General features: G+C 40.0%; 1 protein-coding gene across 1 annotated transcript; it reads right to left on the reverse strand.

Annotated features, from left to right (window-relative positions):
- Positions 1 to 20,893: 20,893 nt before the first annotated feature.
- LOC150083075 (alpha-N-acetylgalactosaminide alpha-2,6-sialyltransferase 3-like) lies at positions 20,894 to 58,320 on the reverse strand. Its single transcript, XM_090377016.1, has 8 exons — positions 58,214 to 58,320; positions 37,567 to 37,847; positions 32,028 to 32,141; positions 26,962 to 27,097; positions 26,432 to 26,653; positions 24,214 to 24,327; positions 22,639 to 22,895; positions 20,894 to 21,096 (listed from the first exon to the last, which is right to left on the reverse strand). Exons 2-7 carry the CDS (start codon positions 37,841 to 37,843, stop codon positions 22,673 to 22,675), a joined length of 1,086 nt encoding a protein of 361 aa, XP_090233142.1. The 5' UTR covers positions 37,844 to 37,847; positions 58,214 to 58,320; the 3' UTR covers positions 20,894 to 21,096; positions 22,639 to 22,672.
- Positions 58,321 to 58,654: the final 334 nt, after the last annotated feature.

Genomic DNA, 58,654 nt, shown 5'->3' on the forward strand with positions numbered 1-58,654 from the left:
AAACAGATGCACGAGGAACCGTCTGGTACGAAACCATCATTTTCTGGAAAAGAAAGCAACAATTCAGCGAGTGAGACCGTCGGCCATTTTTGGTTGGTTTTAGGAATTCTTTTCCTCGCTTTGGAGATGATATGATCTCTTCGCTTAAGAAACCTACATGAAGACGTTGTTTTCAGGAGGACCTTACGTTTCCAGGAGCAAAAACTTGAAACAGAAATTTCCTTACGTCAAGTTGTTCAAGAGACTTTTAGAGGAATATCTGACCTTTGAACTTTAAGACTTCACAGCTGGATTATTTCTGAGATCATCCTTTATAAGACCTCTGCAGATGACTCTGATGGTTCTAACGACTCAATCCAGTCGCGATGAAGCAGATACGCCGAAACACGGTCAGCCTGAGAGCGAGACACTTCACGAGTCCACAACGCCACTTATCTTAATGATGCGTCCGATCCTGCAAACAGAAGGGAACGCGCCAGCGGCGGACAGCCCCATCTCCCCCTTTATTCATCTCCTCGTGAGACTACTCTCAGTGTACGCCGTAGTGCCTTTCGGTCTGAAGTGTGCGCGCGTGCCTCGCTGATTAGAAAGTCGATAGATTTGGTAATCAGTCATCGCACTGTTCGCGATAGCGGAGAATGAAAGAGGTACCACCATCGATGCCGTGCCTAAAACGACCCTCGCTACATATGACAGACGCTACTTGCGCCACTTATTGAGATCAATGTGAGCACGCAGTCTGGTTTGGTATCTCCCTCCTCTCAATCAACTTTCGCACGTCATGTTTTCCAAGCGGACAACTATTATAAAAACGTGGTTCTCAATGCTCAGAGAGGGACAGTCACTTCTCTGATGTACATCTAAAAGACACTGTTTTTTCAGGAATTTGGTATTAAAATTATAGGCAGAAAAAAAACTCAAATTTATAACTCCATTACGTGTTTGCTTATACTAGGATTTCATGCTTATACTAGTATTATATGCTTATTATAGTATTTGATCCTTATACTATGATTAGATGCTTATAGTAGCCTTTGACGCTTATACTATGATGTGATTCTTATACTATGATGTGATGCTTATACTAGGATTTTAATGGATTTTAAAGCCCTGTGATTTAATGCGTGCATTCTTTCTTCGCATCAAAGACATTGAATTATGGGAAAAAGAAGAAAAAAATGGCTTCTTTTTTTATCAAATGTAATTTTCTAGTTGGTTTTTACGAAGGGATAATTTATGGCGCGTCAAAAGAACTCTTAAATTCTTCCTTACCTCGTGCCTATTTATATTTAAGAACGTACGCGGAAGTTTGTTTTCAACCGTTACGTTATTTATTTACGATCTTCCCCTATTAAAGGAAAAGGGAATTTCGGACATTAAAGTAGACCGCTTTTCGTACAGCGCATTCAATGACGGACCCAAAACGCCCTTTTACGTTTCAAACTTCGGAGACCATTTACGGGATAAAAGTTTTAAGAGAGGCGGGCAATAAAAGAAGTCGAAAGGGGAGCGGAGTTAGTCTTTCCGCGTTTGAATGGGGTTATAAAGCGGCACTGATGGCGAGCTGAAAGGAAAAGCGTGGACGAAGGGGAATTTCTCAACTCGTTGTATTAAGTAAAAGGCCCCTCTCGATATGTTCGGCAAACACGCGGCTTCCGAAGGGGTGTTCGCACGTCGAAGGTTGCGATAACCGGCATCGGCGAGATGTTGATTTATTTCTGACTGGTACTCTTTTGTTTTTTTCGATAAATTTTTGAAATCCCGCATCTTTCTGCTCACGTTTTCCATTTGTTTTCTTTCTCTGCCTTTCAATATCTGCACGTGTAGATAAAATTATTTCCCAATAAATAATAATTTAATAATAATAACCGACGAGCTTAATGTTAATCGTATATATTTTAAAGCGAAGGTAGTTCCATCTCAACCATCTAGATGGCACTAACGGTCAACAATGATTTGGTTTGTTCTCAATGAAAATGATTGTGTCCGGGGATGATTGTGTCCGGCTGTCTGTATGATATGCTCCGTAAACTTTTCTTGTTTTGTGTGTTTTTTATTTAAAGTATTAAGTTCCTATTAGTGCCACCACATAAGGATAGGCCCTTGGACTGCCAGGTGCAAGTACTGTATTATTTGAACGGACAACAGATAAGTATTAAATGAATTTCTGCATGTTCATTCCGCTACTCCATACAAGCGCTTTCAGCCATTATCTTGTAGTTCAACTTATACATGTGTCCAACAGACACTTGACCTTGACCAGGCATTAGAGTTTTGCCTAGCCGCTCTGTTCTTCCCTCCCTACTTAGTCCCCTGCTCCCTGTGGATTTCACTGCAGGGCAACTAAGGCGACCGGCTGGTCACAGTGCCTATTGCTTGCTAAACCACAACTGTGGTGATATTAAATTATCTAGTAAAACTACAGTAACTGAATTCAATATGACAAATACTACCTCCTGTCAAAATTCTAACGTCTGCACCATCTGTGGGACCAGCTCTGACCCCATTGTCCAATGTATTGAGTGCAAACAATTAATATGCAATGACTGTACACATTCTGACCTGAAAAAATTAAATAAAAGTCGGCGGAAATCATTCTGTTGTGATAGATGTCGACTCAGAAATTCTCAGAAAAGCCCTATAACTGTTGCAACGCCAAACAGCACGGAACCTGAGTCACTTTCCTCCTCTTCGGCTAACAAAGTTGAAATGCCGTACTCTAGTACATTTGAGACAAATATCATGCCAATAACTAGAAATACCGACTCTGAATCGTACATGGATGAAGCCTCTAATCCTTCTTTGTTGTCGCATCAAATCTCAGATGCATCAACTCAAACATCTGTGCTGTCAGAAGATCTCAGCGCTAACTCCTTCCCTACGGAAACTCTGAATCCAACCTTTGGTATTCTGCAATCAACTGAATTCCAGGAACTACTCTTTAACACTATGCAGAAAATCCTCATTCAAACTCATCTAATCAGTGCACCTCATACTGCAAACTCTGAAATTCTCCTGGATTCTAATACACTCAATGAAGGAAACAGCGAGCTATACACGGAGATTTGTGGTATAAAAACAATATTAGCTAATCAACAGGCTGAAATTTCTGACATTAACGCCCAAATTAAAAATCTCACATCAGTTATGTCTTGCCACTTAAGGGAAGCTAGGAAGAATTCTGAACCTACTCTCGACACCAATGGGCTCAAAGTGAATACGAATTCTTCATTAACTGACGATGCCCTCAGTACTGAGACCAGATCTTCACCTTCCACCGGCCTCAATAGTTCTACTGCTGCAAATATTAACTTGCCCAAGCCTGCTAACATTCATGATTCAAGTCATTCAACTGAGCAATTTATTGCCAAACAGACTCTGTTAGATGATTCTTCTGATGTAAATAGAACCACTCCTCCCACCTACTCTCCTCTGCGGAACAGTTCTGTCTGTACTTCTATTTCACAAGCTCAGAGTCACCAAGCGGAATCCTCTTCAACATCAGTTAAGGCAACATATGCAAAAATAACTGCTGCCACATCTAATGAGGTCTGCAAACCTGTCTGTAGATCTGCCGCCACAGTGAGTAAACCTGTTTCTAATTGCCAGTCTCAAATATCGCACCAAAGATCAAAACAGAACAAACCGTCAGAAAATATTAAAGCATCTATATCTCAAGGTACTTTCTCCAAGCTTCCAGCCATAACTCATCAAACACAGAATGTAACTACTGCAGAAAAATCTCAGTTACTCAAACACAAGTATAATATCACAATTATTCCCACAAAAGACCGAATTTTTCTTTCTAGACTTGGACCCTCCACTAAATCTGAAGATCTTATCAACCTAATTAAAGAAGAATATGGTTTTGGAGTAGATGTCCGTTCTCTGAAGACACGATGTCCCGCCTACTCATCTTTTATAATAACATGCCTTCCATCACAAACAGAAAAAGTGTTGAATCTAAGATCCCTTTTATCAGGGGCTCTAGTAAAACGCTTCACGGACAGACCATCAAGGGAGTCCAAAATCTCCTCTCCACCGGCATAGCAATCAGATACCCTGCTATCTACACATACTACGTTCTCCTCTCGTCATAGAATCCCCAGATCCCAACTGTTCAGTGTTTACCTTCAGAATTGCAGGAGTATAATTAGCAACCTAAACCACTTCAGAGCAATCCAAGGCTCACATATTTACGACATTTACCTGCTCACTGAAACCTGGCTCTCCATAAATATTGATGATCAGGAGATTATAGATGGACAATATACAATCCATAGAAAGGACAGAGGATCTCGTGGAGGCGGAGTAGCTATTATACATTCTAACCATATACTCTGTGAAACTGCATCAAATTTCACAAATATTGAATCAGTATACTGCCTTCTTCATCTTGGCAAGTTAAAGGTTTTAATAGTATTGCTTTATTTTCCACCTCCCTTAACTAATATAGACCTCCAGTACTTAGAAAGCTCGCTGGAATCAATCTTCCCACTAATTCAATCTGCCGACATAGCAATGGTTTTGGGTGACTTTAACTGTCAAATGGCCAATTTAGAATCTTCTTCTCCATCACTGCAGACTAGGGCTCTCTTTAATATGCTTCACAGCTATGGTCTGGAACAAATTTGCAACTTTCCAACCAGAGAAAATGCCTACCTCGACCTAATATTTTCCTCTACTCATATAGATGTTCACACCGACAACCCCATATTTCACTCGGATCATTCACCAATTACTTTTGACATCACAGTGACTTCTCATAACTTCAAATGCAGCTCCCGTACTCCTCGATTCAATTTCAGAAAGGCTGACTGGCCTCTGCTCAACCTAGCTCTAAGAAACGTAGACAAGCAGCTCGCTGACGCTATGGATGACATCGATGTGCTCACCAACAACCTGATTAACTGTGTCCATTCAGTTATATCTGACATTGTTCCTCAATCCCATCTTACCGCACGCTCTACCTACCCGCACTGGTATATTAGTGAACTAATACGTAAAATTAAATCCAAAGAATTCTACAGAAACAAATATAAGCAAACAGGTGACAGTCAATACTATGAAATATTCAGCCAACTCCGCAAAGAAGTGAAAACTCTCATATTAAACTCCTACAACATGTATACAGAGTCAGTTCAGGATAGTCTGCTTACTCACAGAGATATCAAACCATTCTGGAATTTCATGAAGCATAAGAACATAACCAGTAGAAAGTTACAACTCCGAAACGCAGATGGAATTCTCTTATCTGACGAATTCAGTATTGCTCAAGAGTTTGCCAAACACTTTTCTAGAATTCAAACAAATGATACATTGAGACCTGCCTCATTTCCTGACTTCACACCTGTTAAAGATGATATCCTCATTAATCTCTTTATCACTGATGAAGATTTAAACTCGGCATTAAAAAGCATGAAAAATGACTATACTAGAGGCCCAGATGACATTCCAGGCCTATTTTGGAAAAGGACTGTCACTACATTGAAACCCCTCATACTGCGGATCTTCAACCTGTCTCTCAGGCTGGGGAAGTATCCTAATCACTTTAAGCAGGTCAATATAGTTCCTATTTTCAAAAAAGGTGATAAAAATGACGTATGCGATTACAGACCCATAACCTTGCAAAACAGCCTGGCTAAACTCTTCGACACAGCAGTGCACAAACATCTCTTCGAATTCTTCAAGCCTTTTATCGATCAGAATCAACATGGTTTCTGCAGTGGCAAGTCAGTAGTCACAAATTTACTTCCTTTCTGGCAATACACCTCTGAAGCTCTTGATAACCACCTACAAGTTGATGCAGTCTACACAGACATATCTAAGGCATTTGATAAAGTCCCGCACGAACAACTTCTGGAAAAACTTAAGCTGTATGGCATCCGTGACCCTTTGCTCTCATGGCTACGCAGCTATATTACGCATCGTTCCTTGAGCGTTATCTTCGATCAAGTGAACTCAGACTGTTTTATACCACTAAGCGGAGTACCACAAGGCTCTCCCTTAGGTCCTCTTCTCTTCATTGTTTTCGTAAATGATCTTCCTTCTTTCATCTACACCTCCAATGTTCAAGTTGCTCTCTATGCAGATGATCTTAAGATCTACTCAGCAGTGAAGGAGACTACCGATTCTCAACAACTTCAATGTGCTCTCAATAAATTCTCTCTGTGGCTATCTCTGAATGGCTTGTCTGCTAACCCCTCGAAGTGCAAAGTTATCTCTTTCTCATCTTGCAGATCTCCACAACTAATGAATACGGAGTATAGTATTAACTCTGTGATCATCGAAAGGTGTGACCAAGTTAACGACTTAGGGATTCTCTTTTCCAGCAGTGCTAAATTCGATGCCCATGTCCTTAAAATCACCAGCAAAGCATTCAAAACACTGGGATTCATCAAACGGAACACATACAAGTTCAAAAACTACAGATATGCGGTTATCCTTTATAAAACTATTGTACTGCCAATCCTTGAATTCAGTTCACCCATCTGGAATCCTCACACAAAGACTTTAACTAACAAAATTGAAGCAGTCCAAAAAAACTTTATCCGTTACCTTACGTACCGCAATCCTCTATTCTATCACTCAGTGTATTATGAATCGCTGTGTGATTACTTTCATCTAAGGCCTCTGTGCACTAGAAGAGTTACTGCTGACATCGCCCTCCTAGCCAAAGTAATCACTGGAATTTATGAAGCATCTGATATCCTGAGTAAAATAAACTTCAATGCTCCCTGTAGACAAGTCAGGAACCTTACACCGTTTCGCCTTGACTCTGCCAACACGGACTTAATGAAGTTCAGTCCACTGAACAGAATCAGCAAATCAGCAAATGACTCTCGCATTGACTTCTTTGACAACTCCCAATCACTGATGAACTCCATCCACAAGTTTGCCTCTTCACTTAAACTGCAAAGTGACTAGCTCACATCTAATTATTGTAGCTTTTTATTTGTTATATTATTTTTCTATTCTCTAACGGATTAATTATTACTTGTTTTACCGGTAACTTAACTTAATACAATCCTCTTTTGTACATATGATTTTAATGTTTGAATCTATATCAATGTTTATCTTCCTGTTGGATTTCATATTATTGTTATTATGTTTATTGATCTGATCTCAGATACACTGTTAATGGTTACCTGTTGTGTATCTTTTTATTAATAAAATAAAATAAAAATAAAATAAAACGTGCGCAACAATGGGAAATTCCCATTCTTTGGATGCTGGAATCTCCAACGATAACGCTGATCGAAAATGGCGATTTTCTCCAATGGAACGTGTTCTACTCGCGCACCACAATCCAATCCAATCTGTATTTGCGGATTAATACCACGAATAATGCAACCGACATGCTTCGTCTGTGCCAACTGGCCTCGTTAATTAGTCTGGAATTAGCGAGGCTCTACTTTATTTACAGCTTTAAGTGAAGGTAATTAGCGAACCTTATCGACCACGACCGGGACGTTTCCTCCCGGTCTACACCAATAATTGCAATCAGCGGGGTTACGGGGGCTCTCGTTTATTGTATCTTAAAGTGGCCGACACTTCCGTCCTGTGCGCGCTAAAATATTCAGTTTTCTGGAACAGCGGAGATAATTCTATTTAATCCGCGCCCACTTCGATTGCTGCTTACTGAAAGTAGAGGATTAAGTGGGTGATGGAGACGAGCTCTGCCAGGGACAATTAAAACCTTCAGAAGATTATAATGAAGGTCTGATGAAGCAATACATCAACAGATGTGTTACTCCTATTCCCCTATACGCGGCACAAATCTGGTCTTCAGCTCCCGAATGCAGTATCAAAGCCTTTCTAGGACTCGAATACTGGCTCTTGAGATGGCTGAACAGAATTTCAGCTAAACCTTTTACCATCTCAAGAGCTATACTATACTCCAATTTAGAGGTCACACCCTGGAGACAAACAATAACGTCAAGGAACATAATGACCCTCGCTCAGCTTTTAACGGGACGACTGGACGCACCGAAAGCCCGAGAGTGGATAAAAATACCCGGCGAAAAACCAAGAAGAGTTGCAGAAAAGAAACCACAACTGAAATCGGCATTTACGCAGTTAGATAGCCTCGGAAGATTCTTTCCAGCAAACACCATCCAGCTATTCAACAACCTAAATATCAATCCTGAAAAGCTCTGCAATTGCAAATCCTACAGAAAGGAAGTTCTCAGAAACTCTTACTTGCAAATACAGATGTAATTAAGGATACAGTTCCAGCACCTTGTTCGGCCAGACACAAGCCACTGGGATTTAGGAAACCCGACCTCATCAAGAAATAGATGTCAGGATTGTCATACCTACACAACTCTAATCCCACAGAAGAAGACGACTGCTGGAAATTTGAACTTTCAATTTTTTTTTTTTTTTTTTTACTGTATCGCAGTCATTCCTGTGGTTACAAATGCTGTACGTTGTTTGGCTGTAAATATTTGTGTTTGTGTAAATACGGTGAAACTATCACTTGTGTCTGTTCAAGCAAAAGGTATGCTTCAATTGTCATGGTATTAAGTTCTTACCAGTTTACGGTAGTAAGTAATTAATAACTGAAATATTCTATATTCCAGATAATTATAAATCAGATATTATGTATTTCATGTATTTCATAACTGTAACATATTTGTATGTTTTATAACATAGTTGTATATGTATGTTCACCCTCTAGCCTGTGGCTGTAACCGGGTGTTCTCATAAGAGAAATAAATTGATGATAATAATAATTATAAGAGGTCGGGTGCGCAGTCAGCGAGTTAAAAATTAGATTCATTCCCAACAATGACATTCATTGTTGGCTGAAATTCACGAGCCATTAGATAAAAGGCAGACTAACTATTTTCTGATTGTTGCGAAACACAGCGCACAACAATGAAAGGTCCCATTGTTGATCCCAACAATTCATTTTGCTTGTTTGTTTCTTCTGTAGAAACGCAATCGAATAGCGCTTAATGTTAAATGATCAATTATTGCTGTTTTTATTTTTGGCCGTACCGATAGAAACTGGTAAGATGACTTTGCACGCGATGCTAAATTCAAAAGATTGCCTGTTCTCCAGCAGTCGTTAATCACGCTGGTAATTAGTGGCAGAGAGATACAGAAATGACACGCAGAATGCAGTTGTTTGCGAAAGAGAACTCATCGAACATTAACCGTAATGGACCATCATCCATTTCTAATTCATTTTTGATCATAAAAATACTGTTGAGCCACGCGGGAAGCACACGCATTTGTTAAACCTTGATTTGTTAGTAGGGCCGAAGCCATCTGTGGTTAAAGGAATTATGGTACAGCAAAACGTTCATTTACACTCGCATCGATCGAAGTGAGTCCTTACGGCTTTGTGAAAACCTCAAAGCCTGGGTTACTTTGGCACTCCTGCGACGAGCAACCGAAATTGCTCATCCGAGGTTCGCTTGAGTCGCAGGGACGCTCACTCTGTGGTGGCTTTATTACGTAGTGCATAATGCTGGATTCGATGCGCACGCTGCCCTCTTCCCCCCCCCCAAAAAAAACACAGCCCGTGGTTAACGCAAATAGCTTTTCTGTTCCTTAATTTGCAGCTGGACAAGTTCATTTTTAAACAGAGTCCGTGACCACCTCGTCCAATTAGTGAGTCTTATATAGGTTCCAAAATTTGTTGCCGCCAGACTCCCCCTCCCTCGCTCCACATCGGTGCCCTGATTTAGAAGCGACTCCCACACAAAAAAGCACCGAAGGCAATCCAATTAAGGGAGGAATTTGAAACTTTTGCTTCCAATGGAAAACTTTCTTTATTTGGCACCATCTGCTAATGCCTGGGTTGAGAGAAGGCGCGCGCACTCTTGTGTACGTCTCGGGAAGTTAATTACCGCAAGAATTCGTACACACAGTTGTTACGATGGAAGCGCGCAACAAAGCCTTATCTACACTCGCTAATTAAAGGGTGGCTCCGAGCACTGGTAGCTAAGAAAGCCGTAGTTTTTCACTATTAGCGACGACCGTGTCTCTGCAGCGTTCCAGTCACAGTCGTTCCTTCCTGCGGCTGCCGCTGAGTGGCGTTCCTGTCCATTCAGCTTCTCTTAGTTGACAAATACCGGAGAATGGAAGAGACATCGGGAGACATGTCTGCGGTCAAGATGGCCTGACCTTCAGTAAAAATGCAAAGAACAATCCGAAGAAAACTGGAGGGTCCAACAATGGATTTAGGCGCAATCGGATGTTATTAATAAAATATCCGATTGCTCCTAAAACGGATAATGATAGAAGGATAATCATCAGCAAAATTAGTGGAACATTCCACAAAGTTATTAGCCATCAAGGCTTTCATTTCTGATCTTTCTTTTGTACTTAATGAGGCTAACCAAAGATGGTTCGCCAAGCATCTATATTCCATTCATATAGGTCATGGATATCTAAATGCTAGCTTGAATTATTTTAATTATATTCCTACTGATCTTTGTCTTTTGTGGAGCATCTCGAGGTTGCAAACATGGCTTGTGCTCCCGCCAGATTTGTGCAGATTTTTGCCACATTCTTTCTCAAATAGTTTCTAATTAAGTCGATTGAAGACGATTTAATACCAAATAGTACAAATTTTGTGGCATTTCAAGACTATGCAAAAATATCTTTAATCGACGTCCAGAGCTATTTCAAAGCTGGTTCTGTCTGCTGAATTTTTCTTGAACATTCCTTCTTCAGGGTCTTCTTCCATTACAGGACTACCTTCTCCTGTACCAGCTCCTGGATCATCTTGTCTAACTACTGACTCAACTATTATGGATGATTCTTTGTTCTACATCCTGGCTACTAGTCCGTCGTATACTATTGCTGACACTTAGGCAAGGGATTATTTATGTTTGTGGTGATATCTTTGTGTTCTATTTCTTATTTTATGGTATGGGAAAGATGAAGGTAATTATGTGCTTGGCTAGTCTCATTTTGAGGTGGAAATTTTCTGGAAACTTTGAGTTGGGTATTTTCTTCTCTTTTTTCAAGGTTGTAGGATTTTTATTGATTACCTATCTTTTGCTTGGGCAATCATGGGAAGTCAGCAATATAGCCCGCCTCCTCATGGCGTGCACCGGTATTGTGGTAGCCCTCCTGTTAGCAAAGTGGCCAGAAACACTAAATAACATATTGAACACATTTCTGGCCATTTTACAGTTATCACAATGTACCATGGTTGAGTTGAGATAACGTTCAGGAGCTTCCCTACATAATACACAACACATGTCCATTCAGTTGCAATTTTTATAGCAGCATATATGCCCATCGTACACCCAGCTGGTGTTCGGAACATGGAATGATAGCAGGGGCAGGAGCATGTCACTTCAGCATTAGCTTAATGGCATGTTCACCCAGGGTTATTGAGTACGGATCTTAGGAGACAGAAAAGGAACAGCCAGCGAGAAGAGTGTTGCCAGAAATGAGTGGCAGATGTTGGAAAAGCACTGGAGGATAACTAGGGCCTTGCGGATGCACAGACAGGTACACGGATTCTGTGAAACCATTACTCAATGCGACAGTCATACAAATCAGTGTTGGGCATTGTACAGTCTGTCTACTGTAGTGGAACAGGATCATTTCAACAAGTGGGTCCAGCAAAAATATTGAGCCATCCGCTTGGAGATATTGAAGACCATTCGGGGTGGAAGAGAGCAAATCAGGTTTTATTGGAAAATGCTGTAACCTTTGATACTTGGAGAAACAAGGTCTGAGTGGCAGAAATTACAAAGATCAACACAGAACAATTGCATCCCATCATGGTGCCGGTCCCAGTCTAATTGATACCTACTTCCAGCAGCTTGATACGCCATGCCATCAGAGTTGGCAAGCTACATAGCGACCATCCTCTTGTTTTCCTGGCCGACAGTAGCGTAGATCAAAGGAAAAGAGCATGACATGAGATCGAAAGAATCATCAGGTCAATGGTCCCACGTCTGTCGAGAGAGAGAGAGAGAGAGAGAGAGAGAGCGCGCATCAGAATTAGCGACATACTGGAAATATTTCTTGTTGAGTGTCCCCCCAGGAGAATGAAATCTTACAGGATAAATCGATGGTATTGCAACAGGTTAAATGGGGAGAAAAAGCAGCGTTCTCTGAGAAATGTGGAGATGTTATTTGGGGATTTATAAGAGCATCTTAAGGTAAGCTCACTGAAATCTTGCATGGGCTAATGGCACGAGAAACACGTTCCGCATGCTCGTGACAAACCACAAAACAGCGTTTACTGAAGCCGTCCAGGTTGACTCGAATTTCGTGCCACTTAATAGCCTTCCCCGTAAAGGACAAGCTACTGTTGCTATGACAACAACTAACCTTCTTGGGGGAGGTAGAGAAGGATCGGATAGGGTTAGGAAAGTAATTTGAAGTTTGCGCGTTTAATTCTAGAGGCGATGACCCTTCATAAAGCGGCGCAGACGGAAATAGCTACCGTTAGTCGTAAACAAAAGGCTGGAAGTTCGGATTCCCCGATCCCCAGGAGGGTTTTGGGAGAGCAAAGTTGTTAGGCAGAAGCAGACGGTGGAAATACGAATTAATGGCTTCCGCCAACTCGAATTGTTCCCGACGGTGGCAGAATGCGTCTGATGTAGAATACAGCCGAGTTGGTGCACACGTGCCACGAAATGTCTTATCAATTAATCTGCTGCTCGCTGCACCGAGACAGCATTTTTCTTCGTGCTCGTGGACACCACATAAATCCGATTTTGGCTGTTGTATTAGGTCCACTGTGGACTGAAGAGTTCAGTCCCCTCAGCTGGGCACACGTTTCAGCATCAACTCCTATACAGCGATAACTTTGGCCAAGAAGTGGACCAACTTCATTAATTGCGCAAGTTCATTTACAATTAATACAGGAGGACGTGGGTTTCTTAGCAAGCTAATGTTAAGTTGATGTGAGAAAATGTCACTTCTTAATGAACGTTGAAGTGGAAAAGCAAATGGCTGTGATAGTGGACATTGTGTTTGTTAGGCAGTTCCCCACAAATCCGCTTTAAGCACTCTTGTGATACGTATAACTTTGCAAAGCCAGTCGGTGTGGGTTGTATGTGTTGTTCGACTAGTCTCCGTTACCGGGAGGCACGATCACCAGGAAAGGACCTGGAACCGTCCATGGCACAAGGAGCCGGACTAGGGACAGCAGAAAAACGTCTGTCGGGCTGCCACCACTCTTGCCAGGATGAAGGGAGCCAGCAGAAAGGAGCATTTTACAGGAAAGATGAAGGCATTGGAGGCAGCAGAGCGGAAGGCGCTCCAAGACGAAAACAGAGGAGAGGAAAATGCTTAGTGCAAGACAGGGATGTTCCTAGAGAAGAGGTTGTAGAAGCAAAGTGCAAAAGCGTGAGTAGTTCTACCTGCTGCTAGGAGTCATCTGGGAAGTTGGGGTATCGGTTAAATTTCACTATGGACGAGTTGATTCACTGTTGCTAAAGACTTGTAGACCAGAAGGGGCTTCAAATCCCACCAGGGTTGGCTGGAAGAAGTGAGTATGATGGTGCTTTCAGATCACTGCCGTCTTTACTACAAGGACGTTGTCCATTTGGGTGTTCATTCAGTTCTGGTTGTGGCGGGTGATGACGGAAGAGCAGATGCGAGGAAAGGCAGAGCGGTTTCAGAAACGTCTGGTCTAGTTGTCTCATTTATAGGATCAGACGTGGAGGGATGATACCATCGCCTCTCCAGTCTGTACGGAGGCACGCCTGCTAAACTCTAAAAATGTTTCTTTTGAATTTAAGCTTTTTTCCCGGACTAAGTGTGGTTAAATTTAGATCCAGTAACAGTTGATTACGTAGGTCCAGGTAGATGTTGCGCGAGCGCATTATGTGGTGCCAGTCCTCCAGTTCTCGACATACACAATAGGCATCGTTTAAAAGCCCGAAGTCTCTTTTTGAATGACCCATGTCCTGTCAGAAGAGAGGTAGTGCGTACATTATGGAAGAACCAGTCAAGTCTTTGTTTGTTGAGGTGGGAGACGCTAGGTAGAAATAGTTTGGTGGTACTGCCTTTGGTGGAATCATCCCAAGGGATTTGCCAGAGAAAGACAGGTTCATGCCAAGTACGCCATCAGTTTATTTAACAAACATCCCTGTACAGAAATTTATCTACGAGGGTGGCTCATGCATTCAACTAAAGTTATTAGAGTGTAACATGGAATAAAATATCAAAAAATACATAAAATAAATAAAAAAGGAAAATTACATAGATACAGAAGTTTGCATACAGTGTGGAATTTGAAATTGTAGAGGGTTTCCCGGCAATGCTATTCAGCCACCGGAGCAGCCAGTATTCCAGGCTGAGAAATTTCTTAATATAAGTATTTGGGGCAGAGGACCAAATTGTCGAAGCATATAAGGATACAGGAACGATACATCTTTGGATATATTGGGTCACTAGCTGCTGGTTTCGAATCCCAGTTATCTTCTGTCTTACAGCCCATATGGCAGCAAAAGTTTTTGATCTCGTGTTCTGAAAGTGCCTTTGGAAGGTGAGGCCCTCGTCCCACGTTACTCCTAGGTCGGTGTATGAGTTGACTTTCTTTACCTGCGCTCTATTAATAGATAGTTTGGTTTTTTATCTTCTTATTATTGTCAGTTGTGCTGACTTGTCTGAGTTTAGCCATAAACCGATTTTGCGTAGGTATGTCTCCAGTTCATACAGCTTCGCGTTGGTGCGGAAATTGACGTCGAACACCAGAGATCTTTCGTCAGAGACAACACAATATATTATATCGTCGTCGTAAGAAATAAAATTCTGATTCTGCGCTAGGAAAGGCTCCACGGCAGCAGCGAACAGCAAAGTTGATAAAACACTTCCCTGAGGAATGCTCCAAGTGAGGGTGCATTCTGCACGGAATACTTGGTGTACAATTAGGTTCCTTGGCTTCAAAATGGTCTTGATGATCTGCAATAGTTTGCCCTCAATGAGGAAATAAACTTTCAATATGTTTTCAAGTGCAGATAACGACACATTATCGAAAGCTGCATTTATGTCAAGGAATATGACGTCAAATTGGGCATTTTTCATTTAATGCGTACTGCCTTCTAAAGAGAGTCTCCAACAAATTAGTAATAGTGTATCGTCTCGGTATGGAGGTGGGGTGGCCTGTGCGCAAAACACTGAGTTAAAACAGGAAGGATGGCTCTTTTTCAAAGAGTTTTAAAAGAGAACAACTGATGGATATAGGTCGAAACTCTGAAGAGGCCTTAGGGTTCTTCTTTTTTGGTACCAGCCGCAGAAAGTAGTGATTCCATCTCTGTGCGGGGGAACTCGTCTTTCAGGTTGTTTTGGAATATGAGCACCAACATATCAACAATATAGGCGCTGCATATTTTTAAAATAAAGATAGGGAAGAACCCGTCAGGAGCGATCGTAGATTTGTTACGCAAGGAATTAAAAGCATCGATGAGATCTTCTCTAGAAATAGTAACTGTGGATAAAGCATTCCTACAAGCGCCTCCCCTGGCTAAAATGTGTTGTGCCATATGCTCCAGCTGATATCCTTGGACATTTTTTGCTTTACCTTCAACTGGCAGCCTTTCAAAGCACTCCTTAGCCCAGTGTCTGAATATGGTTCTTCCATTTCAAATTTAGCGGCCTTTTTGCTCACGATTCTTTTTTAATGTCAAAGCTTTCTAATAACCTCTTAGAAGCGTGAATGTAGTTTCTTTTTCAAGAAAATGGCTGCTTTTTCTTGTAGTCCATGAGGTCTTCATTAAATTCTGAATTTTTCCATCTCCTGTAAGACTTTTGCTTGGCCACAAACATTTGTTGAACCACGGTTTAGTTTTGTCGGTGACACTTATGCTCTTTTGAGGCACCCAGTTCAGCAATAAGTAAGAGCTCTTTCTCAATCAAGTTGGTAACTTCTTCCACCGGTTTATTAAAAAAAATAAATTTTCTGTTTATACTCCGGGACCACCAAACGGTCAGAGGAGTTCACAAAATAGATTACAAGAAACAGCACTATATTCAGCAGCCACGGGCTTGAACCCCGGTCACTCAAGGCACGTGTACTTATTCACCCGCGCGCCTGACCATTAGGCTACGACGGCCTTTAATATTGTGTTGTATAGAGCATTCCAGTTGTAGGCTTTGAGATAATTTAAAATAATCTCAGATCTAATGAACTTAAGAGAGTATATCTTCTTGGTTTGACGAGTTTGGTCATCGATGCGTTGCTCACCTGCACTATTGGATAGGGAAATTTCACAACATATTGTATCGTGATCTCACTGGAATTTAGTTTGAGGAGTGACATTTTTTATGTTTATCAGATTATGATATAATAAATGCAAATGTTGCTCTCCTCTAGTCGGAACCCTAGGACTGACCCTGCGTATCAAGCAGGGTCAATCCTAGGGTTTGAAGGGTTGTATCAAGATGTTCTTTACCATGATCGTGTCTTGGGCCAGCCATATTAAAGTCGCCAGTTACAATCATGGGAATATCAGTGCCAAGATCCTCTGAAATCCACACAAGAAGGTCGGTCCTGGTGTCAGCACTGTGTTCCGGCGGAAGATAGATAAGGCAGACTTGGACTTTTTGAGCCTTCGTTCTGAAATGGCTTCAAAGTTTTCAGACTGACTTGGTTTATTTCTTATAGGATGAAGACTTTCATGATAAAGGAATGCAGCTCCCTCACCAACCGCTTATCTTTTCTGCTGTTCCCAATAAATCTGCAACTGGAGGATTGTACCAGCAGATCCAGTTCCTGGTATAATTTAGCCAAGTCTCCACCAAACACAAAGTCATATTCTTCAAGGAGTAGGCAAGTCTGCCATGTGTGCAGTTTGTTCACAACACTTCTAATGGCCCGGCACTCTCCAGAAGGGACATTTTGTTGCTTTAGTGGCTATATAGGTTGATTCGTACTACTGGTTCTTTGCAAGTATGCTGTGTTCTGTTCTCGATATCTTTTAACTAGTGCACCCACTGGCCAGTTGTATGCAAGGATTAGATTTAAGTCATCAGGAGAGCATGTGAGCACAAATGACGGATGTGAAGGATGCCTTGTTTTCAGCTGTCTTACTTCTGTGTGTGAACTCCGAATCCTTGAGATAACAGGGCCTTTAAGTCATTCACCTGCGTGTTCGGGGCGAGCCTAGTAACAAAGACTTTCTCTCGGGTTCTGACGGCTGTAATATTGAACCTCCTTGCCAATTGGCCATCTGTTGGGAGGTTTGTATGCGCTGTATCTACATTAAAATTATATTTTGTAGAGGGATGAGTTATTATTCCGGATCTGGCTATTGTGTACATTTGTTTTGGAAGATGCTCGTACATTGGCAGCCTTCGTGAGCCTCTGATTCTGCTCTCTCCCATGAGTCTTCTGGGATAAGCTTTCCTTGAGTTCCCGTTTGAAGTTATTTCCGCATATGTGAGCCTGGGATACTTTTCAGGGCATACCTCATCACCGGAGAATAAGTGCTAGATAGGTCCCGTGGTAAGGGAAATGGGAAGGCTCGGATAGAGGCCTTTGATCCTTGGTGCATATATTCTACCAGGGGCTGTTGCTCGTGATTATCTATCACCGATGGTTGCTGGATAAATCCTCTAGTTTCTCTGATAGGCTGTGACGGGAGGAATATTTAATACGGCATCTTTTGGTCTATGTCTCAGCATTAAACTGGTGCAGCATTAATAGCCGAGAAGGGGACATGTGCCTGGGAATCCTGTTCTCTTCACGTCCAGGCTCTGAGGTTTGAGGCACTCGCGGTATTGTTTGGTAATTTGGCTTATCCCTGGCATCATACAGCTCTTCAGGTCAGTCATCTGGCATCTTAGTGAGCAAATTTCCTGTTTTATTTCTTCGTTCTGTGCGCAGAGTTCTTGGTTGATAAGGAGAAGGATGGATAAGCACTCGAAAATTCGGGAATTTTTCTTCTAAATTATGCTTGTATTCTTGGACCTGGATTGCAAGAGGTTTAAGGAATTCCTCAAATACTTCATCTGTTAGGCTTTTGAGCATGTTTCATGTCACTGAGAAAGGCGGTGTTCGCCTGATTAGCCATATCCTTAGGTGGATTTTCCTGTGGGCTGAGAGGGAGATTTGCATGAAGACAGTCCTCGGGACAAGTATCACAACCAAGGACGTTTAAAATATCAGAATCGGGTAGAGTTCCTGCGTTTGCGTGTTTCCCATTACCATCCTTTAGATTTGTTCGTTCATGGCCACAATTTTCATGGTCTTTCTCGTCTTGTCTATTATTTTCTGAATTATTACTTCTTTCGTTGTTTCCCAAGTCACTGTGTTGTGCATCAGCGGTGGGGTGAGAGATCAGCATAGCCACTTCGTCCGAGAACCTCCAATCAGGCTTCTGATTGGAGGTTCTCGCAACTCCTGTCTGGTTACTATTTAAGCACCATTTTCCCAGGAACCCTTTCCTGTTATTGAGCGAGAGGCTTGAGTATCCTGAGCATAACCTGAGTTCTTGTTTTGGATCCGCATCGACAAGAGTTTTTATCCCCAGGAATTCAGTTTCTTTGTCGTTTCTGAGAACATGGGGAAGGCCCTGTGAAGGCCTTCCCATGCTCTCAGAAAGGAGGTCAAGGGGGGATACAGCCTGTTGATACTTGTAGTGCTGCTGCTGCTGTCGATGTCATTATACAAGCCGGAGTCATTTTTAATAACATCAACAGTTGTATCTGCAGGATTGGGTTCCTGGTGCTGATGATGGACAAACGATGGAACGATACGGTAGCGCCGTATGTTACTATCCGTACAAAGACGGCTGAACGAAGAAGGTGGAATGTAAAATTAAAATTTCGCCGTAATCATCGATAAAATATTTAAAATATTCGGGGACTCGTCGTGGCGATTTTGTTGCCGGGGGAGCGAAATCATGACGTAGGGGCCTTCGTCGATTGCTTGCCTGACTCGTGTAGTTTGCGTAACTCAATAACGACCTCTAATTATATCCTTTCGCGCCAATATTATCTCGCTCATCATCTCGTGGCTGTTCGGAATTATTACTAAATTATGCTAATCTAAATCTGGTTTCGTTATCTTAAAAGATGTATCGAATAACGTTTACCCCACTTAACGTACAAACTAATGATTATCGACATCCCATATTACACTGCAATTGCGCTAATAACCAGTTGGAGAGTATTGCCCCTTTTTAAATGTATCGAATACAAACTTGTGTCTGAAGAAAGTAGACGAAGTTAAGCCTAATGTCAGAAGCCTTCTTTCCATCACTCTTCCACTGTACAGAATAACCTAAAAACGACTATTTTCCCTCGGCTACATATTTCAGTATACTTTTTCCATTTCTGTCCGCGTGCTGTCATTTTTCTTTCTCTTTCCACTCCCCACGGAAAAAGGGCGGCTTAGATTTCATACAACAAACGTCAAATCCGTTTATCTCATCTGCATCTCACCAGGACCACGCCAGTCTCCTATGGAAAAAGGACTCGAATCCCTCCCCGCAAATGGCTGCATTATACAGCGGATCGTCAAGATCTAGAATGTAGTCTCCTGCTCGTGCCATTAAGGATACCGAGATGCGGTAGGGGGAAGTAAATATCGCGACAGCCCCAAGGGATAGCAGGCTTTCTCCACTCCACTACATCAGCTTACTTCTCTTCCTCATCTTTAAGTAGTCCGCTATCACTGAAGAGACCGGACTGAGGGAGTGGCATCAGAGCACCGAAGGGTACTTTCCCCTCAATATTAACCCCCCCTACGAAAAAGGGATAGTTATATCCCCAAATACGTAAGTGTACTTTAAATGTATTTATTCCTGCGAGTAATGCAACTTGATTCTTCCATCTTTCTATCCTCCGAGCTTCTTTCGCTCGTGATTGGCGGGTCATCGAGGCATCTACGGATGACTCAGTCACTGGATGAGGGGTTGGCAGTAATATGACAGACGAGACAACCGTGGCACGTGAAAGGCAGCCGATCTTTGCGCAGTTCTGATAGAAAATCTTTGGCTGATCTTCTTTAAGGACAAAGCCATTTATTTTCTAGCGACTCTCACGCATCGGGAGGGGTTTTTTCGAAGTCACCACGGCGAAGCGAGTCGCTTATGACGTTACGCGCCTCTCCGTTTAATTCCCTGAAGGAAATCCCTTCCGTGTTATGGCAGCCACTTTTGATTCTCCGTTTATTGACATTTTGACGTTTACGACCGACCGGATTTACTTCGGCGGAGTAATAACTTAACTTTGTGGGTGGTTGTTAAAGGGGAGAGAGGGAGGGTAGAAGGGTTGGGTTAACGGAAACGTGTGGTCCGTATTAAATGTCTTACTATAATCAGTGTTTTGCTAGATGAGAAACGAGCCATTTTCTCGAAGAAGTGCCCAGTTTTAATTGTAAGGGCCAGCTTTATATTATTTTCAATATTTTAGTGCCTAGGCGTAGTAAATTCCAACCCACCCTCACCATTACCGATTATAGTTCAATGGTTTGTCGGTAGATGGCGGCACCAGTCAATCGGCATTTGGACCCGCATCTCTCTTTTGTTTAAAATTTTAATCAGAACTTAATTTTGTTTTAACAACCGGTTCCTTCACTTCTTATTCCATTGGGAGATACTATACGGGTCCAAAGTCATATCTCTCTGGTTAGGAACGAGGCGAGACTTTTTTCTTCTTTTTTTCTCTCCTGCAAATCAAGTTGATGAACTGGTTATTCAGTTAAAGCAAGAAGAGGCTTTTTATAGTAAAACTGCGTCTTTTTTTTTGCTGTATAAAACGATTAATATTAAGCAACAGAGACAAAATTGGTTGCCCACAATGAAACAAGTGAACAAGGCTCTCAGATTGTGCATGGTTTTAATTTTCTTATGTACAACTTCAGATTTAAAACTTTATTGATAAATGCTTATTTACAAATAACGTACAAGAAATTTATATTACAAAACAGACTTCGTTTAAATGTGTTCAAGATATTCGAAATAATCCACATTGGGCGGATATGAATCTCCACCTAAAAGTACTGGAGGCTCCTCACATTTCACGTATACAAAATAATAATTCCGGGTCTAAGCTTGAACCCTTTGCTGCTTCAATGTGCGTTTCCGATTCCGAACCTAGCGAGGTCGTATTCCATTTTGAAGTAGGGTTAGCGAGGAGATCTTCTGTAATGAAGACTATCTGAAACCAAACAAATGCGCCGAATTATTTTGAGCCACCGCTGCAGTGTTTAAAATTGAAAGAGAGATCAGCAAATAAAGAATTTCTAATATAAAACACGCAAATTATTGATAGATATTCTGTACACAGTTTCTCCGATTATTTCCTTTGATGCAAATCAGAGAAATGTTTATACAAATAATTTTGGGGTACAGAAACGCCCCAAACTTTGTAAAATTCCCTTTAATTTTCCATTTAAAACCATCGTGGGTTCCCCCATCCCATGACAAACTATTTGTTTCATCTGCGTACTTGGTATCACAAAGATAGTGAACATTGGTCATTTACATTTCTTTCTGAAAACTGGATTGTTTAGGCACACTCTGTATTCGTTAAGGAGTGCGCAGAGATTTGATTCTAAAGTGAAAATTTAGTCTGTGTGAACAATTTCAGGATTTTCTGGACCTACATTTTAAATATAGTATGCCTTAATGTCGATTAAACATTTTGGAAATGTTGGCGATTAACACCTTAGCATATTGCCATCAACGATACAGGCCTTGTGGGCAACCTTCATCTAGGATACCTCATGAGATTGTGTACCTTAGGAAGAGCGTTTAGCCTGAATACTCTTCTCTGGATGGTCTTCTCAGGTGGACTGGTAAGAAGCAGATCTCCATTGTGCAGCACTGACTCAATAGAAGATGGTTGTATATGTTGTAATACACTACAGTTTCTCGACTTGTTAAATTGACATACCCAACCTACGAAAGTAGCAGTTGCCATGATGGCTTGGCGTATTAGAAATAAATAAAAAGCATATACTTATGACTACAATGAAACCAGCTGTCTAATGTTGATCTCCAGCTACCACAGCAAGAAATTTATTGTCCAAAACTTGTCTGGATCTTGCACTTGCTAACACCAATATTACAGAACGGTCTTGGAGTTATCTCCAGACTCGTTCTGCTACGCTTATGTTTATTATTTACATCTTTGTCTGGTAGGCGTAGTAAAGTGCAAAAGATTTCTATCAGCATTAATTCTTATTTTTAAATTTTGAGGAATAATCGCACAACAGCTGAATTCGGACCGGTATTTGTGTGACCTTTTCACTAGCAATGACCTCGGGAATTGCCTAAATTAACACAAAGTCGTGGATAGTCCTGCATGTTTCTTTTTATTTCGAGAAAATTCACAGGCAACCTACCCCTTTCGGTAATTTACTGCATGATCACCAAATGTAAAATGTCTTAAGAGGTTAATGCACTGTGAAGATACTTTCTGTACTTTCCACACAGAGGTGATTGAGTTTTCTTAAATGATTAGTCGATACGTGTAATGAACTTCCTGTGAATCAGAAGCTACGTACTCCCCGACCAACTTAAGTTTTCCTCAGCGTGTTCAGGTCAGAAGACTCCAATAAAGGATAGGCAAATACTTTTGATGATTACTGACATAAAATTCAGCTATTATTTTTCCCCCGAAGTTCTCTATTAAAAACGTGACCTTGAGACACAGATAAAGTGGATCGGACTATAAACACACAAATTAACTGCTCACCTGCTCAATTTCTCTTTACTAGTAGCAGCAGATCTCATGACTCGGATGGCATTTGCAGCTGTGGCCACGAAGGCGTCTCAATAGTGACGTTGTGGTTTTTGGACCACCCTAACAATCCCCTTCTGTCCCACACGCTCATTAAATCAGGGTGAGGACGCTGAAGCATCTTAAAAGATCCGGAATCGGTTCCATTGCTGCATACATTTAGAGAGTAACAGTCCCAATAGCGGCTGAGGATGTCCACATTCCGTTGTCTCCTGTACAGAAAAGAAAAGTACATTTATTCTCTGAAAGTGACTAAGTTTTACACACAATGAATTGCTTCATTTATGCAAAATAGAAATAATTCACCACCTTCTACGTTTATGACTTTGTATTTATAATATTGGAACTTTCATTTAGATAATACAATCTCATTTGTCAAAGAATCCAACTAATTTATGGATGTCAAATGAAAATGTAGAGTGGGAACCAAAAGGGAGGACAAATCAACCAATGTTGGCCATAATCATGTTGATTGGGAACAAACCCAATGGGAATCCCTCCTCCTCGTATAACATTTGGTCAATATCCCCTTAAGTCAGGTACGTTTCCCCTAAAATTCACTTAGCTACCACGAGTCACCGCATGGACCAGAACAAATTTGTTGAGCGCTGCATTAGTCTGACCAAGAGACTCATAAAAACTCTTTCCAGTTGAAGTGTTCGAGAGTTGTGAAACAAAAAAGGCCAAGGACAGCCAGAGAAATAATGAAGTGCGCCTGGAATCGTGGATTATAAGTTAATACGAGTATTCAGAGATCTCATTTCCTCTGTGGACAGACGTTGTACGGCTGTAATAAAATCCCAACCCTTTTCCATCATATTTTTTTCATTACCGCTCATGCAAATGTTCACTAGCACGCAATATTCATGCGTATCATCCCAAAACTTTAAGAGTTCAATAAGTTTCGTGTCTATGACCGACTATAAATAAATAATACCCTTTCAATATTACTACGCTTCCGAAATAAAGAAAACTCAATTTCCCTCCCAAGATGGGATGGTTTTCTCTAGCTTAGCATAACATACGATCGTGTATTCTTATATTTTATTTATTCTCATTTTATAAATGTAATAAACTTGCATCCTCTCTTAATATTAATAATAATAAGAAGATTCTTTATTAACTTAAAAGTTATTATTTATGCGCTGCCTTAAAAATAAATTTGCTAAATTTTACTCTTATTTTTCCGGAAGGATGGACGATAAAAACAATATTTATAATTCTTAAGAGTCGATCAGACGTCTTCTTATTTATTATTATTATTTATTTAATTTTTTCGACGATTCAAAAATATCAATATTGAAAGTGTGACTGGTGCTGCCATCTGTTGTACACCATAAGAAACAAAATTCAGCAAATGTTATATAGCGCAGACAACCCTTACTGAAGTCTTACATTGTTTTTTCTTGAACGGGGTAATTTTCAGGAACACGTGTTAAGCAAATTAATTTATAAACGCGAACTTATTATGCACAAAAAACTTTACATAAATCAATTTGTTTATAAATGTAGTTTGGCTTTGATTCTTACTTGCAGATTTTCGGGTCAGGAACCCCGTACACTCGAATTTCCGAACATCCCGCATCTTCCATCAGTTTCACAGAATACCAGAGAGTCGAGGGCTCTCTCCCCTCCATCGTGTACCTGAAAGTACAAGTAAATCTTTGACAAAATACAAAGCAACGAACATTTCAAAACGAAACCATTGTAGTTATATTTCATTGTACAGATTTGCGCGTTTTTGAGTTATAAAATAACGTGCAGTGGCACTAACTACGTGGCCTTGTATGTAAATGAAGACTTTCCTCATATAATTTCAATTAACAAAACCATAGGACTCTAAGCAAAAATATCGTGTTGGAAGGCGTAAGATGGCCAAAATCCGCGAATTCAAGACCTTATAATTTGGGGGCTGCGAAGGTGCATCCAATTAACGCTCTTAGAAGATTCGGAGCCTGACGGTTAGCTAATTACGTTAAAGAAAACGGAGAGGCCCATATCTTATAAGCCAGTTTGTAGATCTTGCCAGTTAAGATTGTAACAATACGCCATTGGACTGACATCAAATTCTTTGGGACAGTACGCTGTATCCTACTCCAATTCCACTGATGATCTCAATATTTACCATTCATCCAATGACATGGTGTTTCTCCTGAAAAGCAATGACAGTCCCCCTACTAAAAGTTTTCAGTATCCAAGATGGTGGTAACCAAATAGAAGAAAAGTTGTTTCACAAAGCATAACACCAAGCAGTTTATTGAATGAAAAACTGTCCATATTCCTCAATAGGGCAGGCCATCAAAAATGTAGATAGATAACGAAAAGCACATCGAGACCAAATATCCTCCGTATACATCCAAAGAGCCAAGCACCTAAAAGTAAACGCAAAGTAAAAAAAAGTAAAAAATCGGAAGAGCGCTTAAGGTTAAGAAGCAACAGCAACTAGTGGAAAATAGCCAGTGTTCAGATTCTAATGGAACATTTAGTGATAATAGCGGGTGAAATAGATGTAATTCCCATGAGGACTGATATCATGAAGAGTGCATTTAAGGTAAAGGAAACGATCTACTAACATCTGACTGTTTATAACGCGGTAAGAGAGAAGTAAGGTTACGCGTCCCTTAATTATAAGTCTTAAAATATTCACTTGTACTTACGCAAAGAAACAGACTTGCATTTTAAATTGTCCATATTTTTTAGAATTTTAAAAAGGTAAATGAAGAAAATGACGACCAGTCTCAATTCTAAAGAGGCTAAATTGTTGGTGGAAGGATGGTGTAAAGAACTCAGGCTAAACGCTTGATGATTGGAAATGTCATTTTCAGATGTATCATCATTCGCACTATTTCCATCATCGTGGAGAGTTTGGAGAATTCCAAAGGAAGCGCATCATCCTGACCGTCTCTACCAACTATCAAACATGATAAATCAGTAATGATTTGGGCAGCAATATCTTAACATTTTTAGGTCCTATGGTCTATTATTATTAGACCATAGGATCACTCATAATATTAATTATATTGATATTCCGAGTGATCAGGTTCATCCCATAGTGCAGACATTGTTTTCCACAAACGATGTCATGTGGTAAACTAATAATGCTCCAATGTACACACACCTAGATTCTCCAATATTGGATTGAGAAGCATGAAACTGAGCTAAGCATTTCCCATGGCCTGCACAATCAACAAGCTTAAACGTTAATTTAGCTACCATGGGCATATTTAGAGAGTAGGGTGATAAGCAGGTATCCTCCCCTTCAATCACCCAAGGAGCTTGAAACGTTCCATAAAGAATGGTCTAATATTCTTCTTAAGACAGTTCAAGATTTATTTGAATCTATTCCACGTAGAATGCAAGCTGTTTTAAAAGGGAATGGTGGCCCTTTCTTTATTTGAGCCACTTTTTTTCTTCCCATACATTCTACTATTAATTCATTAGCTAGAATATAATCTAGCTGAATCTACTATTTGGCGAAATTGGTCTCCCTGTTCATCCCTTAACAAGGCTACAGATATAAAAGAAACATACTCGATTTTCGGGGTGCCTCGATGGCACGGAAGGTGTCCTTTTCGGAGCGGTTTTGAAACCACTCATTTTTAAAGTTGAGTGTCTTAAGTGATAGTCTTAAATTTTCTTGCATCTTTTGTCAAGGGGCTGTTGGTTCAGTACAGTTACTTAATCGTAGTAAAGCGAAGAAGTGGGGCAGTGATTTCAAAGTAATTGGACTAGTATCAACGCTGCTTACCCTATAACTGCGCCATTTTCCCGAAGGCTGTTCAGGGCATTTTGTTCCCCCTTCCTGCTGAACCGAAAGAACCGGGTCTGACTGTGGTGTCTCCTCAGATCACCCAGACGAACATACAGATTAGTGATCACATCCACATTCCTCACGTTGAACACGAACCAGTTTTCTGCAGGATAAGGACCTGTGATCAGTTTCATTGGCTTCTTCAGGTACAGCCTAAATCTGAAGGGAACAATGTATTAAATTTCTTTCTAAAAACAAGAATGATCTAGAAATTAATTTATAATATTACATTAAAAGGTACTTCAACCACATACGCATGCAAATTTCTATAGTTTGCTTTACCAAATATAGTTAGAAATTAAACTACAATGAGTACCCTTAGGTTTGATAAGGAATCTCAGTAAAATTTGCATATAGACGATGTGAAATATACCACGTGGTGCTTAAATCAGATTTTATTTAAGGGTTGTCCCCACTCACCATTTAACCTTATAACATTTAAGTACCAGGGTAAGTTCCTTCATTACCTGGCAACGTCACCAGTGCGTGCTGTGGTTTTCTTTCCTACGTCGGTCTCGTATCCACGCGAAGGAGAAAATCCCAACCTGAAGACGCAGGATGCTGAGTCGATTTGGCTTCCAAGTTTTCTTCCTAACAGTGTTCCTGTTTCAAAGAAAAGGTGAAGAATATTGTAATTAAGAAAACGCTTCTGGACTCAATGATACGTTATTTATAAGAGGCAATATTCCAAATGTGCTAACACGAGTCAGACCAAGCGAGTAGAATGGATATGAAACACCCTCACACTGTAAAGCACGTTCTCTTGCTGCAACCTACTGAGAGCAGCGCATTTCTTTCATGGGATTATAAAACATATCTTAATGTGAACGATTATCTTGATTCTCCTGAGATTTTATTATCTCAGGAGAATCAAGAAGCTCGTTTAGCGATTTACAAACCAACTTAGTGAAGCACTTCTGAATCTCAAGATTCAGAAGTGCTTGCAGCCTTTTCTTTCTGCTTGTGAGTACCGCTTGCTTAAACTTTAGAAAATGTAATAACTCTGGAAACGTAAAGTAGGTTAGAATAAAACTATAGAGAAGTTAAGAAGCGTGGTTTAAGTCACTATTTAATTTTTAAGTTCGACTCTCCGAAAAATAAAACTGATAAATCGTGCTTTTGAGGAATCGCTGCAAGACGATAGACAATGGCATTTGAAGGAATGAAAATTGATTTGAAAAATAATCTGAATTTTGTATATTAGAAGAATGTGGTGTACTGTTTTCGGCTATGTCTAATTTTCACAATGGACATTGTGGAATAAGTTAGAGTCGCCAACTTAAGCTTCCAACAGAATCTCAAATGGACCTTACTGATGAACTGCAATATGTTTATAGATTTTTTTTTTTTTTTTTACCTGGCAAGCAACTGCCTTTCTTTGCAGATATCTGGATGGTTTACGATACTCGAACACACACGATATTGAAGGAAAAGACTTTCTTTCGATTCCCGTTTGAGCTTTTTCCACGCCCTCTGTGGCAGAGGTAGCCTGCTCAAGCGAGAATTTCATGGATTTTAACTCCAAAAATGGGTTTTCATCCCTGAAAAACTGATCTACACTGGATCAAAATTTCGTTTCTTTGATTTCCTTGCAGATCCTTCTACAAGGATCCTTTTACAATCCCTCTTCAGCATCTAGCAATAGTCAGGCATCACGTTGAAATTCTACCTTCCCTGGTAGCACATCTCCATGTCTTTAATGTCCTGGTGAAACCTCTCATCCTGTTCTTCACTAACACTTCCCAGATTTTCTGCGAAGTAGTCGAAGTTGGAATGCTGCAATGTTGGAATGGTCAAGGTACTTGACCATCATGTTGCAATCCAGCTTCTTGAAGTTCTAAGATATTTTCAACTATATTCTTGTGGCCTGGATCCCTGTTATCCTTAAGAAGTTCTCAACAACAGACCTGAAGCTAACTAATACCTGTTTTATTATTCATAGTTCCCTCAAAATCGCGGTCTCTCATCAGTTTCTGAATTTGAAGTCCAACAAAAATATTTTGTTTTAACTTCTCTTAGTAATCGATGGGAATTTAGTACAAAGGTAGTTGAAGCAGGGACCTTCCTGAGGTAGTTTCCTGCTTCGGTGGGCCTACCTCAGGAGGTGGAAGGGTGGGAACAGGACAGTTTAGGGTCTACCAGTGTTTTATTAACTGTTATTTGATCCAGTTACAAACTGCACACCTTTGGGCGACCTTGACATCCCAGTGCTTACCCCTTGTTTGACTGTTGCACTCACACAAAAAAACAAGATATTTTTTGTGTAGTCAGATTGCTGTTCAAGTAGCATGCCTATCACTTTAAAGTCAGCAGAGGCCAAGTAACCATGTTCTTCATACGTTTGTCAACAGTTTCTTCAAGTCCTCATGTTTCATTCAAACGCAGAGAGTGAGCTACTGGAAGTGATCCATATTTATTTCTATCGTGGAACAATACACCTTCAAGACTTTTCTTTAATGAGTGGATAAAGTCTCCACTGTGTAATATTGCAAATAATCCTAAATATTTCATTAATTCATATATATGAAAAACATAGAATGGTTCTCAGAAGAGTAGGGGACTAATTCTTTGTGTCTGCACCATGTAAAAAACGATCACGTTCTAGACGACTATTTGCCTTAAGTGTTAAAAGCAAGGGGTCCTGCAGATTCCTTTGGTAAATTTAAATCTCTTACCTGATTAGTGAGTTCAAGCTCTGAAAACAGTTAAGGGGTGGACTCAATCTCAAGGAGTATAGACTTCTCTGCTGCTACATTGTCCAATATAAGTGAAGGGTACGGAATGGGCAGGTTATCTCCATATGGGAATGGTCTAATGGCAGATGGAATATTAGGATACCCAATGCCCTTCTTACTCTTTGCGTTGTATCCCTCTGTATTAACTGTGCAAAAGTAACAGTCATCACAGTGGTTTGTAGGCCCCGGACAAATCATGGGAATTGCAAAATGGCATAGCCTTCTTTTTATCATTTTTCCATAATCTCAATGTTTCTACATAAAGTCCCCTCCAACTTTATGTGCAGCCCATTGTTTTCCTTTGTCATTCTCCGAGTTTCGCTCCAAAATAAGCACAATACACATTTTACAAATCCTGTAGTACCTTGTCTTTGCTTGAGGACTACACAAATATATAAAATAAGTCCGGATTGTTTAAAAACTCGCGTGAAGACATTTTAATCACTTTTCAGCACAGGTCTGACACGATAACCTGAAAAATAAACTGAGCTTACACTGATAAACACTGCTGGATGGATGTCAGATGAACTGATGAGGCATATGGCAGAGAAGAAACATGCATGGGATACATACAAATTAACACATGACAGAAGCCTATGATAGATACAAGTTGATCTGTAACCAAGTTACAAAGGAGGTTAGGCAGGCGAAGGCAGAGTACGAGAAATCTTTGGCAAGGGATGCAAAGAAAAACAGCAAAGAGTTCTTATGTAAACTCTAGAAGGAAGGGGATGAATCAGATTGGTCCACTTGATATCGATGGGTCAACTGTTGATGATCCTGCTCAGGTAGCTAACAAACTAAATGAATATTTTGCATCGACATTCACACATGAGGAGTTATTTAGTGAGGGGAAAGCCAGAGGTGTATTCAACTCTAGCAGTAAGCTAGAGAATCTTGTAATAACTAAGAGTAAAGTGGAGGAGAAACTGTTGAAGATAAACACAAGAAAGGCACCCGGGGTGGATGGGATCTATCCAGTTATATTAAAGGAGGCAGCAGAAGAATTAAGCAAACCCTTAGCCATAATTATGAGAGCTTCCTTGGACTCAGGGGAGGTACCCGCAGACTGGAGATGTGCAAATGTGACCCCAATTCACAAAGGAGGATCAAAGGCTGACACAAGCTATTATAGACCTGTGAGTTTAACTTCTGTTCCAGGAAAATTAATGGAGGCACTGGTTAAAGAAGCACTGCAGGATCATTTAGACAAGACTTCAGTTATAGCTCGGACACAGCATGGTTTTGTTAAGGGGAAGTCTTGCCTGGCCAATTTGATTGAATACTATGATGCAGTCACAAAGGAACTGGATGCAGGGAATAACTTTGATATTATATACTTGGGTCTTAGAAAGTCTTTTGATACTGTTGCACATGGAAGACTGCTGCACAAATTGGAGCAGTGTGACATTGGAGGCAAATTGCTGCTATGGATAAAGGGGTGGTTGAGGGGGAGAAGACAGAGTGGTAATCAATGGACACTGCTCATCGTGGACTAATGTTATTAGTGGAGTCCCTCAGGGCTCAGTGTTGGGTCTATTATTGTTTTCTGTATTCATAAATGATATTGATGATGGTATATCAAGCTTAATGTCGAAGTTTGCAGACGATACAAAGGTAGACAGGGTGTCAAGGACACTACTGACGCTATCCTGCTGCAGCAGGATCTGGAAAGGTTGAGCAGATTGGCTGAGAGGTGGCAAATGAAGTTTAACATTGACAAATGTAAAGTACTACACATGGGAAACAGCAACCCCAGAGCAACGTATCAACTCTGTGGTACTACACTGACAGTGGTAGAGAATGAAAGGGACCTGGGGGTGGTTGTGCAGGCAGATATGAAGTTCTCTGAGCAGTGCAGACGGGCTGCAAGAGTAGCTCATGGTGTATTTTCAATGATATATAGGAATTTTTCTAGCAGGGATAAGGAGGTGATTATTCCATTGTATAAGGCAATGGTCAGACCACACCTAGAGTATTGTATACAAGTCTGGAGGCCTCATTTCAAGAAGGATGTAGAGCTGCTGGAACGAGTACAGAGAAGGGCAACAAGATTAGTGAATGGAAAAAAGGGGTGCTCTTACGAAGAAAGGCTTAACGTTTGCAAATTACAGTGTCTGGAGACTATGCACCAGCGAGGTGATCTGATAGAAGTGTATAAAGCATTGAATGGTTTGAGCATGCTCAATGCTGATGGGATTCTTCTTCTCGCTCAGAATAATCACCTGAGAGGGCATAAATTCAAATTGAGTAAAGACAGATGTAGGATAGACGTGAGGAAATTTGCCTTTAGCCAGCGGGTGGTTGGTTGGTGGAACAGACTTCCATCCCTTGTAGTGGGGGTTGATAGCCTAAATAAGTTTAAGGCTCAGCTGGACAGGTATTTTGAACGAACAGAGGGGTGAAGTGGGTTTTTTTTTTTTTTTTTTTGGCTGATGCTGTATAAGCTTGCTTTCTTGCATCAAATGCCTCTACTAATGCTAATGCTGCACTGAGCTCTCAGGGTCAAGAAACAAACCACTAAAGACAGTGTTGCCAACATGTGAAGATTTAGTTTACAAATTGCCAGAATTTACTCCTAACTTACTACATTCAATAGTACAAGTCATGACATCAACTTAAATGATCTACGTAAAAAACTGAGTTAAAAATAGCTATTAGTTTACAAACGTCGAAAAGCATTCAGAGTGGTGTTATCTTCAGATATCTTCCCTGAAAAATGTAACAAGAAAAATAACCTTCACCAAAATTTAATGAACAAACAAAAAGGCCAACAAAAGCTGGAGAAGGATACGTACCCAAATTGCCTACCAGTGAGCAGCTGTTGCAGGCGAGTCGCAGTTCTGTGTCTTCTCCTCCTATCTCTAAATAATCAGAACGTATCGGTGGGACAACCGTCTCAGTGCTTCTCTCTACCAGTGTAAAATAATAAGTATTAATGAGGTCCGACATCACATTTGATTAATAAGCAGCTTCGTCTTCTAATCTGTTAATGTGAATGGTTATTTTATCAGTAAGCTTACAAAATCATTTAAATTCAAAACGTTTTCTGCTGAACATTTTGAGATAAGTTACGAACAATTAGACAGTGAATTCAATAAACTAAAGCCTAAGGAGCAGCACCCTTAATGTCATTCCTTTTATATACTGTACTTCACCTGAATATTCACGAGTCCTCTTTATGGTTACATGAGCTTTCCATTTTCTGAAGATTAGACAGGACTTGTTCTAAGTAGTCTTAATCTAATAAATATCTCATTTTTTGTACCATTCGAGAAAGAGAAAAAGATAGCCCTTCAGTTCATTGAATTAACTCACTGCACGACACTCAAATGCCTGATTTCCATTCCATGCATGTGTGCCGAGTCTTGGAGATAATGAATTTTCCGAGAGAGAGAGAGAGAGAGGCCATTCTGTAAGATGCATCAAACGCTGCAATCTCCAGAGGGGGTGGTTCTCTTTGGGAATAACATGTCCTCAAGCTGCTCTTCTACCATTTCTAACGAGTTCACAACTTTTCTTCTTGTTGTTCTAGGGTTTTGTACGCATCAGGACTTCGACCGTATTGCGCCATTGTCATATATTTTACGAGGTAAACTCTGTCCCCTCCATCTAATATCGCCTGGACTGAAGAGGATCTCAAAAATTCTTACAATCAGACAATAAACGAACCCACATCTTTCCAAATGAGTGATAAGTGCGATTTAAAGACTGATCCCTTCTACTGGCATAAAGAGCACTCTGTCATTATTAAATTCCATGGACTACAATACAGCCCGAATGCAATGGTCTGATAATTCCATAACTAATCAGTTACGTATATTGCTTTTGTGACAGCTTTATAGTAGCTTATCACGTTGATTAGACACGATTTCTCTTTTAAGTAGGCCACGCTGAGATACCACAGCTCATTTAAGCACCCTCAAATTACAGCGTGGCACAATTTAGGATTATTTAATTCTGATATTTATTATGCAGGAGAACAAGTGGCGTAGTCGCTGCGTCCTACTTCGTGATTCAGCCAGCCCGATCAAGGTTTTGAATAAAATGGTTCAGCACCTGTATCTGACAAATGAGCCAATCTTAACTAGCTATTTTTGAAGTCTGCCTGCTTTGAGAAACGTGTGACCCACAGGCTAATGTATTATGCATGACATTAATAATTTCTTCTAAATTTCACTGTATGGATTTTTATTTAAATATTTTTTAATTTCTATTTATTTTTGTTTTTCTTTTACGAAACCCTTAAACACAAAAGGTGTGATAATCTATAGTACTGAGTATCCTTGGATGGATGGATTGGACATTGAGAGGATATAAGATACTTGATAAGAGATGATAAATGAGTAAGAGAAAAACTCTACTCTGTGGTTTTATAGTGAATAGATAATGCTGAATGGTTTAGAAGAGAGAAAGGAGGAATTATACATGCCAATTCGGAAGAACATTGTCCGTGGTAGTATCTGTAGAAAAGACATGCGGCAGAAACAAATCTATGAGATAGAATGGAGTGACTTTACAAGGGATGGGTGATTAGTTAGCCAAATTGCCCCCCCTCCGCCCTCTTTTAAATGAAGTCAAAGGTTTTGGGGCACCACCAAAGATGCGGGAACAATATTCCATGGTAGAACGGATTTGAGAAGGGAAACGAAAATAGTTTTTTAGATTCTGAGATATTTCTGACAGAACGGAGTTTCAGAAGACTACAATTAAGTTTTCTGTGCTCCAATGGAGAATTATCTGGAGATCGGCATTTAAGGAATTGATGGATATGCGAGAAGTTCAAAAAGTTTCCCAAACTGCCAGATGGAACTAAGTATACCATCTTCAGCAAAACTAAAGATTGCATTTCTAATCAAAGAAGGAAGATATATAAAAGAAATAAAGCGTGGGAGAAAGAACTGAACCTTGACGTATACCAGCATTAATTGAAATTATACAATAAAAAGCCACATACCATCACCGCAGTTGGGTGGTTAGAGAGAAAATTAGCCACCCAACTGCTAAAGGCCAAAGGAAAACTGTAAGATGGAATCATGTTTAGGAGACTTTTGTGCTAAAAAAAATCAGATATGGCATTATAATATTGAGGGCAATTCTTTGAGTTTTGCAGATCTTTTCCTTCGAATTTGTTGATAGGCGAGTAATATAAGTTAATATATATCCATCTGTGGATTGATGCTGACGGAATCCATGTAAAAGATCATTGATCACATGGAAAGTTTCGCAGAAATTGGATTTCTCTGTTATTTTGAAAAGAATGGAAGTAAGTGGAGTGGGACAATAATTGTAAGCGAGGAATTTGTCTCCTTTTTAAAGCAGAAGGAAATAAACAATGGAATAATAAATTGTAAAAGAGAGAGAGAGAGAGAGAGAGAGAGTATAGGTTTTGGCATATAAGGGAATTTTGGGGCAAGGGACTGCATCCCAGCTCCACCGTAAAATTATCAAATCCAAGGATGTTCCCATCATTAAAGTGGATTACAACTGCCGCGGTTTTTAATAAAAATAGAATAGAAATTGCTGTAATTTTTTCTTTGTTGTCGTTTAAATATACCGTATAAATACTCTTTAAAATAAGAATTTTTTGCATACGAACGAGTCAATTAAGTAATAATTTTAAAGAGCTTATTTTACTGGTTTCTCATCTGTGTAAAAATCGTATTTATAATTAAACTGCTCGACAAAATCAACAGAACAAATTGTTTTTCATGAATGTTGTATTGTGAACAGTGTTGCTAAAGGTAAATAGGAGAAATAATAGGCATCCTGGCAAATTCCGAGTATCCAATAGCAATCGATCCATCACCTTATAGAACAGCGCATTATGCAAATTATATCATTCATACCAATAAAAACACAGGTTGCGACCAAATCACTTCATTCCTTTTTTACGGCTTGCTCAGTGGGACAGACACATCTCCAGTACTCGGAATGTCAAGTCATTGTCGATTAGATAATTTTTTTTTGAGATGGTGGACCGTTGGACGACTTAAAGCCGAGAAGGTGGAGTGAAACACAGTGTTGTCTCATTACTATGGAAGCAGTTTCAGGAGGAACCGCTACAAGAGGAACTGGCTAAGGTTGCCCGAGGGCTACGTTAACCAGAACAGACCGTATCTGGCTCTAATAGTAAGATGGAACCCTACGGTTGTTGTTGTTGTTTAGAAATCTTTATTGCAATAATAATAATAATGGTAATACAATGGATACATTGCAATAAGCCCTTCACGGCCACAAGGCCAGGGGTTAACAGTGATATTACAATATGTAAGAAAGGAAATTAATAAATTAAATATAAAATACATATATGAACGAATCAAAAGTAAGTGGAGCTCAACACTCAAAGTATAACACAATTATAAACATCACAATGAACAAATAATATACAGGTGGAAAATTACAAGGCTCGTTGGTAAGCCATCTTCATGTCGCATTTCTGGATTGCGGCGTTAAGGCGAGCTTCAAGGAGCAGAATCAGGGACGGGGAAGTACAATTTAAGGATGCGGCGTCTATACTCCTTATCACTAGAAAACTTATTAAGGTCAGCATCCAAAGACTGGGCACATGGAAGTAGCTGATATGGCAGAAACCTATCGGATAGGTGGAGACGGCTGAGATGTGGGCATAGAGCTGGAGTCGCTCTGAGGGAAGGCTGAGGGACTCTCCAAGAGCACAGGTCCCAGAATGATGGTGCCGAGATCTTTCCAGTAATCATTTTTACAGTTGTGGTAAGGCATTTCACCTTAATCAGCGTGGGAAGCCTGTGAATTTTTATCAAACTGGCCATTTCAGTTGTCCTTAACTGTGGAGGAAGTTTATGTTTGTTTATGACCCATTTTAAGAGCCAAAACTCAGTAGAAAAGAGTGGTCGAATTGTGCTAGGGGCGGCAGATGCCCATACTTCTGCAGCATATAGAAGCGGAGAGTATACCGTGCTTTTTATATATCTTCTGGTGATCGTTACTTCATTAATGTAATGCAAATGCTGTTTGGCCATCCATCGGAGTCGAGCTGCCTGGGTGAGCAGCTTTTCCATGTGGTTACCAAAGCAGAGCTTAGGATCAAAAACAACCCCCAAATCAGTATGTTTCTTGACGATGGGAATAGGGGAATTGCATATTTGTTGTTGTTATTTGGTTTTTAGGAGCATTAGCAACTAAGGCCATATTGCTCCGGTGCGGTGGTCATTCCCTGACCTTTCCGCATGCTCCGTATTTGGTGGTGACGGGCTCGAACCCCGGTCTAATCAAGAAGCGTGTGCTACGCACTGGGAACCCTACGGTGTTCTCTCATCATCTGTCTTTTGAGGTTGCTGCAGCCACAGGTAAAAATATTTCCAATCGGACTGTGTTAAGAAGGTTCAATTCAAGTGGACCCACGCAAGGAAGCCAGTGATTTGTATCCCATTCACCCAAAACCACCGATACTAGAAACTGGTGCCATGAACATGTGAGTTGGAACCCTAACAAATGAGGTACAGTTCTGTTCTCTGATGAGTCCCGTTTTAGCCTACAAACAGGTTCTAGAACGTTATTTCATCCGGAGAGGACAACGAGGAATGCGATAGTATACCTCCAACATAAGAGAAAGGAACACTTACTGTGGGGACACCCCTCCATGTTTTTGACAGGGGTACCTGAAATGTACAGAGAACAGATCCTCGAATCCTATGTGCTACTTTATAGGGGTGCGGTTGGCCCAAATTTTCTTTTCATGCACGAAAACGCCACTGCACACAGAACTCAAGTGGTGAAGGTTATCTTGAAATTGAAGATATCTAATGACTGCTGTGGCCAGCACGATCACCAACTTAAATTCGATCGGACATGTGTGGGACTTCATTGGGCATCGCATTGCATCCCAATAGCCAACTCCTCGGTCGCTTGGTGAGCTAAAGTCTCCGCTGATGGAAGAATGGGATTTGTTGCCACAGAATCATACGCCATACTGATGTCATGTGGCTATATTTTCGAGCATCTTACATCGACTTTTGTAATGTGACATTTTTGGTAATTCTTATCCATCCCCTATAGAAGTCCCTGATACCAACAGGTATCAGGGACTTCTATAGGGGATGGATAAGAATGTCTCCTGGTGCTGTCTCCGCTTTTTCGCAAGTTGCACGAGTTCCATCACGTTTTCTACGGGTTCTATTAATTTTGTCGAGCAGTGTAGAATGATTGGCATCTTTTCTGATTTGTGCATTTTTAAGTATATATCGATGCAAACTTAATTTATGATTCATAGTGACTAAGACTGTTCTTCGATCAGTCAATATTTTAGAAACACACATTTTAATAACTTGAATAGACTTTTACGTCATTTCCACTTACCCAGAATTCCCCGTCTAGCAATCAGATGTGGGCGAAAAGCTTCGACCATCTGACGTCTCTTCTCATAAGCCTCTCGCATCTTCAAGTCAATGGGGAAGTTCTTGTGCGTGTGATACGTTCTCCCTCGGACTTCCACTTCCGCCAGATGACGCGGCTTAAGATGAAGACGGTGTTCGCTTCTTAGTATGGCACACAGCCCTATGATGACATGAATGATGCAGCCGGCTACGATAAGGGCGAGAAAACCCCTTAATGACAGCAACGATTTGGTAGGCATGGCCCTGAAAAAAAACATCGCAAAAACCTTCGTTCATGACACTCGTTGGATTTCAACATAAACGAGCAACCATAACAAAACTAAACCTTGCAGATGTTGTTTATGGTTAAACAGTTATTGACCTACAATCGGTTCTAGTGCTAAAAGGTTGTTCTGTGACTCCCCCTCCCCTCGAGCGCAGCCAATCGCATTCGGTATTATGGAATATATTGTCATAACCGAACCAAATGATCAGGATATAAACAGAAGTAATCGGAATTAAGTGGAACAAGGACAGCTGCGTACGGACCTTCCCGTATTAAATGTTTCTTGGCAATTGAGAAATAGGGAGAGATTTAGGTGATATGCTACAAGAGAATTCGAATTTGCAAGCGATGGAGAATAAACAAAACGATTTCATTTCTTGATAAACTATCTTCTGTTGCTTCAATAACTCAAATCGTTTTATTATGATGTCACAATCCGCAGTAAAAGTGAAAAACACCCCCTGTTTTTTATATAGAAAGCGAGCTTTAATAATTTAAATATCTATCGGGTACATTCGAAACGTAAGCTGGGTTCATGATTCGTTATTTGGTACAAAATGGAGATTCACTTGTCTCAACTCCATTAGAACTATAAGAGGAGGTTTTAAAACCATTTGATGCAATTATGAGACCATTAAGATTATGCAGATAACAGAACGGTCCAAAACTTACTTATTTCTGTACATTTTGACTGTTAATTTTGATATTTTTCAGCCATTTCTTTTCTGTATACTCTGGTGGTTGTGTATTGCGAGGCAATTATTATTAACTCGCGAGTTTTCCTGCTTCATCTTCCTTGCTCACTGAGAAATGATCTCAGTGCTTTTTACGTAACAAAGTTGGGTGATAAATTAGGTGAATTGTCCGATTTGAATTGGAGTATGATGTTCGTATATGGTCACAATGGGAACGCAATGGAAAACAGTGTTCCACCGGTTCTCTATTTAAATGTTGGTAGGTTAAATGTTGAATTATTAACTCGATATGGGACATAAAATAGTTGTCGTGATAATTGATTATAATCATCCTCTGCGTTTCATTTTTAAATTTACTTCGGGTCCTCTTTGACATCCATCTTTATCTTCTGTTATTATCATGCAGATACATGAAGGAATTAAATCAAAGAATCGCCTGTAGTATGCGTTTTATTATTCACTTTAAATTATGCAGCTAAAAACAAAAAGACACTGAATATTATTGGCTTTTTTGTTGTGGATAAACTGAGATTCTGTAATCGAAAGAGAAATATGCGCTTTGATTTCGCTGAAAGGGCCACGCGGTTTTAATTCTTTAATTAAAGTGAAACGACACTAGTTCGTTTAAAATTACATTCACGCTATGGAATTAACATCAGTAATGCAGAACATTGTGTCTAAACTTATGTGAGGCAAGTGAATTAGAAAAAAGATAGTAAAAGTAGGATGTTTATGCACTCTACACAAAGAATAGAATGGTAAAACAGGGCGAAGATGGCGGTCTCTTTGTCTAGATGGTTATTGTACCACTTCTAATAATTCTTCAAAAGGAATTGGCTGCAGATACTGATCGGACGCCATTACAAATGTATTGGTCTGAATCACTGATGTTGCCAAGTTAGAACACCCTATTCTTAGTGCAAAGATTAGGGAATGTTGCCTCGTACCAGAAGAATATGAATAAAGTCTTTTAATGGCAGAGAGAGAGAGAGAGAGAGAGAGAGAGAGAGAGAGAGAATCTTAACAGCAATCACTTATATTTTCCTTATCACAGAGGATATAATTTGCTGACTTTGCAGAATTCGAGATTTATATCATAACTACTATTCAGCAATGAGCGCCTGAATTTCAGAGTTTGAGTCTTTTTAGCGAGTGTCATTCGTACCGTTGAATTTTTAGAAAGGAACAGATAGATCTTATGTGAGTATATATATTGTACACGCCCAGTGTTAAGGAATGTTGGTGCATCTGTAATCTCGTATTCCAGCACTTAGTTGAAATTCCATACGTAAAACAAAACAAAAAGGAAACTAATTTGAAATGCAAATTAAGAACCGTATTTAATACCGTTAATATTAAAGTTAAACGCAATGTTATTAAACTGAAGAGAAACTGAATGTTTGTACAAGTTGTCAGATTTCTTCTCGATAAATAAACCAATAATTAGAAACCTAAAACTAGAAGGACGCAATTTCTCAAAGCCAATTAAAGATGTTTTTAACAATTGATGAAATGCAATGAAAACCTTTTGAAATTCCACACAGTTGAGTAAATTAAAGGACTCCTTTTCACCTACCACGTCCATTTTTGTACATATAATTAAAGCTTCACTTTTAGTTACTGGAGTATTTCCTGGTCTCTTGGTCAGTTCCCTAATATTGACTTCTTGGGTTGCAGTGGCAATCAGACGTCAGTATTGGGAAACTGATTCTTCTGAATTATTTCTACAGGTGATGGCAGTGTCTTATAAAGCGCAGTGTGTTAAGATATTAATTTACCTCAGTTTTAATTTAAATTCGATGAGGTAGAATGCATCCTTGAATGCACTATTTGAGTGAGTATTGAAATAAGCTTCGTGAAGAACTTTGGGCTGCTGCGTTTTTTGCTTGAATGTTGTTCAACAAATGCATTTCATGGAACTGTTTGTGAAAAATGCGCTTTTTGTCTGACTGCCGAAATTTAACCTTTCCTTGTCCTTTGCGAAAAGTGAGCCCCTGCGATAGTCACTCAGTTTTGACACGAATGAATTTTATTTCATTCAGGTAGAGTATTCGGTTTTGAAATGATTTATTGGTTGCATATGATTCATTAGGAAGCACTGTTGACAGTTTTATTTATAGAACCAAAACTAGTTCGATTTCCTTAGTTTAGAATTCGGTTTAATTAGCTACTCCATGTGGTTTACCCCGTAGAAAATTTTCTGTTAAAGTAGGGCTGGATGGCGTCATTTATCATACAGTGAAACAGAGCATATTTAAAATACCGAAAAATGGAAAAATTTTCAGTTAGGAGACCATTCAGTTTTATTCAGACCTATATTTACCACTTCAATGTAGTGGTAACTATGTCTGTGTTCAAGGGTGGCGGACCCTACAGCTCCACTTGATCAGCTGACTATAGCTCGGAGAAAGGGCCTTGAAGAAATTCCTTCAGCTACCAATGGGATTTTAAGGTTTCCAAACTGGATATAACTGTTACACCATCACAGAAAACATGTCAATAAATACTATTCAATTCAGAAGTATTTTATTTTGATTTTGGATATGAAGGTCGATATTAGCATTAATCAAACCAAATAATGCAAAGAGGCGTGCTTATTTTGCATCACCTCCCCTAAATAAAAAGAAAATTCCCAAGGTTACTCGCAATTTTCTCATTTCTAAAAAAATAATTCAATTCTGCCTTGAACTTTGTAAAAAAAATCTACCTCAACTGCCTTAAGCGCAAATACATTCCAGTGATCAACAAAACGCTGCTGAATTTCAGGAGGTCTAAGCTTCTTTTCATTCCCAAAATTTAATATTTGTGTCTTCTTGTTCTACCTTCCTTTCTCATTCATTCTACTTGATCCTTTAAGGATCATAAATGCCTCTACCAAATCACCCCTAAGGTCCCTTGTCTCCAGGCTCTGCAGTTCATGCCTAACACGTTCTAATGGGGTTTCTCACAGATTTCCCTTAGCACTCTGTAGAAGTTCTGCGTCCTTTTTTTGTGAGATCTCGAGACAATTTCATATTCTGTTGTATTCCTTAAAACGGAAAAGGAACAGTTTTTGTGCGCAAGAGAATTTATTTCGAAGTTCTGCGTTCTTTATTTCCGAAACTATAGGAATGGCAGTCCTTATAATCCTTGATTCACGATCAAGGAATCAAAAATAAATTTTATATATATACTCCAGGACGGCTCAAGATGGAAAGAACACCCACAGAACCTTACCAACTATAGACTACGCTAATATCACTTGTCGTGAGCCAACGACTGCCCATATTTTGAGGTCATCTTTACAGTTAGTTGGTTATATAATGTGAAAGATGGGAGAAAGTCAAAGAATAGGATTTGGTGTTGCCATTTTTTGTTTCAGTTGCCCGGAACTTCCTGCTCACAGAGGGGGAATCATTAGAGTTGTTTCAGAGATTTAGTGAAGTTAAGGAATTTTAATGATGAGGGGAAAGGGGTGGTTAATCACATCAGACAAAGAAAGAAGCAAATCAGCGCAAATGACATACGAGTTGTGGTCTTTATGCAGCGCTGTCTGTATGAACTCAGTGCACTGAACACAACAGCTTGAATAGGGTGTTAGTACTTGATTAATAATGACTTAAGGGTACGGTACTTAATTTAATGTAGACTTTTCGGTTGTATTGATTTACAGTTTACTGTACTTTTTACAGTTTGTAATTGTACACTCATTTACTCTTTGTAGACAAAACAAAGGGATTTTTCTACCGAGATTGAAATGGCATCCTCTAGGACCTGATGGAACATCAGGCCTCTATTAGTATCTAGTAGGCGTCTGGAGAGACAGTGTGACCTGCATTTAGTATGCAGCTTTATTCCATTCTTTGTTTCCTGCAGGTACGCAACAAGATACTTTGGAGGGGGGGTGCTAATTGATATATATATATATATATATATATATAAGGTTCTGAACAAAGGAAGTATATTTTCACTCATGCTAGAGACAAGAACCAGCGAGAGACAAATTCTAGGAAGTAAATGAAGTTTGCCTTCGAGCAGTGTGATATAGATTACTGTTTGGTATCACAAACAAGAACATAAAGAACGGACCTCTTCCACATCCTACCGCAAGAGATCGACAATAACACAGGGATAGCAACCAAGTTGCCGCATGCCAATCTGTCTCAATATATATCTCCTCTTAAATGCTTCTATCAAAATGCGCCCTAAAACAAACAAACAAACAAACAAAAAGCTTCTATCAAAATGCACGCAGTATCAGCAATAAACTACACCCTCTACAAACCATCATGTTACTAGCTGAATATCAGTTCATCTGCTTGACCGAAACCTGGTTATCTCACGGAAGGCAACTGGATGTCATAGGTCAGCCTTTCGATTACCTCGGCCTCCATAATTCCAGTGATGGCGGTGTTACGTTACTGTACTCATCCAGTTTCAAGCAGTCCAGATTTCAGGTGACCAAATCAGATAACTTCGAAGCCCTATGTGCCACATTAAGAAAGAATGCCATACAACTCCAAATTTGTCTTGTATATCTACTCCCCACCACACAGAAGATTCACGAAGTGAACTGATAGCATGGATAGCAGACAACCTAGCCCCCAATATCCCCATCTTCATTATAGGCGATTTCAACATGCCTACGCCTAGACATTGAGGCCACTGAAGATCTCATATCAGTCATTGGCATATTTGGCTTGACTCGCCAAACTACACCTACCAGGGGAAATCAGATGCTGGATCTATTATTCCACAATATCCCACACCTTGGTCTGACCACAGAACACCACAGCTTTCCTTCTGATCACTCTCCCATCACGTTTGAGTTCACCGTTACTAAAAACTGAAACGCTAGTGAAGCTTTCGGGAATGAGGGGATGACTAAAACATTCTCCATCAAATACTTAAACCAAGAGATCATCCTTGCGCGTCTCACAGAAATAAACTGGAAGGATCTACAGTAAGAATCAATGGACATTGCTATATCTAGACTGGCTAACCAGCTACTTAAAATTGCCTCCCCAAGGAGCTTCCAAGCAATTAAAATTATCTGATAGATCCGATACATGGTTCAATGCTGAAGTCCCAGAAGCATTCAAGAGGAAACAAAAAAACTTTCAGAATATGGAAAAAGTACCATAACTCAGCTGACTATCAAATGCACAAGAAAGACCGGGCAACCTTCCTTAAAAGTAAATGAAAAACAATCCGGCAGCTGGTACTCAACAGAATAAACCACTCCAAACGTATTACATCCAAATGCAACAAAGATTTCCGTATCAATGAGAAGGTATTTCAGGAATGGGTATCTTTGACTTTCAACGAGGTGCCATCAGACCGAAACCTAAGTTTTGGTTTGGGTCTGATGGCACCTCGTTGTGCACGATTGCATGATTGTCTGGAGTGCATGACGAAATCATGCACTCCAGACAGCAGCCCCTTTCAACTATAACTCTAAAAAAACAGCGCTTTATAAATACCATCAATAGACTTCCCAGTAAATCTACAGTTGGTCCTGACGGCTTCCCTCTATTCATGGTTAAAATGTGTAGTGCATTCATTGTGGAGCCCCCTCCTTGTAATGTTTAATCGCATATTGAATTCCGGATCAATCCCGACAATGTGGAATCGCTACAGGGTACAACCCATATCCAAAAGAAGAAACCCTAAGGACTTCAGACCGATCTCAGTGGGCTGCTTTCTATTAAAAGTGTTTGAGAAAACTATCTTATCAGCACTGATCGAGCAATGCTTCTCTCACAGACCCAAACATCTGCATACTGTGATCCCCAAAAGCTCAACATATACTAACCTACTGGACACCCTATTTAAAATTCAAACTGCTCTCAACAGTAAATCTAAGTTGGACGTCATCTTCCTTGATATTTCATCTGCTTATGATAAGCTCAATTCCCGCTCTCATCTACATTCTAGAAAAGTACTTGAGCATTACACCAAGACAACTCATCACCAGCTATAAATCCTTCCAACCAACAGGAGTGCATTATAACGAGAGGAGCACAGCAGGGTGGTGTCCTGTCCGGTCTACTGTTGTCTGCTGTCCTTGAACTTTTCCCCGCAAGGTACACTGATTTCTCATTATATGCAGACGACCTCAAATTATACATAACATCTAAAGACGCTGAACAAACTCACCTGACAAATCAATGAGTCTCCGTCCTGATCGACAGCCTTGTAGCCTATCTACTGCAGATAGGTCTACAGCTAAACATATCTAAATCAGACCAAATCACATTTACGAAAAAGAGAATCAAAAATGACCTCGCAGCCTATCACTACGAGTTACAGATAATTAAAGTGAAGTCTCACACCGACCTCGGCATGACTTGGGACGAGGGCCTCACTTTTCAGACCCATTTTTCGACAATGAATTTGAAGACTTTCTCGGCGATGTGGGCAATTCGACAAGAGCTGACGGGGTTACTGAACGTCGATGTAGTCGGAGGATACGTCCAGCGGTGCTTACAACCAATCGCTATATATGCATCACCAATCTGGTGTTCTGCCCCGACGTCGTACATAAACAGATTCCTGGCAGTCGAGTACTGGGTAATGCGATGGATGAACAGTGTCACAAGCAACGCATTCACCATCTCCAGGGCTATTTTATATACAACTTAAATATCACTCCCTGGAGAGTTCGCATCGCATCCAGGAATATTCTTCTTCTTTCCCAGATGCTTACCAGTGTGACTGACGCCCCCCAGTCATCGAGGACTTATCTCTATTCCACGTGCTGGACGCAGTAATGACAACCCCTACCTACCGTTGCATTCTATACTGTCCAACCTGTGCTGTCTGAAGAATTTCTTCCCAAACAACTCAGTCAACCTTTTCAATTCATTGGCAACAGACCCTCTGAAATACTCCAAAAGCAAGCAGCAGAGTGTGAAGAGCCTCCCTCTCTGAAGCACACAGCTTACTTCAACTGTAATCTTGTCAATAATTTAATTCTGTAAACAATATCATAAATATACGCACTTGTGTCAATATTGTAAATAATTATAATCGTGCATTTTTGTACACCCTTCAAGCCGGTCGGTTGTGTATAAGGGGTGAAAGCAAACACTTGCTACTTTAATAAACGGATTTAATAATAATAACATTTGATTCAATTATAAATTTAAACGTAAAATATTAAAAGCAAAAAATATGGTGGTTCTTTTGATATATAGGAACGTGTTTTCATCTTAGAACCAAGCTTGAGTTCAGTTATAAACAACGCAAAACTGCTTAGCGAATATATGATGCTCTCTCTTCTTGTTCCAAACCTAAATACTTGAACTTAGACCGTTTGTTTTCATTAAGAGCACGGGGCCTCATGAGATGTACTTCTCCCACCTGTCTGGAGCCGGTCAGGTATTCAGGCATTCCGAAAAAATCAATTACGAACAGCGTTAAATAGTGATATCGGTGTGTGCGTTTCTTTTCAAGAGTGGGTGGTCGTGAACTGAGTGTGAGTACAGCATTGAAAGCGGGAGTGTGGAATTGCGTGCAGTTCCAAGTGAGTTCACTCTGCAGAAGTATTGCGTCATAGAGCTGTGAAATCAAAACACCTGTTGGATTGCTAATGGCTCGTGAAATGTGTGCGCAGGGAGCGGGTTCGTGTCACCAGTGAATGAAGTTTGTTAAGGAACTCAGGTGGTAACATAAGCATCGATTTAATCCTACTTTTGGATTTTTTACTACTTCGAAATATCGTTGAAGATTTCAGACATCTGGTTTAAACTAAAACAGAGAACCATTGTGGCTTTTCATCCCATCCAGCTCTTGGGCTACGATGCATCTGTTCACCTTCGTAAACCTGAACTTTGCATTATTTCACGAATAATTAGTTTTCAGATAATGCGAATAATTAAATTCTTTCAGTCTTATTAGCTTACAAATAATTTCAGCCGATGTCGAGAAAGACACTCCTTTTCCAGTCTTAATATTTTAAAAATTTTATTGAATCTTTGGGTCCATTCTAAGTTTAATTAGCGTGCCAACCAAAGTGGTAGATTAAGGATAGAAATAAAGATCCGTTGCAAATTTTCACCAATGAGGGAAGCTCAGGATTCTGAAATTTGCCATAACATAATAATAGGGTGACATTGGTAGCAATATGGTGACGATCACTATGTTGCAACTTTGGTTGTCTTCGGAATGAGATAATTGTTTGGCTTCACATATCCCTCTCTTTGGACTTGACGCGTCTTAGTCGCCCATGCCCCATAAAAAGCAAACCAAATTCTCTTTGCACATTTATTTATAGAACGGCAGCATAACATTAATGAAAAATAACGTTTTCGAGCTTTTATGAATTCCTTTCGATTTTTAAATGGGAGATTCATTCACAACAAGGAGAAGACTGCATTGTAGTTGCCATTAGTTTAATTCTTGGTATTTAATGAGTTCCACCAGAGTTATTTCAACGTTTCTTGATTTTAAAGATTCTAAATTAAGTCCTGCGATGTTTCTGAAACTGAATTTCCTGAACAGCCAAATAAACACACAAAAAGCATCTCAAATGGTTAGTTGTTTTAGTGATTTAGGCGCATCAGCAACTTAGACCATACTGCGTGTGCTTTGCGGTCAATTTCCTTGTTTGTTGGACGAAAAACCCGAGTTGCCGTGAGAAAAACCATGCTTCCCTCGCCTGAATAACTTATCTAAGTTGTGATAAAGGCCCATTAAAAAGAAATTTTCATGGGCCTTTTTCACTTTTCTTCAATTTTTTTCATTTTTGTGTCATCGACGGATTCGAACTATGGTCTTTTCCACCTGGTGTGGAGAGAACAATGGTTATACCAACGATGCTACCACGAAGGCTCATCACCAAGATGGCTTCCTGTTTGCAGCTTCCGTAACAGGATGAAAGCCTCAAAGTCATGAATTATTAATAGTGATTATTGTTTTTATACTATAAAAGTTTCTATAAATTCTCTTTCTCTCAGGGATGAATTCTGCAACAAGATAGTCACAAAAATCTAAAATAAAAACTTTCAAAAATTGAAAAGCTGATACCTCACGCACACACGACAATGTTGTTGAGGTTAGTAGCGCAAAAGCAACTAAGGCTAATTTGCCCCTCTCACACATGTAATAGATGAATTTATCATCTCAAAGGAGATGATAAAATAGCCCTCATTGACACACACAAAAAAATAAACAAAATAAAATAATCGAATTACCAAATTATAACCTTTAAACCGCCGGTCTTTCGAGGAACTCGAAGTTTTTTGATCATATATCGCACGAATAGAGCTGTACCATTATTCCTCCAGCAGGAACAAATCTCCCTCAAGAATGCGACATTATTCTACCAACTCCTGTTGCCTACTGGCGACTGAACAGGTGTTTCCGCGTTCGTTGTCAGCATGATGCAACACGGCTGCCCCATTGAGTACACTTTTCGCGTGTAACACTAACCTACTGGAGTCAATGACTGCTTTGCATTATGGGATAAGAAACCTGAGAGAACGTACGAAACATTGTCACGAAATGCAAGAATCAATAACTCCTGTCTCGAAGATCTTTAGCAAGGATGCCTTTAAGTTCGGTTTCTTTAAGTTAACACGTTTCCCCACATCAGAACAACACCTGCTCTTTTACAGTGAATATTAATTAAATAAATAAGTAGTTTCATTTCTGATTGCGAGTGACGAAATCCAAGTCAAATGTAGATTTGATGGAGTGGCTATACGAGTTCTTAATATGGGAGGGGGTTACCGCGTTTAACAGGTAAACTCCCTCGGAGCACATGGCTACAAATAGACGTGGCCTTCAACATCCACGCATAGGGATTTCGCTTTCGTGCGGGACACTTCTTGTTGTTGTGAGATTGTTTGGCATTCTTCCAGTTGCGAGTAAACAAAGCAGCAGCGCGTGCTGTGCCACATTTATCTTGAGACCACCTCAATCGTCATTTTATAAGAAATATGTAGTTTTGTACTTTTCCTGTTATTCCATGTTGATCGCCGATGTGTGGAAACTTGTTTTTCATGAACCCTGTGATCTGCAGCATCTCATAAAAACTCTTTTTCTCCTTCAAGAATAGCTGTATGGTATGTCCGGTGTCCCACCCTCCCCGTCAGAATTAACTAAGATCAGTTCACCAAATATTTAGTAATTAATCACGATTTTCCTATGCCTCGCTATTAGACGGTTTATCCATGTTGAAAAAGGTTTCTGTATATCCATTGACCAACCCCCCCCCCCATGAGTTGTCCCGGCAGCTAGTCCCCTCACTGCTTGGAGAACTTCATATCATACTATAAATACCACTAGAATTATTTCTTTATCAACTATCTTGAATTTAGTGATACTCAAAAGCATGTTATTCTGGGATTACTGCTGGGATCGATGTTAAACCTGCCACTGCTGGGCTGAGAAGTTATCACTTCACAGCCCAACAGTGGAAATCCAGATCTTGTTGGAGAGTAGCACTTCCTGGTAATTGTTGAAAACCTCCTGTCCATCTTTGCATGCCCCAGGGGCTAATCTGGGGAATCTTTGTGTAAAATTTTGGTAATACAACTGAATTTTGACTGAAGATTAAATTTTTTAGTTGATTTAGTTTGTGTTTAAAACTTTTTGCATTTGTATAGGCTTCGTAAACCTAAATTAGCTACCCTACGTCCCCGACGTCTGGGGCGGGCAGCTGGGGGTGAATCCCTCAGCTGGCTAAACGGGTTTACTTGGTAGTCGGTACAGAGGGCTTTTGTGTTTTCCTGTTTTAGTTTGTTTGTTTGTTTTTTTTAAGGGAGCATTTCTGTGCCCTTTTAAGTGATTCCAGTTCCTGGGAACTCCACTCGTTTAACTTGAGTGGGGTACCTTTTTTAAGTTTTTTCGAGTTAGATTACTTGGATTAACTGTTATTGTATTACATTAACTTTGTTTGTGATTTAACATTGTTGTGACTAGGTCCTTTGGACTTATTATTGAAGTTGCTGGTTTGAAGTCTGACTTCTTTTATTGAAACATTTTGAAGTATTTAAAAGTTTTTAAGTTTAAAGTTATAAAACTTATTTTAATATGGGGCCAAAGCGTGCTCAGAAAAAGTCTCTTGCGGTTCTCTCTCAAGATGTGAGTGATGAAGAAGAGAGTAGTGTAGAATCGTTATTAAACATGAGTTCTGACTTTTCTTCTGGAGAAAAGGTAGAGATGCAGGAGGGTTTGTTGACCCTTGCTAAGGATGTGTCAGATGATGTAAAGTCAATGAAGAAGAATAAGGAAAAAAGGAAGATAAGTAATAAAAAGGATAGTACGGGCAAGAAAAAGAGGAAGGTAAAAACCAAGATGTCATCAAAAAAGGGCGAGGCTAAATCTACTCAGATGGGTATAGGTGAGGGGACTTCCTCACAGACTAGTCTGAGGAAGGTTGACGACTTAATGACTGAAGACTCTATGGATTCTGAGGATGAAGTAGAGATAGACCTTTCAAAGTTAAGTGATTTAAAGAAAGCCAAGATAAGACTCAGAAAGATTTTATATTGTGATAAAGCAAAGATACCAAGTAGCATATGTATTGAAATATTAGACATATGGGACGAACTGGAGGAGGCCTATCTACGGCTTCAGACAGAAAAACAGTTGCTATTGGATAAAGAAAAGGAATCCAAGTCTGAAAGGACACAATACGCTGCAGTCGTGGCAATTCCTGCTGTGAGCATAAAACCAAGAGTGGCAGTTATCACAACTAAAAGTGATAAATATAAATCAAGTGACCAAATGAAGGAAGATCTGTTAAAGAAGGTCAGGCCAGTTCTAAGTACTGTAAAAGTTAAAAGTCTTAAAGCAATTAAAGATAACAGAGTTATTATTGAAGCGGACACAGATAAAGACATGGATTCTATTATAAAATGCCCTGAATTTCAAGAACTAGGAATGAAAATAAATAAATTTCAAAGACAAAATCCTAAGTTACTTATCTACGATGTTGAGCAAGATATAGATAAAACTTTACTGCTTGAAGAACTGTGGTTAAAGAATTTAAAGGATCATGGAGTTGATCAGAAAGTATTTCAAGAAAATGTGAACATAGTGTCTATTAATAAAGTCAAAAATAAGAATGTGTCTAATTGGATCCTGCAGGTTCCTGCAGTTATTCACAAGAAACTGTTATCGTTTGGTAGAGTATATGTAAACTGGTCCTCATGTCGAGTGAGGGACATAGTTACTGTGACACAATGCTATAAATGTATGGCCTTCGGGCATATAGCAAAATATTGCAAGAATCATGTATTCTGTGGTCATTGTTCTGTAAAGGGGCATTCTTATAAGGATTGCCCCTCAGTAAATGAGGCCGCAAGGTGTATTAACTGCTGGAGACAGCATAATTCCAATGAGCACTCAGCTGTTGACAAGTCTTGTCCGGAGTACAAAAAAGCTATGGAGCAAAATAAAAGAAAAATAGATTATGAATCGTGAAGGTCTATCTTTGCTTAAAATAGCTCATATAAATGCGCAAAGATCAAAAGATGTGGCTTCCCAGTTGGTGAGGGAGATGGAAGATAAGGCTTATGATGTGGTGTTGGTTCAAGAGCCTTACTCGTACCTAGGAAAAGTAAGGGGTTACTCGAATGTGTACAGGGTTCTGGAGTGTGGAGACGAACCATATGCAGCCATAGTGGTTGTCAACCCCAATTTGGGGGTGACAATGATTACATCGCTATGCTACGAGTTTGGCATATGTTGTGAAATCGTTGGCCCTTTTGGAGCCTTGTACTTGGTATCTCTTTACTGTAAGTACAATGACTATTTAGAACCCTATCTAAGTTATTTGGATAGGGTTGAGTGTAGGCTAAGAACTAAACCCATAATCATAGCTGCAGACACAAATGCGGGTTCCACCTTGTGGGGTGCAGGAATGTCTGATGATAGAGGCACAGATCTGGAAGACTTCCTGGCCTCTAAAGGTTGGGATGTAATTAATGACCCGTTGCAGCTGCCAACATTTTCCTCAGTTTCTGGAGAGTCTTATATAGACGTCACGATTTGCTCATGTACTTCAATAGCTAGAGTGCGGAATTGGAAGGTACACGCCGAAGTTACAACAAGTGATCACAGATTGATATCATATGAGTACACAGTGAACGGTGTTCGTCGCGAGTGGATGGAGACCAGTAGATACTCTGTCAAAAATGCCAAATGGGACAAGTTTCATAATGTAATTGATCAATTAATAGATGCTAATGTGAACTGGTTTGAAATGAGTGCTGAAGAAAAGGTAAATACGGTGACACAAATTATTCAAGAAGGATGTGAGAAAGCCATGAGAAGGAAAAAGAAATGTGTAAGAAAGGTCCCATGGTGGAACATGGAATTGAATGTTCTAAGAAGACGTGTACGCTGTGCACGAAAACGTTTTCAGCTTGTACGTAGAAATTATGGAAACGCTCAAGAAAGTAAGGAGTATTATCTACAAATACGAAGAGAATACTCAAATAAAATCAACAAGTTTAAAATCTTGGCTTGGCGAGATTTTGTGAGCACGGCTGGAAATGCAGATCCTTGGAACCCTGTGTATAAGGTAATAACGGACAAAGTTTATGTAGCTGAAATTACCCATAGTGTGATGGGAGAAAACCAGCAAGAGACTATATCCTGGGGTCAGACTTTAAATCAGATTTTAAGAGTTCTCTTTCCTAGTGAGGGAGATATTTTAGATGTCCATAATATAGTTTTAAATGAAAATGACCAATATAGAAATGAATCATCAAACGAGAGTCCTTTCACTAATGATGAATTAGCAATGGCCGTGAGCCAGATGAAGGATGGTGGGGCTCCCGGTTTAGATTTCCTAGAGACCCATGCGATAAAGCAGTTCTTCTCTAAGCACCATGATATTCTATTGGACATGTATAATGCATGTCTGATGGAAGGAACTTTTCCTAAGTCTTGGAGAACAGCGGTCCTGAGGCTGATTCTGAAGAGTCCGGAGAAGCCCATGAATGAACCTGCTTCGTATCGGCCGATTGCACTTCTACCCATCCTGGGGAAAGTCTATGAGCGTTTATTGACTTATAGATTAGTACCCAGGTATGAGGCTCAGGGATTGAGCTCAAAGAAACAATTTGGGTTTAAGAAGGGCTCCTCTACGGAGGATGCCATACGAACAGTAATGAATATCGTGGAATGTGCAGAGGCTAGATATGTTCTGGGTTTGTTCGTGGACTTTAGAGGTGCATTCGATGCCTTGTGGTGGGGTAGTATCCTCCGCAGGGCTAGAATAGCACTCTGTCCCGGAAATCTCTACAAGACCATGCAGAGTTACTTCTCGGATCGTTGTATCATTGTAAGAACGAGCTTTGAAGAACAAAAATATACAGTGGAGCGTGGATGTCCGCAGGGCTCTATTCTGGGGCCCTTCGTCTGGAATATGGTTCTTGATGAATTTTTAGAGCGTAACATGGGGGATACCCATGCCATAGCGTATGCCGATTATTTAGTGTTTGTTGTACAAGGAAATTCCAGAAAGGAATTGGAAGAAAAGTCTAGCATTGTCCTTGGTGAGTTATTAGAGTGGAGTTGTCTCCATAAACTAAGTATCTCACCAACTAAGACAGTTACTATGCTATTGAAAGGTAGGCTAAGTTTGAGTAGGCTTCCATTAGTAAGAAGTGGGGATGTCTCTCTTAGATATGTCAAGAGTGTTAGATACCTTGGGTTGTTTCTGGAGGAGCGACTGTTCTTTACAGAACATGCCAAGTATCTGAAGCAGAAGATCAAACTCCTCTACGCCAAGCTTCGGGGTGTTGTGAGAGTAAAATGGGGTATAAAGGGAAGAGCTTTGAATATGCTCTATGAATGCGTGTTTGTCCCTATACTGACTTACGCTGCTGGAGCTTGGTGTGGTCGAGCTGTGAACTCTGCAGTGAAGAAGCAATTGTTAATGGCTCAAAGGTTTGCTCTTCTGGGGATAACTCGAGTGTGTCGCACTGTTTCGACAGATGCCGTGCAAGTAATTGCAGGTAAGATGCCGGCGGATCTAATGGTGATTCGTTCTGGTTTATTTTATTGTCTGAAGAGAGGCATTCATAAAGAGCTTCTTGGTATTCACTCGTGTTCTGAAGGCGCGGGTGTGCTGGAGAGAAGATTGCAGATGGCCGAACGGAAAAGGATTGAGAGTGAACTTATTGGAGTTTGGCAGACTCGCTGGTCGAACTCCGATAAGGGGCGTGAAACATTTCACTTTCTCCCTTCCGTTGAACTTATAAACTACAAGAAAAGGCCTTGGTTGCAATTCGGATTGAAGGCATGTTTTGTGTTGACGGGACATGGGTTGAGTGCCAGACTGAACGAACTTGGCTTATCTGATTCGGGGCTATGTGCATGTGGTGAACATGAAACAGGACTTCATGTTATGCTATATTGTCCAAATTATGCTGATTTAAGACTCAATCTTGAGGTGGCTCTCGGTTTGAATCTAAATGTTCTATATACTTTATTTGAAAGTAGGAACAATTTTAAAAGTTTTAATGAATATATTGATAAAGTTTTTAGGAGAAGACAAACTCTCTAAATGTTAGAGGTCATCCTCCCCGAGGAAGGGGCGGCAACTGGAACCACAGGAAATACTCATCTATTTTCTGTGGCGACAGGCTAATGACCGAAGTTTGTGAATTATACACTACTAGTCTTTTAATATATGTAAAAATTTTCGTCAAAATTTTAGTCGACTACATTACCAAATATTGGAATGTTATTCTTTTAATTAGTATGATAATTGTGCATATGGGCATATTTGCCCAGGTGGCACTAGATGACTCTGGTATGATATGATGATGCCATCTTTGCATCATCAGATAACTTAGACCTTAAACTTGAAATATCTGTATCACTATCAGAAGCCTAACACCTATTTCTGTAACACTCCTCGTATGATATTTCATGAAGAGCAGTGTGATCCTTTATAACAATTCTTCGTATACCAACAATTAATCATCCTTTTATCCATATTGGTTATTTGACACTAATATAACATTGCTCCAATTTGCACAACTATCATAAATGTGGTACAGTATCAAGGCGTTACTGAAATCTAAGCTACATGGTGTTAAATTTTTAAAATTATTCTTTGCATCCAGTTCCTTTATGGCAACCTCATTGAAGATAATCAGGCAGATCAGGCATGATCCTCCTTTAAATAAATCCATACTGAAGCCAGATATGATCTTCCAATTCTTCTTTACCGATTGACTCCCTTATTTATCCCCCGCACTTAAGTCAAACTTTTTTGGTCTGCACCCTTTAACACTTTGATTCTCTCTTGTAAACAAGAGAGACGTTTACTCTTCTCCAATCTGCGAGAACTTCCTCTGAATCCAATGATGCTTTAGTATTATAGTGGAGGTTTCATTACCTCTTTTGCTTATTTTAATATACTTAGATGGATTCTATTGGTGCCTTTTTTTTTCATTTTTAGCATTAAATAGAATTCTGGTACCCTTATCTCTAAAATTTTAAAAAAACTTCAAGTGTTATTGCTGATGCTGAATATTCATTCATTTTTGCCCCATAACCTGTGCAGGAACATTCATAGTCACACCATTCATATCCAGTGTACCAATGTGGTTCTTTCCTTTTCTTCAAGCGTTAAGCTTTTCTAATTTTCTTAGCCAAACACTTCTCGTAATCTGGTTTAATATCTTTAACCCCTTGACTAACTTGATTACAGACTAATTTATACTAACTGTAGGATTCTGTGTTCCATGAAAGTTTATTACACCAGTAAAAGATTTTCAAAAAAGGTTTCTTTGAAGGGTGTTTCTACTTGATGATTCTTTATGAATCTGGGCGATTAAGTAAAATGCCTTTTTCTAATTCTAGTCTTGCAGATAGGATTCGCTAGACGTCACTCTTTTAAGAGATCTTAGAAGCTTTACATTGGATTTTGTTAGACCCGAGTCCCTCAATTTGGAGGGACTTAGGTCGAACCAAATTAAATGTAGAGCTCTGAAGGCAGCTTAAATATCCTTATCTGGAGCTTTATTTGAGGCTTTCGAGGTTTAATCCCAATTATCATTTCATCAGATTCATTATCCATTTGCGATGATTGTTCTCTGAAGGTGGATTTAGCATTGGGAGGTCTTCATTGTTGTAGCAACGGAGCAGTATAGGATGGTATGTTGGGACAGATTTTCGATCCGCAGATGTTCAAGTATATGCACTATACGGAAGTAGTAGACGTGCATTATGGGTTTTGGCTCTCTCCATATTCGCTGTATCGCGAAAGGCGTATACTTAGGACCACACACGAAACCATTTGTCTAATGTTGATATGCAACTACCACAGCAGAAATGAGATAACCCAAAGTTTTCATGATCACCAATAGGCATTCGAAAATAGGCTTCAGAAAAGAACAAGGAAATATTTTGAATCTGATGATAGCATTGACTCTCAGTTAAAGCAAAATCACCTTAAGGATTGTCTGCTTTAACAATAAATCAGATGGTAATATCGAGCCTTTCCACGATAGGTTATATTTTTGTTTCATTCTCTTTCCTAGGAATTTTTCTGCAAGTGCTTTTCTATCTCTTGATATCACTAGCTAAAGAATCGTTAACTATTTTATCTTACCAATCGTATGTTTATAGGCAGTTGTTTCTTTTAAATACGCCTACATTAATATTTAAGTATGTAAAACTAGCCAACCTAAAGAAAAGCATCAAGGTCACGAACCTAGATCATCTGTCAATCATCAAATTTTTAACACAGGGAGAGAATGGACCAAAATTTATTCATGAACGCATTAAATCTATATGTGGTGATGCTGTTTTTCTTCTGAGCATTTTAAATAAGTCGAGAATCAGAATCCACAGAAGATGACCTCCGCTTGGACGACCAATGGAAGTGCAAACTCGAGAAATAAGCTAAAAAGAATTAAGACCTGCTAATGCACCATAGAAGAAGGATTAAAGTTTCTATAACTGCTTGAGAATGTATTTCTAAGGGTTCGGTACTGACCATCTTCCATGAACACCATGACGAAGATCAGTTCTCGCTGGATGCCAAGAATGCTCATGCAACAATACAGGGCTCCAATTTGTGGAAAAAATTCAGACACCCATGATTCAGATCCACAAGGGTTTCTTTCAAGAATTATAACTGCCGATGAAACTTGAATTCATCTATGAAAAGATTTTTTTTTTTTTTTAGGCAACGTGAGACATAAGAGAATAATCACTGGAAATGATATGCACGCTGGTCTCAAAAATTAAGAGGACCACAGTGAGGTAGAGGCAAAGTGACACGAGGTGTTTTGCTTTTACATGGCAATGCACGTGTACACAAGTCCCATTAAAAAAAATACTGCTCTAAGGGATTGCGAATTCCCATCGCCCTGCAGTCCAGGGATTATTTCCTCTTCAAAAATCTAAGAAACATCTCCATGGGTGTCGATTTTAAAGTGACGATCTCAAGAAGTTGTAAATAACTTTTTTCAGAGACCACAATGAAGTCTCCATTTTTTTCAGGTACTTTCTCTTTGCCTCTAAAATGGGAGGGCATATCGTGAACTGAGGAGGATGTATGTATATATAAAATAAATCTTCTGTTTATACTCCGGGACGGTCAGAGGAGTTAACAAGATAGAGCTAATACAAGAAACAGCACAGTATTTAGCAGTCACTGGCTCAAACCCCGGTCGAAGTCACGTGTACTTATGCACCCCCGCGCCTCCCAGTGATCAAACGCGAAGATAAAATGTATACCCTTTATCAGCTGAACGTATTTTAAGCCAGCGTGACTGCGAAACACTGTCCTTGTATTATTCTCCATCTTTTAAATTCCTGATTATGCGATTGTCCACTACAAAATATTGATGTGTCAATATTTTGTAGAGCAGAGAGCAACAATATTTGTTTTTTGTTTTTTTTTCACGTGAGTGCATGCGTGGTGAACACTTCGCAGGGGATATAAGTGGTTGAACAGAACGAGTTGAGTTATATATAGACATGGCGTCATTATGCAGACGTGACAACTTTCTTCGACTCACCACTTCAGAAGTCGTTTGGAGAAGAGCCGACTCCGTCTGCGCATGCCCGTTTCCCCTTTTTCACGTGAACAAGTGTAATTCATCACGTGCTTTCCGTCCTCGCTTCAGAGGTTGATGCCTTCGGCCGTCCCCCCCTCGACAACAAACTTCGCTTCGTTAATTGGCGTCTTGTTCCAGCGTTTCCTGCCGAAAAATGTTTTTGTGTGTGTCCTGGCTCAGCAGACGTACCTTGCGTGAAATAAACAGATATCGTTTGCTCTCATCATAAAGTGGCGATTATATTGACCAAGCTGGAAAACGTCGTGTTCCAGCTGCGTCAATATAATCGCCGCTTTATGAACGCGGCGTTTCTCTACTCAGCGCTGAACGGAGCAGAGTTCGCCCCGCCCAATGAAATATTACAGATTCGGAGCGGGTTAAAAGAACAACGATTGAGGGTCCGCTTTAACTAATGATGAATAAATGAGCTAATTGATCAAAGGACGTACCACGTTACAACGGGATCTCCGAAGTTGCCACTGCAGATAACTAATCGGTTAAACGCGCGGAGATAAAAGGTCAAAGACCTCAGCGAGTGCTCGAGCACCGTGGCTGTTCGAACGAACGAAAACTTGGGCACTTTAAAATTCGATCAATTAGGGCGATTCTATTTTAAAGACGCCTTACCTGCGGATCCAATAAACCGGGGATGGCTCACTCCGACCTCTCTGTTTTGAGTATTGGCATCTGAGTGAGCGGGTCACGGTGTCGTCTATCGAACTCTCGGCACACCACCCCAACCGTCAGCAACTGCCATTGTTTACACTCTAATGGCTTAATTCCAAGGCCGCGTAACTTGACGCCTAAACCACGTGCTCAGCTTTCGAGACCAAAAGTTGTGCGGATGCGTGGGTGAACTCGAAAGTTGAAACGCTGAAGAGAGGAACGTACGTTCCGTCTTTAAGTCGACTCTACTTTTTGCCTCTGAAATTCGCCAGTCTTTCTCTCCTTTTACGAACTTTAAAAGACACCAAAACTTTTAAATCTGTAAAAGACGACGCAATTTTCTCGATTGCATGGCCGTGGCTACAACAGAGGCGTTGCTAGAAATTTTCATAAGGGAAGGAT

Source organism: Mastigoproctus giganteus, chromosome 7, assembly GCF_048544385.1.
Source record: "Mastigoproctus giganteus isolate SK-2022 chromosome 7, ASM4854438v1, whole genome shotgun sequence".
NCBI classification, from domain to species: domain Eukaryota; kingdom Metazoa; phylum Arthropoda; class Arachnida; order Uropygi; family Thelyphonidae; genus Mastigoproctus; species Mastigoproctus giganteus.

What these genes read in the sequence shown, in the direction of transcription:
- LOC150083075 (XM_090377016.1), bottom strand. Translation starts at nt 37,843, where the DNA reads ATGCCTACCAAATCGTTGCTGTCATTAAGGGGTTTTCTCGCCCTTATC. An exon ending in TGCTAGACGGGGAATTCTGG is followed by an intron (nt 32,142 to 37,566) that starts GTAAGTGGAAAT and finishes TTACACTGGTAG; the next exon opens with AGAGAAGCACTGAGACGGTT. An exon ending in CCTGACCCGAAAATCTGCAA is followed by an intron (nt 22,896 to 24,213) that starts GTAAGAATCAAA and finishes TTTTCTGTACAG; the next exon opens with GAGACAACGGAATGTGGACA.